The sequence below is a fragment of the Mastomys coucha genome, unplaced genomic scaffold (genome assembly GCF_008632895.1).
Source record: "Mastomys coucha isolate ucsf_1 unplaced genomic scaffold, UCSF_Mcou_1 pScaffold22, whole genome shotgun sequence".
NCBI lineage: Eukaryota > Metazoa > Chordata > Mammalia > Rodentia > Muridae > Mastomys > Mastomys coucha.
This window is the reverse complement of record NW_022196905.1, coordinates 120,004,177-120,076,265: the sequence shown is the minus strand read 5'-3', so window position 1 is coordinate 120,076,265 and position 72,089 is coordinate 120,004,177.

Sequence of the window (72,089 nt, the reverse complement as noted above, 5' to 3'; positions counted from 1 at the left end):
TTGAAGGACAAGGGGTAGAACTCTGTTGAAATACAAGTGCACACCAATTAGATGGAAGAGTTTTAGGGATGACTAGTTTGAGGCATGCTACGGTGGAAAGTTCTATGCTTACATGCATGGGTATGGCACTAATATGTCTCAGTGGGGTGGATAGGTAGATAGATAGATAGATAGATAGATAGATAGATAGATAGATAGATAGATAGATAGAGATGATTTATAGATCAATGGATAGACAGATAGATAGAGAGTAAAAGAGCCTCATGAGGAACTGAAGAGTGAAGGATGAATCTGATCATAATAAAATGCATTCATATATAAATAAACAAAATAAAAATTACTTTAAAACTTAATAAACTTTGGAAACATTATTTTCCTTCAAAGAACTGCATAGCTCATGTGTGAAAAATCTCTTTCTCTATATCCATCTTAGGCCATAGCAGGCAGGGCCTGTTTTCCATTCCTGGGTGAGACTTTCCAGTGCAGTGTCTCCAGGCTCCCGTACACTTCTGTCAGCATCCCGTCATCGATAACCTGTAAGAAAACCCCAACAAAGTCATTGGTTCCCCACAATGACCTTTGGTGGAATTGTACTTTCATTTGTCATGGGACCTGGTGTTTTGTTCTATAAAGAAGCAGAAATCTACATGCAAAATTGGGTGTTGTTAGTTAGAAACACTTGTGGCAGTGGGTCCATACACAGTGGCTTTCTGTTGGGCTAGATGTTATTTCTGCTGGATTCAAGCCCCATTAAGAACCATCCATCATCCAAGCATTATGGTGCTCACCTTTCATCCAGTACTCTGGAAGCAGAGACAGGCAGATCCCTATAAGTTCAGGGCCAGCTTTGTCTATAAAGTGAGTTCCAGATGAGCCAGGATTATATATGTAGGAAGACCCTGCCCTGTCTCAAAAGGAGGGGGGGGAGAAGGAGGAAGAGGAGGAGGAGGAAGAGGAGGAGGAAGAAGAGGAAAAAGAGGAGGAGAAGGAGGGGAGGGAAGGAGGGAGGAAGGAAGAAAGGAAGGGAGGGAGGGAGGGAAAGAAAATAAATGAGAGAGAAAGAAAGGCACCCTATCTTCCACTGACTTGCCAGCTGATCTTCATGTTGCTTCCTGCTTTCTTCTTCACTGACAGAGGCACAGCCACCCTGCAGAAGCACCATGTTTCCCTGTTAGAGTCCCATGTACTGAGCTGGCTCCAGGCACCACACTGTCACAGACGCAAGTGTGCATTGCTCACTTTTCAGATCACAGTCCTCTTACCACTACCTTGTTCTCCAGAAGTTACTCCTCTACAGTCAAGCCTCTAAGCCTCATGCCTAGGAGACAGTGTGCATCTGTGTGTGGCTCCTTTTGGAAGGGGACTGTGGAGGACCCTGATCAGTGCAGAATGAATCCTCTGCTTACATAATGCTAACAGTGAGAATCTCTGCCCTCACCCACTCACCCCAGTGCCAACATCAGAGACACTTCCAGATATTGCCAAGAGTCTCCATCTTCCCCTGGGCTCCTATAACTACTACTTCTATCCTTACTGTCCCTGCAGCTGGAACCCTTCCAGAACCCCTCTAAAATAAATCCATATCACCCATGGTCTGTATCAAGTTCAAAAACATGACCAAGAAGATGTAAGAAGACATGTCTTTGTCTGGCATTATGAATCATATTTTTGTGTATATGTGGGGGTTTGAGACAGGGTTTCTCTGTGTAGCCTTGGCTGTCCTGGAACTCACTCTGTAGACCAGGCTGACCTCAAACTCAGAAATCTGCCTGCCTCTGCCTCCCAAGTGCTGGGATTAAAGGCATGCGCTGCCACCACCACCACCACCGGGAAATATTGGGCTGCCTGAATTTTTTTTTAATATGAATCAGATTTAAACTGCAATCACATTTACCACTGGGCTGTGTCTTCAGACCCCAGAGTCACAATAGTTTCCACTTAACACTCCCTACTTAAACATTTTGCATTGAATTCTGCATACCTTTGGACTCTTGATTTGTCCATTCTTTGTGATTTTCACAACAGCTAAGTCTTGTCCTCTAGCAAAGACATATTTCTCTCTCTCTCCCTCCCTCTCTCTCTCTCTTCTTCCCTCTCTCCCTCCCTCTCTCTCTTTCTTTCTCTCCTCCTCTTTCTCTCTCTCTCTTTCTCTCTCTCTGTGTATGTGTGTGTGTGTGTGTGTGTGTGTGTGTGTGTGTGTGCAGGGATTTTTTAAAACAACTACTGCTTTCGTGCCACAGTACACACCTGATAAAGTTTTGTCTCTCCAGGCATCACAGCTATGACCGTTTGATGGATGGATCCCTGCATGCAGGGAAATGGATTCATTATTCTCTGCTTCTGGGATATTGGCAACATTGATAGAAAGTTATTTCCCAGGCAATTTCTCTTTCATGCACATCAATGGTAATTTCCAGGTTTGCTTTGGATAGTAAGATGTGTTGATTCTGAAGTCCTTGTGTAAATTCAGGCTTCCACTCGGTTGTGTCCATTTTTTTTTTTCCAACTGTCCAAGGAAAAAACAATTAAGCCTTCTGGTGATTCACAGCCATCTTCTGAATCTATGAAACTCCACGCTAAAGAGAATTGCATAAGGCAATCCTAATTAACAATAAATGACCAGATTAATTTGTAGCTTTAAGACTATTCCCCATTGGGATGTAAGAATCAGAGCCCTTAGCAAGCACGCTTCTATTTATATAAACCACTAATATGTATTGCACTGGGAATTCATGCATCTGGTTACCTACTGATTACTCCACATCTGGGATGACATGGGAGCCGCATCAACTCGTCATAGATGTGTAACCCGACAAGCAGTGGGAACTGCAGAGAATCTGCCTGATCCTGAGTTACCTTATCCCATCTACAACATTAATTCTAGAATGTCTATAAGCGGTGGTTAAAACTGTATCTCTACTCCTCTTCCCCTCCTCCTCCTCCTCCTCCTCCTCGTCCTCCTCCTCCTCCTCCTCCTCCTCAGTTCCTCCCCCTTCTCCTCTTCTTCTTCTCATGGATCATTGCATGCAGGGAAATGGATTCATTTATTCTTTGAAATTTTCACACACATGTACAATGTAATTTGGTCATGTTTGCCTCTCTTCCTCCACCTACCCAAAATACACACCACATATGCCTCCCAACTTCATAATTTAATTATGTATAATCCACTCAGTCTATTTAGTGCCGATCATATGTATATGGGCATGGGGTTACCCTCTGACACAGGTCAACCTACCAATGACTATGGCCCACAAGAAGAGCAACTCTCTCCTCATTTTGACAACCATCAATTGATAGTAGCTCCTCATCTCAGGATGCAGCATGAGGAACTCCCTCCCCATCCTAGCTGGAATCTTGAACAATATTGCTCTTGTACAGCTAACTACATCTGCTCTTTCATATAAAGCATGGCCATGCTGTCCAGAGGCCAGCATAGCACAACGTTCCTCCTCACCTTCTGTTCTCTGATTCCCTCCTCCAACCATATCTTCTTGATGCTCCCAGTACTCCCTGGGCCTTATATGCAAGGGATGGGTGTGAGTATTTATAGCTCTCTTGATCTTACAATTGCTTCAAAGAGTTTAAAGAATGGTCTATGCTTCTAAGTTTGACATGGATGGATTGGACATGGCAGAGTCTTATCTTACATTGTATGATCTGTGTATTTAGCTGTAGGCAAACATGTGGTGCTATATGTTCTAAGAATATCAATGCTGCCATAATGTTGTCCTGAGAATAACTAACATTTCTATTTGTTAATAGGCATGCAGTTTTAAAAGTGCCTGATGACACGAGATATTGAAAGAGCAAAGAAGCTAAGACCAATTGAAGTTAAGCTTTTATATACTGCCCCTAGAATCTGAAGTGCAGGAGCTGGAGAGATGGCTTTATGATGAAGATCACTGGCTGCTCTTTCAGAGGACCTGAGTTCAGTTCCCAGCACCCACATGGTGGCAGCTCACAGCCATCTGTAACTACAGTTCCAAGGGATCCAGTGACCTAACCTGGCATCCACAAGGACTAGGCATACACATGGTGCATAGGCATACATGCAGGCAAAACATTCATACCAAAGTACAACAAATACTTTTTTAAAGCAACCAATGTGTAATAATAGTAATGATGATGATGATGATGATGATGATGATGATGATGATGATGATGATGATTGAACACTTTGTGTGCTAGGTTCTCTAGCATAAGCTGCACTTGTAAATCAAGACAGTCTCAAGACCTTACTATCTGTCCCTCCTCTGTATTTAGATAACAGTGCTGGAGGCCAGAAAAAACAGATGTTGGGTCTCATAAAGTAATATTTGTGCCAGCTTGATTTACCTGTTAAGGGTGCCTTCCTTAGAGGACACAGTTCTGCTCAGAGGAAACAGGAATGTTTTAATATGACTTTATGATGTTTTAATAGCTGTGTGCTGGAAGGTTAAAAATGGAGGGAAATTTTTAAGGTTAGTAGTGATTAAAGGGAACATAGAACAATGTGGCATCTACCAGTCAGAGATATTAAGTATGTGAAATTGAGATTCCACGGTATCAAAAGACAGCTGCAGACACAAGCAGCAAAACCTAATCTCTCCACGCTAGTTCTTCCACTGAGTATGATAAACACTTGCCAAAACCAATCTGGGAGGAAAGAGTTCATCTGGATTACATCTCACAGTCCATCACTAAGGGAAGTCAGGGCAGGAACTCAAGGCAGTGTGGCAGTTTGAATGAAAATGGCCCATAGGCTCACAGGGACTGCCACTATAGGGTAGTATGGTGTTGTTGGAGGAAGTGCATCACTGAGTGTGCCCTTTGAGGTCCCCAAAGCTCAAGCCAAGCCTAGGGTGGCACTCTCTTCCTGCTGCCTGCTGATTGATCGGATGTGGAACTCTCAGCTATCTCTCTATTATAACGATAATGGACTAAACCTCTAACCTATAAGCCAACCCCAGTGACAAGCTTTCCTTTACAACAGTTGCTGTGGTCATGGTGTCTATTCACAGCGACAGAAACCACAATTGTGATAGGCAGGAACCTGAAAGCAGGGACTGAGGAAGAGACCATGGAAGAACACTGCTTACTGGCTTGTCCCCCATGACTTGTTCAGACTGCTTTCTTACACACTCCAGGATGTCCTGCCCAGTGTGGCACTGTTCACAGTGAACTGTGTCAACCCTTATCAATCATTAACCAAGAATATGCCCCACAGGCTTCCTATAGGCCAATCTAATGGAGGCATTTAATCAGTTGAGACAAACCTAACTTGTGTCAAGTTGACAAAAATCTAACCAGCACACTCATAATCCTGCAGCTGATTGATGCTAGAACAGGTGATAATGCTGTAAGACAATTAGAGGCAAAGTGTCGGTCACCTTGGAGGAGTGTTCTAGTGTTGTTCCAACTTGACACAAGCTAGAGTAATCAGGGAATGCCTCAATGAGATCCAGCTGTAATTCATTTTCTTTTTTCTTTTCTTTTTCTGTTTCTTTCTTTCTTTCTTTCTTTCTTTTTTTTTTGATTAGTAATCAATGGGGAAGGGACTAGCTCATTGTGGGTGGTACCATCCCTGGGCTGATGGTCCTGGTGAGTACTATAAGAAAGCAGGCTGAGCAAGACATGGGGTGCAAACCAGTCAGCAGCACCCCTCCATGGCTTCTGCATTCATTTCTGCCTCCAGGATTCTCCCCCGCTTGAGTTCCTGTCCTGACTTCCTTCAATGATGAACTGCAATCTTTTAATAAACCCTTTTCTCCCCAACTTGCTTTTTTTTTCATGGTGTTTCATCGCAGCAATTGAAACCCTGACTAAGGCAAGGAGTGTGGAACAAGTCGCCCCTGCACATCTCTCCTAGGCAGGATGGACATGGCCCAGCAAGCAGACATGAATTCCCCCTTTTCCTATCATAACACAAACAACTTCAAAACTGGGAGGTAGGCAGGCAGGCATCATGGCAACTCTATCTTCCCAGATGATGTCCACCATGAGATTAAAAGACATTAATCAACATAAAAGCTTTCCTGGTAAGCTCCCTCTGCAGCTGCACCACGGGAAGACAGTGTTCTGTCCCCATCTTAGCTTTCTGTTTGCCATGAAAATCAAATGTCCCCCCTTAGGCCACTATCCTTCCTCTCATTATGTCCCCATGCTGGGGATTCATTGTTCCAAGTCAGCTGGTTTCCCAAGCAGATGACTATTTTCAGAACTAAAGAGAACGCTTCCATTTGATGGCCTTTGCTGATTCCTTTCTTCCTAATCTGTTTACAGAGCACCTCTCTCGTTTATGGACTTTTTGATACACTGGTGGAAACATTGGCATAAAAATGAATTGTGGCTGTTTTATGGTGAAGTCACACACACACATACACACACTCACACACTCACATACACTCAGACACTCACACCCACACACTCATACACAGACTCACACACACATATACACTCATACACACACATACACACACTCACACCCAGACACTCACACCCACACACTCACATATACACACTCATACACTTACACTCACATACTCACACAGACTCATACACACACTCACATATACTCAGACACTCACACACATACACACACACTCACATATACACACTCATACACTCACACTCACATACTCACTCATACACACACTCACATATACTCACACACTCATACACACAGACTCATACACACACTCACACACACACTCACAAACTCATACATGCTCTCACGCACACACTCACACACACACACACACACACACATTTAAACATGTGTTTTCCGGCTGGGGCATTACTCGTTGCTTTGAGAATCACTTCTGAGTCCAGAGGCAGGGGTGGGACTGAGGGATGGTGGAGGGTGTTAGCAACCTGTACAGCTCTCTTCCTGAAGGGAAACTGTAAACATGCTATCTCTCCTAAAGAGAAAGCCTGGGCTGTTCAACCACCAGGTCTCTCTTCCTGCTGCTTTAAAAGGTGAATTGAGGGAAAACACAGGAAACTGATCACAAGGGTTCTCTAGCATGAAGAGACTGAGGAAGGTAAGGTACTTATGTTGTGAATAAGGCCTACCCTGCCCACTCATCCACCTTCTTTGAGAGAGAGACATTTTTCTCATGGGTATGGTGCTCCACAGCTACTAAACTTGCTAGAAGCTATTTCATCTCAAGACTTTAAGGTCCCATCCCAACCATGAAAGGCAAACTCACCCCTACCCGAAACCCCCACTCACCCGAGGAGCCCCTACAAATGTGGTGTGTAGTACCTGAAGCTCTGTAGAGGAAAACACAGAATCCTGCCTGGTCCTTCTTCCCCAACGCCATCCATGAAGATTCGTGCGTGTGTGTGTGTGTGTGTGTGTGTGTGTGTGTGTGTGGTGCACTCCTGAAGCACTTCCATTGGCAGTGAATGAAAGAATATATGTCCACATGGTTATCTTCTTGGATGCAGCATCCAGCTGTTATTGGATCTGTACACTCCCCTAACTCATGTCCTTCCATCTTGGTAAACCTAATTCCTTTGGACAAACTCTTTGGAGCATGCCTCAAATGTGGGGATAGGCCAAATGCATGGCAAGTTCATTCCCAGAGTTAAAGGTGTACTGTAAAACCATCATCATGACCAGACACTCCCAAAGACATTGTTACTGACGTATTTCTATTATGAGCTACTAAGAAGTGATATCCTTGGGCCTTGAGAAGTCTCCTATGTCAGTTAGCCATTGGCTGGCCTATGCCATTAGGTATGCCACAACGGTTTGCTCTTACAAGAAGTTAAAAGTGTTTATGCTGGAGAGGCCGACATGATGAACACAAGAAACACGAAGAAAACATGAAAGATAAACATGACTAAAGACTGTGACCTGGAGCCATACCGTCCACATAGGAAGGCACCCACAGAGAGAATACACAGTAAGCAAGCAAAAGCAGTTGCCTTTTCCTACCTGTGTGAAAGCATGTGGCAGCCATGGATTCTGGCCTTCATCACGAACCACCCTTGACCTGAGCTAGACGCAGGCCTCCCCGAGACTACCCAATCTCTGGGTCTTGCAAAAGTGAAGTGAATAGTAACTCTTCCTGGCAGACATCCCTCATTCAGTTCAGAGAGCCACCAGTGCGTAAAGTCCTTCTGTGGCCTGCGCAGCACTCCAGGCAACACCCCTGTCGTTGCTGACGCAGGGGAAGAGGTCCTCATTCACACAGGTCCTCTCCCAGGTGTTGTCTACCTAGGGCCATAGGACTGCATCTGTGCTCCAGGGAGGAGAGGATCAGAGAAAGTCAAAAGAGAAAATCCAAAGGGAAGGGCTGACTCTGCTGAGGGAAGGATTTGTTTCATTTGGATACATTTCTGGCTCCCTTAATGCCATGGCTTTGAGAGTCCACATATTCCATTTTATAATCCTGCATCCTCCCTTCTGGCCATTTTCCCCTCAGTCCTCAGGCATCTCTTCAAACATCCAGTCATCTTCTTCACTTCCAGATCACCTTCAGACCACAGCCACCCCCTCAGTCCCCAGTCCTTCCTTCAGTTCCCCAGTCATTCCCTCAGTCCCCAGTCATCCCTTCAGAGCCCAGCCACCCCCTCAGTCCCCAGCCACCCCCTCAGTCCCCAGTCATTCCTTCAGTCCCATCATCCCCTCAGCCCCTAGTCATCCCTTCAGATCCCAGTCATCCCCTCAGTCCCCCAGTCATCCTCTTAGACCCCAGTCATCCCCTCAGACCCCAATCATCCCTCCAGACTCCCGTCATCCCCTCAGTCCTCAGTCATCCCTTCAGACCCCAGCCATCTCCTCAGTCCCCAGTCATTACTTCAGTCCCCAGTCATCCCCTCAGTCCTCAGTCATCCCTTCAGATCCCAGTCATCTCCTCAGTCCTCAGTCATCCCTTCAGATCCCAGTCATCCCCTCAGTCCCCCAGTCATTCTCTCAGACCCCAGTCATCCCCTCAGACCCCAACCATCCCTTCAGACTCCCGTCATCCCCTCAGTCCCCAGCCATTCCTTCAGACTCTAACCACCCTCTTAGTTTCAGCACAAGCTCTGATAAGAGACCCGAGCCCTCCCTCTCAGCTTGTTCCTTTCAAATCCATTACTTTCATTTATTTCCTTGACTTCCAATCAAGGTCTTTTTCACTATTGTCTCCTTCCTGAGTCAAGCTCTCTGTAAATCAAGATGTGACTGGCCAGTGCCCTCTTGTCAGGTAATTTTAGAAGCTCTGGAATAATTAATCATTCCTCAAGGCTGTTTCAGCCTTTGATTCTATTTATTCATGCCTGATTGTTACAGATGCAGCTACAGGCATTACAGTCGTAGAGCCTGGCTCCTCCTGGAAACCACAAAAGTAGCCCCTATGTTAGGATTACACTTTTTCCCTTTTGGGAAATGGACAATGGCCTGACTCAGTGCACTATGAAACTCTGTCCTGCTTGTCTCTTCTATACATGAACTCCACACATCTTCCTTTAAAATCATTGGTCCCACATCCTTTCCTGACCAATCTTAAAATCACAGTGGATACAGATTCAGTCTGAAAACATGGAGGTTAGCGACAGCTCCATGTTGCTACACCCTGCTGGACCCCACTCTTTGATGTGCATCGTAAGGACATGACCTGTGTACCACATGATGGCTGCAAGTGCGTGACTTGTTCAATTTCCACACAAGACTTTACCACCAAGGAATCAGTATTTTACCCTGCCTGTGAAGAAGGGGAACCCAAGGCACAGAGAGGTTGTGTAACTCCTCAAATGCTATCTACAACAATGGGTGTCCAAGCCTTGACAGTCTCTTCCCTTCGTCTATTCTTATTTTGTGACTTGATTGTAATGATTGGTTCAGTATTGCTGATATGAATATTTTCCTATTTACACACAAGAAACTGAGAATCAAATGGAGTTCTAAAAACCATCTTCATATGGATAGCAGTTTGGGGTATAATTCTTTCTCACTTTTTTTTCTCTCCCTCCTCCTCCTCCTCCTCTTCCTCCTCCTCCTCCTCCTCCTCTTCCTCCTCCTCCTCCTCCCCCCCTCTTCCTCCTCCTCTTCCTCCTCCTCCTCTTCCTCCTCCCCTTCCTCCTCTTCCTCCTCGCCCTCTTCTTCTTCCTTCTCCTTCTCCTTCTTCTTTAAATTGACTTTTCTTTGAGATGATCTCTTATTCTATAGTTTAGACTGGTCTAGAATTCACTATGCATCCTGAGGTAACCTTGAACACAGGGAAATTCTCCTGCCTCAGCCTACCAAGTATTAGCATATGAGCCATCATCAACCCAGTGGCTTTAAAACCAAGATTCATCATAGCGCAAAGCTCCGAAAGCCATCAAGGTCTGTACATTCCTCAGGAAGTTTGGCCATGCTTAACAACTGTATCCAGGGTTGCATAGCTAAAGGATAATGGGAGATGGTGCATAGACTCAAGAGTTAAGTAGCTGGACTCTCTGTGTGCTGTTTACCCTCTTCCCGATCCTCCTTCATCACGTGATTCCCATGACCCAATGAAGAGCCTCCAGTGCTGGGATCCACATTTCCTGCCTTACCCTTTCTTAGCTATGATAGAAGCTTGTAACCACAGGGGACCACACCACACAGAAAGCACACAACTGCAGGAGTTAGTCACGTGCTCCGGTTCCTAGCTGAATTCTCGTTTATAGAAAAATCTAACTGGTTATTTATGGTACTGACAGAAAGATTCCTTTAAATAAATTGATTAAAATTAGAAAAGCAGAACATGCTAAATATGTAAAACACAGGTGGTATCAACATATGGCAGTGTAATGAAAGTGATTTCATGGCCACTTTGAAATTATGGTGTTAATTGGTTTAGGGCAGGAAATATATGTTAGGGATTTTTTGGGGTATCTGATACTAATGACTTCATAGAGAACCAAAAAAAAAAAAAAATCCACCTTTTTATTCATGTCCACAGATGCAGGGCAGGCACTGCCTGATCCTAAATGGGCGACTGAAACATGGCGTTCACTCTTTGAGGTAAGTGTCTTGCGTTGCTGTGAGCATGCTTTCGTAGAGGCATTCCTGGAAATCAAATGCTTTCCATTTGCAGTTGCTCTTTTAACTTGTGTTGTAGTCATGCGTGTGCATGCTGCCATTCTCCCGGCCATCATGAGTAGTGAGTGGAATAACGAACATTTTCCTTGGTTGAGGACCTACATGGAGGCATCATTTATAACTCCAGCATAGGGTGGTACCTGTTTTGCAAGTGGTTGGTCTACTGGACTACATAAAAAGACACAGATGTGCAAAACCAAAAGCCAATGTGACACCAACTGAACAGTCATGGACCAGCCCAGCAGTAAACATTTGGTTGTGGTTCTTAGAAATATGTTTTGGGCCAGGAACTGGAACCAGAGGCAAGAGTTCTGCTTCTTTCTAAGGCTAGGACTAACCATGCAGATCTCATGAATTCACTCAATGAACACTTAGATATCTACTGTGCATCAGAATTTGGCTAATTAATATATATGGAATTAAATATGCCAATCCCAGCTCCCGTGAGTCTGCTATACAGTTACATATGTATACTGAAACACGTGAGTACTTGAAATACAATGACCTATGATCATTAACTTCATACTTATGTCTCTTCGTGTAGTGTGCCTTCATATGTACTCTAAAAACATAGGTTACCAAAGACCAAAGCCAAGTCCCTGAGAACTGGTGATGTCAGAGATTTAAAGGTAAGAAGTAAATCGCATCCCAAGAGCTCAGGTAGAGCTGTGAGCCTCCCTCCCCCGCCCAACCCCACAGACACCAGCTCCTGAAATCCTAATGTCCCTGTCCAAAGGATGGCGGGCACTGAATCACTCTGTGAGGACTCCAGTTACCACTGTGAATGTTGATTTGAAGCCTTATCTTTACGACGCTCCTGTAAATTCCCAAGCAAACAGAATAGAAACGTGGTGAGTTACTAAGTATCAGAACACAGTCAGGCTCTCAGCACATAAAGTGTTATAAACTGGGGGGTTATGGTTAAGAGCATTTGGTTCCCAGCACTCATGTGTGGGGGGTTCTAACTCCAGTTCTTGGGGATTTGTGTCCTCTTCTGTCCCCCATGCACATACATGCTCACTCAAACATACACACTCACATAACTCACACACATATACACACTCACACACGCACTTACACACACACTCACACACATACCCATGCACACACACACACACACACACACACACAAATCATAAAAAATAAATGAATAAAAACCTTATGTTCAAATGAAAAGATTGGCAGCTACAGGGTAAAATGAATTTCTTAATATAATGTTTTTCTTTCAAAGGTAGATATTTGAATTAAAGCTTTAAAGAGAAAAATAGCACAAGGACATTTTCCTCCTTCCCTCTCTCAGGCCAAGACCCAGTCCCAACTCTTAAAACACTGCAGTGTCAGGGCACAGAGAGAATTCCCTGTCCCACCCTCGTTAGGAGCAAGCTGAATTAAGGTGACTCTTCGCCACTGCAGATGGATTGTGTTCACCTTAACAACTCCAGCGAGGCTCTATCTTCAAGGTGAAAGTGTCGCCTCAGTTCAAATAACAAACATATTTTCCAAGGCGTGTTGTTAATATATTATACCCGAGGCGACGTCGCTAAATAATTCCTCCTGCTATGGAAACAAATCAGCCTGTAATATATATTTTATCTCATCTTTATTTTATTCCAGGCCCTGAAGATGTTTGCAAGTGAGTCTCATTGACACAGCCCACCACAGTGGAAGAAAACTGTACTCTGTTACAATTGTATAGGTTGGATTTTATTTGGGGTTTTCTTTTTTCTTGCTTAACATTACTTGTAAAAACATATTCTCATGGTCATGGACCACACTGAGGGGCACTGTAACAGATGGCTTGTAGCTGTTCATAGCCCTTGGTGAGTCCTAACCTGTCGACCAAAGGGTTTGGTAGGGACTTTTGGAGGAGGGGCAGTTGACAGAGCTTTGCCCTCAGGAGACAGATCTCATGCAGCCAGCTGCAGAACTCTGCACAACCCTCCTTTATTCAACTCCATTCCCATCTACAGATGGACCTGGTGTCACCAGCTTCTTTGGTACTCGAGGATCTGTGTCAGATCCAGGATTCACCCAAGTGCAGCAAGGTAAGCCAGAAGCCAGTATTTCATTTTCATCTTCTCCTTCAGCCCAATCTAAGTATAGTTCTCTTAAATATACTATTAGTGCCCACTGGGCCTGTCGATCACTTCTTCCGTACACATCCATAGCCTTCTCCTCTCCTGGAAGCCTGGACTCTACAAATTATCCAGGAAAATAATGGAAGAAGTTAATGGGTAGCAGTGCCTAACTCTTCATAAAAATGACATCCAAATCAGCAATGCCCTATATGCATAGACAAACAGAGCAGAAGGGAGGATGGAGAAAGAGGCAGGGACGCACAGGCATATGCCCAAACATACACATACAGAGAAGAGAGACACACAAATAGAGGCAGGCGTACACAAAGACACAGTGATACACAGGCACATACCCAGACATGCACACAGAGACATGCACAGAGAGGAGAGAGATACACCAGCAGAGGCATCCACACACAAAGACACAGGGACACTCAAGCATACACCCAGACATGCACCCAAAGACACACACAAAGAAGAGAGACACACAAATACGGACAGGCACACACAAAGACACACACAAAGAGAAAGACTAGATGTTCACAGGACAGAGAACTAGCTCTGTCACTCTTGTGGAGAAGCCATTTAATCTCCTTGGTGATCAAAGAAGCACACACTAGACTGTTGAGATGTGATTTATCAAGCTGACAGTATGCCTTATTTCATTTTTAACACGGACTTTGGGAAAAGTGAAGAGAAACATACAGACTGGTAAACAAGAATTTCGGAGGAAATTTCAGCAATGCATTTCCAAAGTCTTGATAATGAATTGTCTCCTTCTATCGTAGTTTCACATCTGAACATCAAGCTTAATATTTATTTTGGGAAAGAGGAAAATGCAATTTATCAGGGCCATAAGGCAAACTTTTTGTCCCCACAATGGGCAAAATCTTGACCAGAGGAGGTGTAGGGGGAAGGGTGTTAGACACAGGGATCATTCATTACATCGTGTCCTCAGAGTCTTGAACGCCAAAACACAATACATAAAAAGTTGAGAGACTTTAATACAAACACCCTGAGACCGGAGCCTGAAGAAACAGAAATAAACACGTACAGAATATGGCAACAAAAGTATTAATCATAGCACTGGTTTGGTTTGGAAAAATAAACTATGAGCAACCTAAAGGTATAGCCAGTTGAGAACAAAGGAGACCATTGTTTTCCCCTGTGATGTCACCCTGCTCCAAGGGTGGCAGCCCATGATATCATTCGCGGTCTACCAGATATTTAACTGATCACCCTATCCTGAACACCCGGCCTCTAATGTCTTCCTATCCCAAGTCCCTGGGAGATTTTTGTGGCTGGGAAGAGGGGGGAGGGGAGGCTCAGCAGTTAAGAGCAATTGCTGTGAAAGCAAGAGGATGTGAGTTCAAATCCCCAGCCCCTACATAAAAGCAGAACATGGGGTGGGGTGCAGTGGAGAGAAGCTGCTCCTAGGAGTTTCCTAAACAGCCATGCTGGCTAAGACTGCAAATGGTGATATTCAACGCCGGAGACACTGATACCAGCCCTGCAAGTGGATCTGAAAATGACACTTGAGATGTCTTCTGACTCGTGTACCTCCACAAATACACATACACACGAATATGGATACACACAACAAAGAAAATTAAAATAAAACAGGAAACGGGGTAAAAGGGTGACAAGATGCTGGGGTTAACATGGCAGCATAGACGTATGGGGTATACATATTTTCCTAATCCTATAATGAATTAATGGGCTTCCATAAATGGGCCTACAGGCAAACGCGATCTGATTTGGTCATTTAGACATCAGAAGGCTGTCGGCGAAAACTGAAGATGCCCACGGACCCTTCCTACCCACTAAGACATCTCTCTGACTCCTTGTCCCTCCTTTGACTGCAACTATTTAACAACGGGAAAGACAAATGACCAAGCGTGTAAATCGTGCCTGCTGAGAAGGTCACACCAACAGAGTCAGCAGCTGCCTGCAGGAGCATGGTTGAAGGATTTAAGGCTTCATCACCATGTCCAGGATTGTAAACGAGAAAATGATAGGGGGCAGGGGTGGCAAGAACTGAAAATGGAGTTAGCTGAGCGCTTCTGTGATGCCGCAGGACGGTGCGCACAACGCTCCTGGTCTAGGAAATGCAGAGGGACGTGGAACCCTCTCACCCTACCTCTTCAGGAGTCCCGCACCCAGAGGTGCTGAGTGCTGTGGTGAGTGCTGTGACTCCAACAAAGATGTCCACGGTAGAAATGAGAGAAGCTGGCTGGTGTGGGTGTGGCTGAGCACCATGCACTCTAGGGATGCTACGGAAGCCACTTTCCCTCTGTGTGGGAGCTGAGGGAGTATGAACTGGGGATGCTGCCAGCACTGTTTAAGGTGGGCTGTGAGGCAAGGCAGGTATCCGCTGGGAAGGAGGTGTGCCAGGGAGCTAGGTGCCCTCTCCTTCAGCAGTATCTGTCTCTCTATTGCCCTCTCCTGACAAAGCTTATCATTGGGCCAGATCACACTGAAAAAAATATCCAAAGGGCCCGGATGCATTTTCTCAATGCAGGTGACAAAGGGTGAATTTGGGGATGAGAAGAAATCTACAGATAAGTAGCACATTCTTGAAACCATTCAATGAAAATTCTCTAAAGAGAAATGAGAAAGTTAGATTAGTGAATATTGAGCAAAAAAATTCTAAATATAATATGAAGGGGTGTGTGTGTGTGTGTGTGTGTGTGTGTACTATAAGCCCATTATATACAACATACATACTCATTATGGACACATTTGCATTTTTAATAGAAAACAGAAAATTATTAATTAAGATTAAAGGTGATATGTGGATTTGATAACTATCTTGAATACAGCACAAAAAAGTGTCTAAGGACTGGGAATCTCCAAAGTAATTATACAGGATAAAATGTGATGAGTTGTATCAGGGATTTTCCATTTGTGTTAATTATAATTACGGTTGTGATAAGAGAGCATTCGAATGAAGCAAAGCCACAGGGATTTCAATGCCTGGAAACGATCTGGAGATTGACGCGTGGAGTCAAGACCAGCCTTGAGGAATGGTAGAAGGTTGCGGAGGGTCTTCCTAACCCAGATAAATTTCATCAGGCTCCTACTGCAGCAGTGGGATATGTACCTGCTAGAGAAGCGGGGGGAGGGGCTCTTGGGAACATAGAATCCAAATAAAGGAGTGGATAAGTCAGGGTTCTTCAAAGGAACCAAAAAAAGAAAAAAAGAAAGAAAGAAAGAAATAGAATGTGCGTGCATGCGTGCGTGCACGTGTGTGTGTGTGTGTGTGTGTGTGTGTGTGTGTGTGTGTGTAGGCTGTAGTCCAAGTAGTCCAATAATAAGTATCTTCCAACATAAAGGCCAAGGTTTTGTTAGTTGTTCTCACACCTGAGACTGAGTGTGCCAATGGTCCCAATCTAAGGCTAGAGTCCCCAGAGAATTGGATATGTGCTGGTCTTCAGTCCCTGAAGAGTGATCCTGAAGGAGCAGGTTCCAACACCGGAGGAGTACCTGTGCAGCAGGTTAGATGAACTTGCCAGCAAGGGTGAGGGCAAGCAGGCAAAAAAAATCAAATGTCCTTCCATGTCCTTTCATGTGAGCCGCTACCAGAAGGTGAAGCCTAGACTTGGGGCGGGTCTCTGACCTCGAATAACCCAGATTTAAGGTGAGTCTGCCTTCCCGCTTCACACGATCCAATCAAAAACATTCTTCACCGGCATGCCCGGCTCTTGGGTTTTAGTTGATTCCAGGTGTAGTTGGCCTGACAACCAAGATTAGCCATCAATAGTAGAATCAGCCATGTTTGATCCCATCCTGTGTGCTTCCTAGGCTGTTCTGGACTCATTGCCACCCTAGGCATTAACTGGAAAAAAAATAGAGCCCTTTGCATGGCAGTGGCCACTTGGCATAGATGTCCATATAGTATTAAAATTCACTCCTACTGCTCTCTGGGAAAAAAAAAAAAACGGAGAATCACCATCAATTCATTCTAAGTGGGAGACTTGTGTAGGCCATGAGCATTGTACAATGAACCTGCCACGGCAAGAGGCGTCTGGCACTTTGGACTTCCAGACTGTGGGCCACACCATCTGTTTGAAGCCCTCCAGGATGCTTACTAAGAGGAAATCTGTGTTCCTGAGGCTTCCGTTTAATCATACATCAACCAGGAATCCTCAACTCAATGGCAGCTTCAGAGTGATGGATGGATCACCCAGGGTTGTGTCAGAGGCTCTGCAAAGGAACACACCACGTAACTTCCAGAAACAAATCACTGGAATGATGGTGTCCCCAGGCATGGTGCATCTGTGGAAGTTTATGGCTTTCTGCAAGGATAAGAACAATTATCTTTTCCTATTATGGAAACACATATTTATTCGAACACTGTTCCAGTTTGCTTTCTGTTGCTGTGATTAAAAAAATAAATAAAAAGTAAAAATAAAAAAATAAAAAACCACTCTGACCAAAGGTAACTTGGGAGGTAAGGGAATATCTGGCTTACATTTTCAGACCACTTTGAGGGAAATCAAGACGGGAACTGAATGAAGCAGGAGGAGACGAGACTATAATGTCACACTAGTGTGCAATGAAAGCCGTTACTTACGATGTTAATAAACTGTAGGAAATGGATCAGTCTCTATCTTCAGATATGCTTGATTGGCATACGCTCGAGCAAGATCCAAGCTATCTTTCCCAGGGGTACAGAGTTCCCTGCAAACTTCTTATCAAGGAACCATATGTAACGAATAACCGTATATAACAAATATCCAACAAGGTGAACTCAAGAGGCAACCATCCTAGCAAATTTGCAGCCATAAGCATCTGCAACCAGAGTCCTGTCACAAACACTGAACCTCAAGTGACTTATTTCTTCTTGCATATTTATTTATTTACTTAGAGAGTGTATGTGTGTCCATATGCATGCATGCAGGCATGTACACCTAGGTGCAGCGTGGAACATGTTGAATGTTGAAGAAGAGGACATTCAGGATTCAGTTCTCTCTTTCTATCACAAGACTCCCAGGGATCAGACTTAGAGCTTCAGGCTCAGCAGAGAACTTGCCTTTACCACCTGGAGCCATGACAGCAGCCCCTAGTTGTTCTGCACATGTGTGCTACTGATTTTGTGTGTAGTTTTTTAATCCAAGGAAATTGTATATCCCTGATTCAAATGCTTTCCCACACTCCAATCAGAAAGTCCTGCTTGGTCCACTGGTAACATGTCAGAGTTTAGCTCAAAGAAAAGCTGAGGTGAGTGATGGAATGACTCTAGTTGTCTTCTGGAATCTAAGCATTCATTTGTGCTCACGTGCATACACACGCGCACACACACACGCACATGCACACGCACGCATGCACGCACGCACACGCACGCACGCACGCATGCACGCACGCGTGCATGCACACACACACACACTCTTTCCTAATTCCAGGCACTGAAAACAAATTTCCTTAATTTCTTTTCCTGACATTAGCTGTACTTTGTACAACAAAGCAATCAAGCTTCCTTTCCTTTGAGACTGGATATTAATTATTTCGGATGCTTTGTGATCTGATTAACAGGTCCCACTGGAGTTAGCTCAGGCTTGCCATACCCCTTGTTCTGGAGAGACAAGATGATGACTGTCGGCTGCTGGATCTGTCCTACGTCATCCTGTGACAGTCAAGACTAAACCTTTAAAGAATGTTCAGATAGCTTGAAATCCTGTCAGTCTGTCCAGGTTTCCCAGGTTCAGGGTTAATGTTGGAAAGAGGATAAAACGTTCTATTGTTTTTTGTTTTTGTTTTTGTTTTTGTTTTTTTAATAATACTTTTACAGGAGGAGTCTCATTGCTTGTCTGTTTTTAGGATGTTACAGATAGTTGTGACCCTCCATGTAGGTGCTGAGAACTGAATCTCAGTCCTCTGCAAGAGCAACAAGTGCTCTTAATGGCTGAGCCATCTCTACAGGCCTGAACAATAGTTTTGCAGAGAAGGCTGATAGATTGGTACATGTGGACCATAGTCAATGAAAACTCAATCTTGAGAATTTAGTTCCCTAGAAAAGGGTCAGAGCAGCAAACACCTGTGCTGGAGCATGCTCAGACTTATGTGAAAGCCTGTTTTCTTCTATGTGTGGATCATTTGTACTTCAAGAAGAATCCCTCACCCCTCAGTGTTCCTTTCTGCCCCATCCACCCAGCCATTAGTGCATGGGCTGGGCAGGAAACTGGAGCTAAGCCAATGATCCTTCTGTAAGGATCTCCAAACTGAAGGTAATGAAAGCCATATTCTCTCCTCTTATTCCAAAGATATATAGATATAGATGTCACGTGGAGATAGATAATACACAGATAGGTAGGTAGATAGATAGATAGATAGATAGATAGATAGATAGATAGATAGATAGATAGAGGTAGAGAGATAGAGATACATACATACATACATACATACATACATACATACATACATACATACATGGATGTATATCCTCCTGTCCTCATGTGTTAGAAAGAGGTTTAGAATGATCTTACCGTTTCTTATCAGAAAGATGTATCAATTCACTTTACTTCCAGGTCACACTCTGAGACTGCACACTGAAGCTAAATGTTCAGCTATCCCCAGTGAGAGGAACAAATATTGAAAATAATTAAGAAAGGTTGATGCCACACATCTATACTTCCCAGGCAGGAGAGATGTGCTCAAGGAAATTGATTTTCATTTGCACATCCCCACACTGGAGCAGATGTCAAATGCATTCCCTCCGCCCTTCTAGCCCATTCCTGTCCACATACTCATTGTGTTCCAATCTTCACAGTTAAATCTTAAAACTATGGGCCCATTAGACCTGACTGTCCTCTATAACTCTATTAGGGATTCATGTTTTATTCAGCCTAGAAATGTGGCCATATTGATTTAACTTTAAGCAGTGCATTATTTGATTAGACAAGATGTTTACTTTTTCTTTAATTTGTGGGCTCGGCAGATCCAACAGACATTGGCCATGGAAGTCCTACAGATTACTTCAAATCTCTGATTTTTTTTTTTCAGTGAACTTGTGAATGAAGCAGATCAAGGCTAAACTCTCACTGATTGAACTTTCTTGATTCTTGTTCAGCTGGGGAAGGACTTCAAAGCAAAACGGTCAAAAAGCAACTGTTCTAGGAAGGGATAAGACTGAGCATGCTCCAGCATTACTCCTATGAGCCTTTTCTAGGAAACCAAATTATCACGATTGAGCTTTCAGTGGCTATAGCACGCATGTACCACAGTCTGTCAGCCTTCTCTGTAAAGTTATTGTTTAAGGATAGAGAGATGGCTCAGCAGTTAAGAGCACTTGTTGCTCTTGCAGAAGACTGAGATTCGGTTAGCACCCACATGGAGGCTCACAAAAATCTGTAACTCCAGTTCCCAGGGATCCAACACCCTCCTCTAGCCTCCTCATGCATCAGTACACACATGGTACACAGGCATACATGCATGCAAGACACCCAGGCATAAAATTTCAAAGATAGTTAAGTATAGTTTTTCCAAATCACCAAGTCATCCCATCAACTACAGAGTGGAGGGAGCCACGCCTCATCTCCAGCTTAATTGAAAAGAGAGGAGTGGTGTGGTGAGTAATACAAGAGTAAGGGTCTGAGTTCAAATTCATGGAACTTACACAGAAAAAAGACCCAGTAACATACATCTGTAAACTCAGTGTCCTCACACCAGGTAGAAGATAGAGACAGGAGAATCCTTGAAGGTGTGTTGGGCAAATGACCTACTGTATGCAACTGTGCGAAACAGACCCTCACTCAAACAAGGTGAAGTCTGACAGCTGAGGTACCTCTGACTTCCAGAGGGACATTGTGGCAAGTACAAGCTCAGCTGAGGGCTGAAGTCATAGCACAGTTAGTAGAATGCTTGTCTAGCTTTCACATTCACAAAGCCCTACACCCCATCCTCTCAGCACTGCATAAACCAGGTGAGGGATACCCACCTCTAATGCCAGGCCCAGAAAAACATGGAGGCAGGAAACATAGGGTTCATGGGGTACATAGGAAGTTTGAGGTCCGGCTAGGATTATATGAGACCCTCTCTTAAAAGTAAACAAATTAAGAAACTAAGGATTCACTGTCTTTTATCAGTTTTGTTGGATATAGGTGACTTGAAGTGCAAACTCAGCAAAACACACATCCTGGCCTAAGGATCAACCCAAGCTTAAGACCCATTTCCACGGGGCACTAAAATCTCCCAGAGCCTTTACCTCATTCTCCATAAACTTGAGATGATGTCACTTGTCATAAAGACTTGGTGTGACCTCGAGAGACGGTAATCAATCTGTAAGATGTCCTAGGCTACTGGCGAGCCCTGGATGATATATCCAACACACTTGCGTTTCCGGTCTCCTTACCTGTTTTGAAAGGGATGAGGAAGGGAAATCTGAAGAGAAGAGGGGAGAAAGGGAAACTTCAAAAGGACACTCCTACTAGGGCAATGAGATAGGTCTTCTGGATAGATATGTGGCCTTTGGACTTTGCCTCGGAGACAGAAGACGACTCAGGGATGACCTGGTTCTCTTCTGAGAACGTTCACACGATGACAGGCTGTTGCGATGGTCTCTGTATACAGCCATGGTGTTCCATGTAGATGCGAGACGCATCCTCCTCAGCATTCTAAATGTGACCCAAAGTCACAGGAAGCTTGTGAGGGAAGTAATTGGGCCCCAAACCGCCATAGCTAGTAACAGCTAACTGAAGCTGGAGAGAGCACATGCCAGACAGGAGCACTCTGGAGATTCCCCCTATGCCCCACCTCCCATCTCACCTTAGAAGCACTGGGAGTGCCGATGTGTGTTATCACATTTGGTTATAATATGGGCTCTGGGGAACCCATTTCATATCCTCCACATTTGCACAGCAAATGGTTTTAGCTGTTGAACCCCTCACTTTGCCTGGCCCTCTACTGTTGACATGTCAAAGCTTCTGAAAAAAATAAATGGTTCTTGTTTTATTCCATAATGACTCCGAAGTGCAAGTATAGTGAAACCGCCTAGTTAGATATTCTGAAGAGGAACAGGGAAGTATATCCTTCACATTTTTTAAAAAAAAAAAAAAGGAAATTTATTATAGACATGTCTGAGTAGGAACAAGTACAGTGTGTGCTGAGTTCTATTCGGTTTCAAACACCTACCAATGGCCGTGGGACCCAACCCCATGGATAAAGGGATAACATTGCATTTCTCATTTGGGGCCTGGGAGCATCTTTGCTTAGAAACGACAATGTTGAAGATCCTGGTTAACAAAAACAGCTGCTCTCAAACTGAAGACTAACGCTCCTAGTCAGACACTGGGGAATCAACGGTTTAATTTGAAAAATAAAATCACTCAGAGCTCAGAAACGTGTGGCCCAAGAAGCAGTTGATAGCAAAAGACACATCGGTTGGCTTGTTTACTCGGGCGTGGCGGTCTTTAGGAAAGGTGAACACGACACTTGAGGGAGGCAGAGAAATTAAAATAAAGGAGCTCTGTGCAGTGTGCGTCTTTTTTCTTATCATGATGGCTCAGTCCATAAGTGGCGGTGCAATTTCAATGGCAAATTAAATCCAAACAGCAATTTAGGCGGTGGAGATAGAAAAGAGGGAAGAGGGGATGAGCGCAGAATAAAGCTGATCATTTTCTGCTGGCTGGCTGTGCACTTGACAATCGGAACAGGAGACTCCCCCTGTTTAGTAAGCAGCCAGCCTGGGCTCTGAGTAGCCCCTTGTTTTGTAGTCCTCCCTCTGTTCTCAGGACTGATGTGATTTATTTATTTTTTTCAGCTACTAATGCTAGGAATAACTTCTTAGCTGTGTAAGTGATAGCTATCAATTTTTTTTAAGGCTTGAAATAACTTGAATTCTCTGTGTTTATTCTTTGAATAGCATAACTTAATCAGGAGATGTTTTTTTCTCTCTCTCATTTCTGTCTCTATTGATGCAAATATCCTGGGCTGAAAGAAAGGGATTTCGGAGTCCTCTTTACAATGTTCTTTGTGTACCCCTTAATTCTCATAAAGAGATTCATATTCAGTCATTTGCACTGCATTGGAGGGGGGGGGAATGAGGACGTGTTTTAATCTCGGAAAGGCAATAACTTCAAACGCCTCAGATCTTCCTTAAAACAAGTCACTCTGTAGACAATTCAAAAGCAGGAGAAAACATCAAAAAAAAAAACAAAAAAAAAATGAAAGCGTCTCTGAAACAAGCAGCTTGGATGTGTTCAGTGGGAAACGAGAGCATCTATTATCAGGAAGGAAGAAGGCACATGCTCAGGGCTTTCAACTTCTGCTGTGCCCAGGGCACCTGGGACACAGCACTGCTCTCTGCATCCCTGTCCCGATCTGGATGACAGAATCCTCAGAGTAGTGCCCCCCACGGTATAGTTAGGATTTCCCAAGTCCAGGATATCAGACCCTCTGAGGTCCCAGCCTGGCCATCAGCACATCAGTCCATAGCACCATGGCAAGCTAGCCAGCATGGCAGCAGTTCTGTAAAGGGCCACGTCGGAAGCTCCATACACCAAGCACATTATTTAAGGTGCCTGAAACAGAGCTATACCTCAAACTAACCCCCCTCAGGGCCATTATTTCCTGGGATGAATGTATTTCCCTAATGGACAGCACTAAACTGTTTGGGTTCAAGACATGAGCTACAACCTGAGCTGCACTTCTATGCCCATATCCTGGATGGGGGAGCTACACTATAAAAGCCTGAGGCATCCAGGTCCACTAGGGAGAAATGGCCCGGTGAGGTGGAGAAGGGCCTCAATAATTAGCTGTGTCGGAAGTTATAGTCCTCCTCAGTTTAGGACAAGAAGGCTGCCGTGACTCACTCTTTCATCTTCTCGGTACCTCCTTCTCCTTCTGTCGTTCTCATTGAAGAAAGCTAGCTGCTATGTCATGGTGCCATAAACCCCAAACTTGAGTTGGGTTTTCCACCTCTCTGAAAGACCACCATGATCAAAAGCAACTTGGGGAGGAAAGGATTCCTGTCACTTGCATCTCTCCATCACAGTCCATCATCGAGGAAAGTCAGGACAGGAACCTGGAGGCAGGCACTGAAGCAGAGACCATGCAGGAGCACTGCTTACCGGATTGCTACTCATGGTTTGCTCAGGTCTGACACTCTAAGACCACCTGCCCAGAGATGGGACCACCCACATCTCCAAACAACAGTCATCAATCAAAAAAATAAAATAAAATAAAATAAAATCCACAGACCTATCCATAGGTCAGTCTGAGAGAATGTACTTCCCAGCTGAGATTCTTTCTTCCCAGATATGTCAAGTTGATCACTGACACTTACTACGACAAGGGGAAATTGTCATTTTGCCCTCATTTGTGGTTCTTTTTTAAATTATGTGTATGTATGTATACATGTGTGTATGTATGTATATGTATCTATACATGTATGTGTACATATGTGTATATACACATGTATACATGTGTATATTTGTGTGTGTGTGCATCTGCCATAGCACATCTGTGAAGGCCAGAGAGTAACATTTTTTTAAAGATTTATTTATGTATGTATGTATGAACAGCTGCAGGCCAGAAGAGGGCATCAGAACACGTAACAGATGATTGTGAGCCACTATGTGGTTGCTGGGAATTGAACTCAGAACCTCTGAAAGAGCAGCCAGTGCTTCTTAACCACTCTCCACCGCTGCCCCCATTTTTTTTTGAGATTTTATTTTTATGTGAATGTTTGTTTGACAGTACATACAAATGAGTGCCTTGTGTGCAGTTCCCACAGGCCATAGGAGGAGGGCATTGGGTCTTCTGACACTGGAGTTACAGAGAGTTGTGAGGCACCATGTGGGTCCTGGGAATTGAATCCAGGTCCTCTGGAAAAGCAGCCAGTTCTCTTAACCATTGAGCAACCTGGGCAGCCTGTCCCCAGAGACTATCTTATGGCGTCTCTTCTCATCAGTAGTCATCAGGCTTGTGCAGCAAGCTTATCCATCTCACCAGCCCTAGCTGTAGTTCCTTTATGTCTCTGGTACTCAGACAGAACCCTCATCTAGTTTCATATATGGAAATATCTCACTTGCCTGGCTAATTGGTATATTTCATTTGATGTCTATAGTGGGACCTGCATAGAAATGGCTCACATACTCAAGTCTGCTCCATATGTCTATTCTTGGTGAAACGGCTGGGAAGAGACCTTGTCCCCACTGGCTGTGAGACTAGAGTGATAATAACTCCTACCCCTGTCAAGGTCACTGCACAAAAGAGGCTGCCGAGGACACAGTGGACGGGGTAGAAGCAGCATTGTACAAAACGGGACGGTCTTCGTCTTGACTCACTTTGCAAGACTGTCTCCCAGACACGTTCCAACCAATCCCTGGTTGACTCATGAAGGGTTTGAGGGCATTTATTATGCATGACTCTTGGAGCCTAATTATCGTGGAGATGCTGAACAGGACAGATCTGGCAGAGGCCACTCCTTGTTGCATCTTCTCTTCCAGCGTCTTCGGTGATGCTTTGGCACATTCACATAACTCAAAGCATCCTCTCCAGGGACACCTTTCAGAAATCATGCCACCCACCACCCTCGCCATCTCTGCAACGCAACCCCTTCAGGATACCTTGGTCACTGAACTCTTCCCAGCTGTTCCACCAGGAAGCTGTTTCAAAGCCAATGCTTTAGAGCAAACAGTGGGATGACTTTAAATCTCCATATGACAACTCAGCCATGGAGAGGCACGTGGCCCTTAAGCACTCATAAGCCAGACTCAGAAACAATGTGCTTCCCCAGGGCAGGAAAGACTTGGACACACTAACGTATTTTCATTAGGCTTTTAGCATCTCATTACTTCCTTGTCTAGCTGAAGTCAGAAGCCCAGACATTTAATTATTTCAGAGAGGAGTTTCAGGGCTCCTTCTTGGTGCCAGCCTCATCTTACTCACGTTTCCTTTTTTTGAGAAGGAAAACAGTTAAATACCATCTCATATCATGTAGCAGGCTTCTGAGGTCTAGGAAGCCATAATTTATGGGCAAACAATATAATTACTAAGCCATGAAAGCCTACATATAAACCGGGTCATCAGAGAGGCATAGGAAGATTAACAGTCCAGAAACCTATTGTTTCTCATATCCCCTATAAGGACTTTTGAAGGCTCTTGGCAAAGAGAAGAAAATGTGACTTTTGGTTGATGTGGCTGAAAACAGTAGTTACATATGTCGGAAAAGCTGGGCTGGATGATGGCTTGGCAGGTAGGGCATTTCTTCTACACATATGAAGACAGGAGCTCAGGTTGCTGGCACCCATGTAAATATCAGGTGAACATTTACATAGTGAGCACTTCCCAGATGAATACCTGAATTTCAGGTATTCAGGAGGCAGACATAGAGGATCCTTAGGTCAAGATGATGAACCAAAGTGGCTTGATCCACTATGGGATCCTCTTTCTTATGGCTTCCAAACAAAGAGGTCAGCTGGCAAATGATGCGCCTCCCTCCCTCCCTCCCTCCATCCCTCCTTCCCTTTCTTCCTCCTGCATGTATATTTACACACGTAATGTGTGTTTGTGAGTGTTTGTGTGGGCGTGTACTGCATATGTGCATGCCTGCCAAGACCCAATATGAACATGGAGAATTATTCTGGATTGCTCTACAGCTCAGGTATGGTGTCAGGGTCGCACAGTTGAACCCACAGCTCAACCATCAGGCTCCTCTGGCTCTTCCACTTCTCCTGGGAAGCATCTCTGCTTCCTGAGAACTTGAACTGCAGGTGACTTCCAGGTCTACTTCATTTAATCGAAACTTTCCCCCAACAATATATGGATTAGAAGTAGGTTTAGAGGACCAACATGAAAATGACAGTTAAGTTTGACTTTGGATTAAACAGAAAATGGATCTTAATATGTATCTTGCAAGATTTGTAACTGAAAAGTATGTTTTCTGAAATTTGAGCTTAGCTGGGCACTGGGAATCTCATGTTTTATCTGGAAAATGTAAATTCTAGATGCCACGTGTGGCTCATATACTATTTTTTCTTCTTCTTTCCTTTCTTTCTTATTTTTAAGGAAAATTTAATTTTCTGAAAATAGGTCAAACCAAATTGCAGGTTCTCTAAGGATTTTTTTTTTTTTTTTTTATGAAATTAGGCTTCACAAAATTTATCAAAACTGTCTCTGGCTTAAAGTACCTCCATCTTCAGAACTCTCCACGTTGGATAGTAGGCTAAAAATAGAGATAAATGATTCCAGTCAGAAGCTGTCTGCCATCAGAAATCACCTGAACTTTGATTTCTATCTTAAAGATCCTGTGATTGGCTGGATGTTGCGTGTAGCCTTCATGTGGAGTAGGCAAAAATTCGCTCTCGTTGCTGTTATTTTCATAAATTAGTTAACAATTCAGAGATTTATCTTAGCATCTGCAGGGGGACAGATGGTGCTGAGATTTCCATGTGGTCATAAGGACCCTTTATGACTCAGCTGCCTAAGAGTGACTTCAGGCCGTGTGTCAAGGGCTTGCAGGATTGTTAATACACATTGATTTGTTAAAGTTTTTTTCTCATGTGTTTGAAAGTGTGGCATGCACATGAGTGCACATGGTTGTGCACATGTAAGCATGAATGTGGAGGTCTGGAGTTAACTGCAGGGATCTTCTTGCATCTCTTCCCACTTTATTCACTGAAGGAGGGTATCTCCATTGACAATGCAGCTATTCTAGCTAGCCATGTGGCTCTGAGAATCTGCTGTTTCCATGCTCCATACATGTGTGTTCAAGCATGTACATGGGCCCACAAATGTACATATACACATACACACATACATGTGTGTTCAGGCATGAACATGGGCCCACAAATACACACATACACATATCCAGGACTATCCCAAGCAAACAGAAGACCAATTACATTTAAATATGTAATTCACCTATTTAGACAGGAATTAAGACTATCAGACTATCGGGATTAGAGAAATAACTCAGTAAAGTTCTTGTCTTTCAAGTGTGAGGACTTGAGTTCAGAATCCAATAACCCACATGAAAATTCAAACATGGGGCTGGAGAGATGGCCCAATGGTTAAAAGAACTGGCTGCTCTTCCAGAGGACCAATTTAAATTCCTAGTATCCACAAGTTGGTTCACAAGTATTGGTAACTCCAGTTCCAAGGGATCCAATACCCTCTTCTGTCCTCTGAGGGTATCAGGCTCACACATGCAGAACATACATACATGCAAGCAAAAACATTCATGCACATAAAATAAAATTTTAAAAAGCTAAGCACAAGGATGAGTGCCTATAATCCCAGTGCTGTGAGATAGGAGACAGAGACAGGAGAAGTCCTGGACTAAGTGGTCTACTTAATGTAGTTTGTCAAATGAAAGGTTGAAGGCACCTGAGGACTAGCACATGAGATCATCCTCTGACCTCTATACCATGTGAGCACATGTTCCTCTATACATGAATGCAAGTGAGCATGGGCACACATGCACACACACACGCACACACACACACACACACACACACACACACACACAGAGAGAGAGAGAGAGAAAGAGAGAGAGAGAGAGAGAGAGAATATCAACATTTACAATGTTGATATCAATGGTATCTTGATGTATACCATTTTCAGTCATCCTCCCCTTCTGAATAAGTAAATAGTCAATTATTGCAATGTCTATCCAATCAGATGCTTTGCTTGTGTTATGAGAGCCTCCCAGAATGTGAGATCTTGAAGCATCCTTTCCAACTACCCTCATATATCTCCATCTTCAAAAGGAGTCATTATCTTAGAAAGGGTTTTTTTTATGACAAAGAGTAAGATGTCTCTTTTTCTCTTTCTTCATAAGAACTTCATACACATATATGCATATAAAATTGATCATATCCACCCTCAAGTTCCCTCTCCAAGACTCCTCTAGTCTTTCCCAACATGTCCCCCTCCCAACTTCATTCCTTTGTTTTCTAAACTACTAAATCTATTTTGTGCTGCCCATATATACTATATATACTCTGATATGGAGCCATCCACTAGAGCATGAGAATCCTACAAGTGACCACACCCTCAAAGATGAATGATTCTCCCTCCTCCCATGGCCACCAACTACCAATAGCTCCTCAACAAGGGGTGGGAGTTGGGGTGGAGCTAGAGGGAGTGCGTGGAGCTAGAAGGCTCCTTCACCTTTTTGGCTGACGTTTTGGCTGGTGATCCTGTGCAGGCCTTATGTGGGTAATCATGGTTGTTGTGAGTTCATGAATGCAGTGACCCCCCATCCTATTCAGAAGACAGTGTTGGACAGCAACCACATAGAAGTGTTACTTTTATTGAAAGTATTAATAAGAGTAACAATTTTAATATCTTGATTTCCAGTTAAATACCTCTGTTTCTCCAATACAAATATACTTCAAATATGTCTATTTTATGTTGGGTTTTTGTTTGTTTGTTGAGACAAAAATCTCACCATGTTGCCTAGGCTAACAAATCTAGTGCCTCTCCTGAATCCTGGTATTACAGGAAAATTCACCATTGGACCAGGCTTTTCCTTGGTTTTATTCAATTCTAGGTATTTTTTTGTTCTTGTTGAAATTATTTCTAAATTATTCCAAGCTGGTAGGGGAAAAAATGTCAAAATTTTGAATCAACTCACAGAAACATTTTAGATTCACCAGCTTTTAGTAATAGGGTTATAACATCAGTAATATATCTTACCACTGTCACAGCTGGTTTAATTAGTATTTTGGGGGAGGGGGAGAACTATGTTTGAGCATCATTAATCAAATAAAAGTTCAACAGGAAGCTTAAAATATGACTCAGAGGTTAAGAGCACTTACTACTCCTGCAGAGGTCTTGTGTTCTGCTTCTGACACTCACATCACCAAGGGATCCAACAGTCTCACCTGGACTTCATATGTACATGCACATGCACACTTAAAAAAAATAAACCCTAAAAATGCAACAATGCAACCATTTCAATACAGTAAACCCAAATTAATACCAGCCAGTTTCACAAAACTTAATGAACTCCTAGTCATTAGAGGGAGGTGGAGACCCTGAGGGATAAAGGAAGTGTGATTAACAGGCCTAATAGCTGGAGATATCAGGAAAAGTCCTCACACACTTCAAGCAGTCTTTGTTCACAGACATACACTCCGTGGACCCCCTGCACCAACCACAGAGCGCCTTTGAGGACTGCCACAGGAAGAGCCCGCACTGATTACCCCAGATGGGAATCTCAGAAGACAGTGCCTGCATTTGCAAAGGCAGTTATTGAAACCTGGCCAAACATATGATGTTCTGATTAATTTTGTTCCCAACAAAGAGTGTCTTCTACAGCCTGCTTTCTGTATTTCCATTGTCTTAGAGCCTGCACCAGCAACCGCCTTGAGATCCCAAGTCCCACTTCTACCCACCTTCAGCAGGTTCCATTTAAATCAAATTTTGGCACAGAGGTTTCCAAAGTCTTGCCCAGGTCAGAAGCAGGGTCTCTTCTTCAGTTCTTCTTTTTTTTTTTTTTTTATCAATCTGAGCTGATGTCTTAGGAGCAGATTTATGTTCATTTATAGTTACCAATTACCATCCCTGCTTTGTGTTTGTCAAAGGACCATATTGTCTTTGATGCTCCAAGCACATGGCGCTCAGATGCAGACCACAGCACTTAAGCTTCCTCCTGGCTTACTGTTGGCAGTGAACTTAGCTTTTAAGTTCTGGATGGCAAGCAAACCACACGAGGATTGGAATAAAATCAAAGGAAATTTCTCGAATTTCAGTATGTCTACAGAACCATCCAGCAAGATGATTTGGGCGACATCTATTAGCATCTAAAATCTGAACAATTGTAGAAGCTATGTTCACAAGAGAAATCTCCAGATTCACCTTCCAGCATGCCTAAGATGGTAGAAAAGAATTTAGTTTTGCCCAAAGAGACATCTGGCAGGCTCAGATTCCTGGGAGCATCTTTTGGGGAAACATCTACACATTGCCTGGCAGCCATCATGCACCTAACTCCTGGCCTACACTGATTGGTTCATACTTAAGGGCCTGACAGAGGCCAGGAAACCATTACCTTGTGAAATCTAGAATGGTCGAAGGATTCAGGTTTGGCCTGTTTGTCTCATTGTTAAGAAGAGATGTCCACTCAGGCAGAGCTGGTAAACATTTCTCCCACAAGAACAGGTGAACGGAAGAGCTAGGGATACACAATCACATCAAAGATGATTGACAGAGAAAACTTCCCATGGATCCTTAGTGTCCACTCCAGCTAAGTAGGATCTGCTTCCCCGAGCTTAATTCCAAGAGATCGTTTTTATTGGAACAAATACCCTCTGTGGCCCAGCTATCTTCAATCTATTGCCCACATTCAAAATCAGAAAGTATCAACCAAAGGCTGAAACGCGAAATAAGTCAACGACTATTGCATTCTGAGCTCATTGGGAGGGCTGCAGAGTAGAAGGTACCATGTGCTTCCCAACAGCCAAGCTCCAACTAATGGCCTCCCCACCTGCATGCATGCTTCCCTTTATCAGCTACAGGGGTTTGTGGATCCCATCACCTCCAGGATACAAGGTGGAACCACTTCAGGAAGAGTCAAAGGAGACAGCTCAAATTTGTTCTCTTCCCACCACCACCCAGAACAACTGGGCAGCTGCCTAACCACTGATGTCTGTTTCTCCTCTACGATGTTCAAGATACTAATGCGCGCCTACTGGCCTGCTCCAGTTCCACACAAATAATTAGGGATGGAGAAGCAGAAGATCATTGAGTAAGGAGAAATGATGGTTTGGGAAGATCAAAGGGAAAGAGATTCAGTAATATAATGTACACATGAGCCAGGAGGGTAGAAGATAATAAGAGGGGACTGGTCCAAGAGGGCCCTGGGGCCAAAGCAGAGGCTTTAAGAAAGAACAATTATGACGTGCCGTTTTCAAAGGACACCAAGTCAGAAAGAACTCAAGGCCAGACCCAAAAGTCTTTTTTAAGCACACACACACACACACACACACACACACACACACACACACACACAGGTAAGGTACCTGTGGAGGCAAGAAGAACGCATTATATCCCCTGAAGCTAGAGTTACAAGTGGTTGTGAGAGCCCAACATAAGTGCTAGGAACCAAAGTTGGGTCTTCCGGAGGAGCAGCAAACACTCTTAACTATAAGCATCTTTCAGTCCCTTAAATACCCAGTTTCAAAGTATATACTCTGCTCATGCCTCAAACCACTGAACAGGAACTTTTGAGACAACAAATAAAAACAAAACCAAAACAACAACAAAAATATCATAAACAAAGAAAGAACAACCTGATTTGTAAAGTCATCCACATTGGATATAAGGGATGGTTAGTGTCTGAGCAGAATCGGCTTGCCTTAGTGAAGGGATGGGATGAAGGCAAGCTCCGACAAACCACATATCCAGCCTCTGAATTCGGTCAAGTAATGATGACGGGGAAGGTGATGCTCTCAGACACTGGTCTCCAGCTTGTGAGGCAGTGGAGGATGCTGACTGACTGAGGCAGTGGAGGATGTTGACTGATGGAGTGAGGCAGTAGAGGATGCTGGCTGACAGAAAGCATGGTATCAGGTTGCTAGAGGCAGAAGGGAGAGCTTGATCTGGGCCAGAGGGATAAATGAGGATCCCACTTCCAGATGTGAGGATGAGAAAGTGAGAGCTATAAAGATGTTGAGACAGATGTTGGAGAGACAGAGAGACTGAAAGACTGAAGGACCAGATCACACAGAGGAGGGAGGAGTTCAGGACAAGGGCAAAATACATGCTAATTTGATAGGCATAATCCTGAGGTTTATAACATAAGCTAAGACACAGCTGTCCCCTCCCCAAACCAAACCAAACAATGCATCAAACAGCAGGCTTGAACTTCAGCCTGGGGTCTTCCCAAAGGCTGCTCTATACTGCCTTGGAGACACGGATTAATCCTGCAGATGCTAAAACCCCCTGCTTTGCAACAAAGCTGGCAAAGTCCTGCTGCTCAAAGAGCAAAAAAGCAAAGCTTCATGCCTCCTGCAATCAAAACATTATAAAGAATAAAATAAATGAAGATGTCAACACTACCTTAAGCAGCTGGTTTCTTTCCATGTAGCCTCTATGGGAATATTGGGACTGCTTGGCCTAACCCAGGACACATGTATGTTGGCTTGAGAATAGGCTTACACAGTAAATAGAAGATACTTTAAATGAAGTTAAACAAGAGCATAAACGAAGAGATAATAGCTCTAAGCTGAGCAGAGGAAGCAATCAGCAGCTAGAAAAAAGAAGTAAAGATGATTAGAAATGAAGAGCAGGAAACTCACGGACAGACAGGCAGAAAGAGATGGAGAGCACAGCATTAATCAGAAACATATCTACAGACAAACAAGTTAGCCAATGGGCCCCTTGAACAGCAGCAAGCAGTGGTGACAGATTAACAAGAAGAAAGCCAGGTCCAGTGGTACAGACCTGTAACTCCAGCAATTTAGGAAGCTGAGGCAGGGAGATCACCAGTTCAAGGTCACCCTGGGCAACACACTAAGTACAAGATGAGCACTGGCCACTTAGTTAAGACTCTGTCTCAAAGAAGTGAAAAGGGTGCTATATGGGAGGAGAAACTGGAGAGGTGGTTCCGTGGTTAAGAGCACTGGCTGCTTCTGAAGAGGACCTCTGTCCAGTTCCCAGCAGCCACATGATGGTGCCCAACCATCTGTAACTCTGAACCAGGGGCATCTGATGCCCTCTTCTGGCCTCTGTGGGTAATGCATGCACATGGTATACAGACATGCATGCAGGCAAAGCAACCGTATACATAAAATACATTTTTAAAAGATCTTTTTCTCTTAAAGTAAAAAGACGCAGCAGAGGCTGCAATTTAGTGGTAGAGAGTTGGTCTAGCATGTCTATATTCTGCCCCCAGCAAGAGGGAGGGAGGGAGGGAAGGACAGATGGACAGATGCACAGACAGAAGGAGGGAGGGGAGAAGATGAAGAGGAGAAAGGGGAGGAGGATGTAGAAAGGGAGAGGAGGATAGAGAAAGGGGAGAGGAGAGGAGGGGAGGGAAGGGGGAAAGAGAACATCAAACTCAGTGGAAGAAACCAAAGCAGAATGCAGGAGCTGAGACAGGAACCCTGCTTGCATTTCTCCTTTGTGTCCCTGCCCGAATCTTCACCCACCCCAGTTCCACAGCTCGAGAATGGCTGCTGGAGTGTGCAATTAAATTGAGTGCGGGTTTCCAGTTCCCTTTCTGTGCCTGAATCTCAGTACTGTAGCGACTTGCGCTATCCTGTTTGTGCCTCGTTAACAACATTGCTTTGTTGTGCACAAAAAAAAAAAAAAAAAAAAAATCTTACTTCGCTTGGGCTAAATTAAAATTTAACAAAGTATCAGGTTGCCACAGGACTAACAAACCACTAGCAGCTGTTTAATTAAAACAAACTTGAAGAGTAAGCACTAGACAGAGGAGTTTCAGAGGAAGACATGAAGCTGCTAGCAGCCGACCATGAAATAAAGGCTTTATTGGAAAGGAATGAGCCCTCCTACAGAAGAAATGAAACCACCAGGTGCCTTGCAGTTTCCAAAGGCTGGAGTCCTGAGCCAGAGTCTCCACCCCTCATCCCGATCTGCCTGTCAGCCTCCTGGTGTCCTGGGATCTCCTTCAGGAAACAGAGGTGGTGTCAAATAGTTTTGTGTGTTCAAACAATGTTATTCAAGTCACAAAGCCAAGGCGATATGTCTAAACAAAATGAAACAGCACACGGTGAACTCCTATTGTGCAGAGTGAGCTGCCTGGAAAGGTATTAAGCAAAGGATGGTTTGAAGAAAGACAGGGTCTGGGTCATAAAACTGACTCCGCCTCCCCCTAGCAGCTATCAACCTCCAGTAACATCTCAGCTATGGGTGGGGCCTCCGGAGCCCCCTCCTTCTCGATGTTGGAGTGGTGCCTGGCTAGATCTTGTACTGATCTTATGCCAGCAGCCACAACCACTGAAGGTTCGTAAGCTCAGCAGCCCTGTGATGTCCAGGAAACATTATTCTCAATACTCATGCCCCCTCTTCCAGAATGTTCATGAAAGTCATTTACTCAGTTTTATAGGATTGGGTTCACACCTCAAGACTCCATGAAGCAGCATTGGGAATAAAGAGTACCTGGCATTGACCTCTTCAGAAAAGCTCATAAAAACCGCTATATGCTATTATTGAAAGAAATTCTCCTCTTCTTCATCTTTAATACATCCCTCTCTAGTAGGAGTTAAAGGTTTGTATTTGCTTTAGCTTGCTTTGTTTATCTAGTACCCTTAAAATACAAATTGATTGATTTTTCCAACTGTGCTGTTTAATTGCTTTAGCATACATGTATGAGGGATATGTATGTGATGTATATGTATACAAGTGTATAACTGTATGCACTGGTACATAGGTGTAGACACTCAGAATTATGTTCTTTCCTATCACTCTATGCTTGATAAAGGGTTTCTTGCTAAACCTTGAACTGGCAGTAGCCATCCTCAGTCACCCTCCTATCTCTACCACCCCCTGGACACACAGGCACACAGACACACAGACACACAGACACACACACACACACACACACACACACACACACACACACAGACACACATGGCACTGGTATAACAAGCATACAGACCCACACCTGGCTTTTTGCATAGATGCTGACAACTAACTCCAGTCCTCATGCCTGCCCAGTAAGTACCCTTACCTTAAGAGCCATCATGACAGTTCTTGATGGTCACCAAGGAGACACAGCACAGAGCGTATCTATGAAGATCTTTTCAGAGAGGTTTAAATGAAGAGGGAATACCTGTTCTGAATGTCAACTGGCATCCTCAGCTATACAGAGATGAGGAGGCCGGGCCAACAACAGCATTCTTTTCCCTCTCTGTGCTTGACTAAAGGCACAATGTAGCCATCCTCTCTGAAGATACAATGTGACCAACTGTCACACTTCTGCCACCATGCCTTCCACACCATGACCCACTGTACCCTCTACCTGTGAGCCATCATAACCCTTTTCTTCCTCCATTAAGTTCCGTTTATCAAGTATGAGAAAGGCACGTAATAGACTGACAAAGGTGACTCTTTTGTTTTGCACATGGTGTCAGTATTTAGCAACCTAAAAACTCTTACAAATTCTCAAGGTTTTATTGGTGCTTCCAAAGAATTGATTCTGAAATAGGATGCCTGTCTGTTTTCAGAAGAGAAATGGGCCATTAATTTCACAGTTTCTAAGAAATCATTCTTTCCTCTTGGATGCTGCCAATTATTTGTTCTTTCAGGAAGGCGCCAACAGCTGGGTTGCAGGAGTTCGTGATGTGTTTCATAATGACCTCATTGCTTGGCTCAAGTGGTCCTTTCTTAAAGGTTTACGTTGTCAGGTGGGCAGCAGGCTGTGCTGGCCTCATCTGTAGAAGGAAATTAGAAGAATTATAGTTAAGAATGCCAAGAGCATTTCAGGGATTTCTGTCAAGTGTGCTGCTCACAGACATGAATTCTTATAAATTAAATTTTGAAGGAGGATTTCAGGAAAGCAATTTCAATTATTTTTTTTTAATGATCCTATCGAAAGATGAGGTAAACTATCTGTAACCCTGCCTTAGTCTTTATGCAAGCACTTGTGCACCCCACTGGGAGGTGCACTGGGAGGTGACAGAAGGACAGAGATGGGGGTAGTGCTTCCAAACTGAGGTATTTCCATTGGTATAAAGATTAGAAGTCACTGATACTCAGGATTAAACTACTAAATCCATCTGCACACCTGGCTGGTTGGTTTTTTGTCAACTTGACACAAGCTAGAGTCATCTGGGAAGAAGGAACCTCGATTGAGGAACTATCTCCAGAGACAAATCTGTGGGACATTTTCTTGATTAGTGATTAATGTGGGAGGAGTCAGACAACGTTGAGCAGTGCCACCTTTAGGTAAATAGTCCTGAGTTGTATAAGAATGCAGGCTGAGCAAACCATGAGGAGCAAGACATTAAACAGCACCCCTCCGTGGGCTCTGCTTCAGTTCCTGCCTCTAGGTTCCTACCTTGAATTCCTGCCTTGACTTCCCTCCCTGATTATAAGCCATAAGACAAAATAAACTCTTTTTGTCCCCATATTGGCTTTGGTTGGTGTTTATCACAATGGCAGAGAAACCTGACTAGGATACACAGCATGACAGAATTTGGAAAAGATTTTTAATATTAACATTACTAATACTGAAACGTAAGCAGACAATTCAAGCCATGTTTTGTGGCTTGAAAGGATCATGATAGCATTTGTATAGAGATTGGACCAATGGGGAGCTGGAAAAAGTGTTGATGATCCAGGGTAGGTGGCAGTGGCTTGGGCTGGGATGACAGCAGTGATGAAGGAGAACGAAAGAAGACTCTACCTGTGTTGTGTAGGTCAGACCCACCAGGACACCCTAAGCTAGATTCAGTGGCGAGGAAAAGACAAGCCTCAGAGACCCCACACGGCACAATTTCCTTGGAGCTAAAATATTTCATCTCTGGGGAAAACTCTCTAAGACTCAGAAAGAAATAACTCAAAAGTTTCAGGAAGTCCCTAACACTGACCAGGTGCACAGGGCTCCTCCTTCCACTCCTTTATATAAGTAGTGAGGACTACAAAGATGGAGGAGACTCTCCAACCCATTGATCAGCCTACAAGTTGTACAGAGAGCTACAATGTTACAACTTTCACAAATCAGCACCCAAGCTGGGGTGGGTTTTGATGAAGCTGCCTTTGAATCATCTATGCTCTTATGAGTAACCTCTCACCTATATTCTTGTAACTAAGCCCAGCTAACTCACTGGTTCACCAGCTTGCATTGTTGGTGTTATGCTCTACTGTCAGTCCTCTATCTTAGGTGACTACAGGTTTATTCCTATCTCTCCAGGAACAGTGTCTCACAGCAGAGTCCAGAGTCTTCAGTCAAAATGATTGGATAGATGCTGATGCCATTTGCCAAGATATACAAAGGCAGGGACAAATGAAGGAGGATGACTGTCCACACAGAGAGAGGGCACACCTCCTGGAATGTTCCAGAAGGCTAGAATTATACTTTATGACTAAGTCATTTTTTAAGGGATGCATCACAGTCCAAAACAAATTCTGCTGCACAGTTCATCAGAGTTAATTGGCTGGAATTTCACTGTAACAGAGGCTTGTCCTCGCAGTCACAAATGATGCCATTTGAACTAACACTCATGCCGGAATGACTGTGTCATCAGCCATGGATTGGGAACAGAAGGCTGAATCAATTGGCAGTAAAATGTGAATGAGCCCCTGGTGAAAACGGGATGCTTCCTGCAAGGGACTCTCTAATTGTTAATCAATTGCAATAAACCTTCTGGTCAACCTCCAAGGATGAGCTGTGTGTCCCGCTTGAGACTGAGCTGACTGCTGGCCATTTCATGAATGCTGTTGAGGCTTCTGAATAAAGGTCACATTCCCCAACCCTTCAAAGAGCTGGCCTGTTGCAAGAAAAAAGGGCAAACAAAGGAGGGAACTCTCAGATTGAGTCAACCACCACCTCAACAGAGATTACAAATTTCTTCCCTGAACTAGGCTGAAAGCCAGCAAGCTAAATGATCAAATGAACATGATGGCCACAAACCAAGCATCCTTAGAAGACTGACCTTGACTAGCTAGTGTTCAAGGTCACTACTTGTCTAAGTTGATTTTCTCACTGCTGTGATAAAATGCCTGACAAAGGCAACTTAAGGAAGGGTTTGTTTAGCCTCATAATCTGAGAGTTCAGTGCATCATGGTAAAGATGTCTGGGAAGCAGGAGTGTGAGGAGACTGGTCACATTACATCTGCAATCAGGCAGTAGAAAGAGATGAATTCCAGTGCTCAGCTTGCTTCCCTTTGTTCTCATTTTATTCAGTCTGGGACTTTGTCCCATAGAATAGCACTGCACATATTCAAATTGTGTCTTCCCTCTAGTTAAGCCTCTCTGGAAATGTTCTCACAGGTGTGTCCTAAAGAGTATTCTAGGTATTTCTAAATCTAGTCAAGTTGCCCATGGGAATGAGCCACTACATAACCCAAACCAAACAGGATCTGTGAGACTGCAGGAAACAAACAACTATGAGAGAAGGAGACATTAATGGCTGACAGAAGCCTGTCTGGTTGTGATACAGAGAAAGCATCCACACAGGAGATGTGAGAAAGCACACCAGCTCCTTCATGATTCCTACAATCAGGTCACTTAACCTCTCTATAACTAAATGTCCTTATCTATGAAATAATTGTTTTGGTTCCTACCCCATGAATTGGTGTTGTGTATTCTAAATGTTCAATTGTCATTATTGGTATCTCTGTCCATATAGCCAGAGAGCACACATCTCATCTAAGTTGAAGCTGTCATCTGAACTCTGATTCCAGCAGGGTTACACAATGCTAGGTTTTCACAGGTTCAAGTATTTCCAGGTCAGAAATCTTAATATCAAGCGAAAGTCCTTGACATTAAAATAAATAAAATGACTAATATACAAATATGCAGGGTGGATCAAATAAAACACAGGTACAGACCAGACCAGGGCTGAGATTCCACATGCCATTTGAGTGAGGCAAACATGTAATCTGTGTGCAAAGCTGGAGGATCATCAGAGGTCTTCCATTTTCATTACACATGAAGCTCACTGACTTCTCCTCAGGGACAGACAGCCATGCCAAATCACAAATGGGAAAGTCAGGCTCAGAGATGCACACAGACTTGCTCAGGTACCTATACATGGCAAAACAGGGATTTAAAAAGGAGGGATCTCTAAATCCAGATGTAATTTTTCTAGTTTTGTGTATATTAGTTGCTTTTCTGTTGCTGTGAGAAAACACTACGACCAGAAACAACCAAGGGGAGAAAAGTTTATTTGGACTTACAGTTCCGTTGGTGGGGGGAGAAGCATGGCAGTGGGTAGGAGGAGAAAGATGCTGAAAGATCTCATCTTCAATCAGATGCAGAAAGCAGAGAGAGCAAACTGGAAGTAGGGCCAGAGTAGAAAATCTGAAAGTCCACATTCACCCTCTATCTAGAGCACCTTGTACTTGCACCATTAAGCCCTCACCCCCTAAAAGTACCCATAACCTCCCCAACAGCGCTACCTACTGGGGAACAAAGTATTTAAATAGGTGGGCCTATGGGGGATATTACCCATCTAAATCACCACTCTGTGTTACATTCCACCTTCTACGTCTCCAGGAAAATTACTGCTTCACCCCCACCACAGTCAGAAGGTGGTATCAGCCACTGGACAACTGGACATGCTGCCTCGATCCAATTCTTCAGTCTAACCATCTTGCCCCTGCTTCTAGCACAAGTAAACAGGCCATTTATGGAATGCTATAGCTTGCTGTAGCTCATGCTGGCCACACACCTGCTAAATATTGAGCAGAAGCTACAGTGCACCTCTGGACATTTCTGTTTTCATTTGTATACATCAAAGTGCTGAATACAGAAATCAAATTTAATTAAACACAGTAAGCTGTCTAGAAGTATCCAAGCAGCTATGATGTCATTTCCTCCTCTTTTCCAGCCTCCTGTTAGAGCTTTGCAGGAGGGTACTACTCAAGCAGATTTTCCTTCCCCGGTCTCATGATGCTATTAACTTCTGATGATGCATGCTCTATTCATTAATTGCCCTCCTCCTTAATTGAGTTCAAAGCAATAACTACAAAAAGAGTTTCTAACTATTGGCTTTAACCATAAACTTCTTAAGACTCATGACCATGTACTGGCCCAGCCAAGTATCATTGAAAGATGGCTTTCAGTGGCAAGGGCTGTGTCTTATTTGAGTCCTATTTCTGTAATAAACACCATCACCAGAAGCAATTTGGAGAGGAAATGGTTTGTTTCAGTTTACAGCTTATAGCCTATCACTAAGAGAAGTCAGGGAAGGAACTCAAGGCAGGAACCTGGAGGCAGGGACTAAAGCAGAAGCCATGGAGGAATGCTGCTTACTGGATTGCTCCCCATGACTTGCTCAGCCTGCTTTCTTATACTCCCCAGGACCAGCAGCCTAGGGATGGCACCAGCCATAGTAGATTGATCCCTCCCACATTAATCATCAATCATGAATATTCACCACAGGTTTGTCCACCAACCATCTGGTAGAGGCACTTCGGCAGAGGCATTTTCACAAATGCAATTCCCTCTTCCCAGATGACCCAGGCTTGACTCAAGATGACAAAAGTCCAACCAGCATAGGCACATGGGTCACCAAGAGGTGAAAAGAACTGTAGAGATGGAATCAAGGCTGACCTAGAGACACAGGTTCAATGTATTTCTCTGCCATGGTATTATTGTCTTGGGAAAATTGTGTGAATTCATAATTCTGTTTTGTTTCCCTTTTAAGGGTTTTTTTTTCCTATCAGAATGTCAATGACAGAGTTTCTTCATATCCAGACATGATAAATAAATTCAAAGAGTAGTTAAATGTCCCCAGCATAAGCTGTGCTCACATAGGCTGGAAGGAATAATAACAAAGAAAATACTTGTTCTTGTTCACCATAGAGTAAGGAGGGTGGACATAACCAAGTGTTCATCTTGCTACATTTGCAATTACTTCTCGGATTTCTCTCCCTCTCTCCTTCTCTCCCTCTCTCTCCTTCTTCCCCTTCCCTGATTTTTTCTTTATCTTTTTAGAGATAAATAAATTCATGCCAGAAAAAAACATACTTTCATAATGAAATACAGGGTCTTGCTATGTAGCCTAGGCTGGTTTCAAACTCTTAGAAATCCTCCTGCCTTAGGTTCCTAATATTCTGGTAGTATAGGCATGAGACACAATGTGATGCCTGACTTGAAAATAAAAAAGAAAAAGAAAAAGAAAACAAGAAGGAGATAGCAGCACAAGTGTTGGGCTGGTGAGGGCTCACATGTGGCTCAGCTGGTGAGGGTGCCTGACAACCTTAGCGGATCCCCAGAACTCGTGTAGTGGGAGAGAACTGTCTCCTACAAGTCTTCCTCTGACCTCCAATCTCACTTTGGGATTCCCAACCACATGTTGGAGTATACACACACGCAATAAAATAGCTAAAATATTTTTAAACACATCTATGTGTTGCTTTATGATACATTATATGTTAAGTAAGTGCTCTTTACCACAGTTATTGCTCATTGCTCTCAAATCAATGTGGGTCCACTCAGGTACCCTGTTTCAATGTCTCAGCAATGATAGGGCTCAGGTCCCACCTCTGTGGAATTCAAAGTAATCATGTGACTCATCTATTAATACTGGAGAAGCTCCGCAAACCACCCACTAGGGACCCCTAAACACTTACTGCTCCCTCAAACAGAGTATCACCACAGTTGTCTTGGAGTATGCCGAAATGGAGAAAAACACAGGTCGATCTTTCCAAGAAGGTCATTGTTACCTAACAGCCACCTACAAATGTTGCAGATACATTCTTCTGTCTTTTGAATTACTTCTCTTTGTTAATGAATTCGTTTCATTTAATTAACTCAACTAATGAATTTATTAATGTATATTGTAGGATGCTGTTCTCAGAGCATGACACTTCTATCTAAAAGCCAAGCCAGTTGTCATTGCCCACAGGAGGTCCTCAGGAGATTGGGCCCACTAACATTCTGTGGTTGAGAAAACAGAAGGGACCATGAATACTAGACACTTAGACTCTGCCTCTACATGGGGATATATAAAATTTTTATTGTTGGGGGTTGAAGGGTATGGCTGGAACAATAGACATTTTCTTCAATAGTGTAGCTGCCCATAAGTTACCTATGTTCCTGTAAGCCTCGTCCATACTCTTGTAAGTAAGTCTTCAACTAGGTTTTGTTTATTTTTAGGATTCATTATTTATCTTTTAGATTTTTATCTATATGTGTGTTTTATCTGCACGTGTGCGTGTTCCTGCAGAAGTCAGAAGAGATTGGCAGATGCCCTGAAAGTGAAGTTACAACCAGTTGTGAGCTACCTCAAAGGTGCTGGGGACAGAACCTGGGTCCTTTGCAAGAACAGCCAGTGTTCTTAACTGGTGGGTCATCTCTCCACGTCAAAGATTGTATTTATTTATGTGTATATGTATGTGTATGTGTGTGTGTCTGTATGTGGACATATGCATGTGAGTGAAGATGCCTATGGAGGTCAGAAGAGAGCGCTATATCCTTGGGAACTGGAGTTACAGATGTCTGTAACATTGTGATGAGAACCAAACCTGGGTCCTCAGTAAGAGCAGCAAGCACTTTTAACCACTGAGCCATCCCTCCAGCCCCATAAATAAGCTTTTAAAATTCAGAAATAGTTCAGTAAATGACCCATATCTGAAAGAGCCGAGTCAGAGTACCAATCCCACACAGGAACCTTGTGGAAGCAGTTCCCACACGGCGTTCACACAGGACAGGTCTCTGGAGCTGACTGACCTCTCTTAACCCCGACTTCCCTCCCACCTGCCCCCTTCCATTCATCTGTGTTACATGCCTGCTCTCTGACCAAATTTTAACTCATTCTTTGGACTTTTGTGAGCCCCTCAAGAATTTCATAGGCACTTGAACACAGACACGCCCTTAAGAAATAATAATCCAAGACTAAACCAAGGCCAGAACACCAGGAGTAAACACAGCATGAAAGCCTCTTAGAAGAATGGCCTTGCCCTTTGTAGTTTGGAAATGAAGAACCAGGAGTCCTCTTTGGGAAAAATATCTTATAAATTAATATAGCTTCATTCGCAAAAGACATGGCACTAGTGTGTGTAGTAATTTATCAGTACCTAGTTATAAAGTAAAAGTCTATCCATGTGGGTAGTGAGATGTCTGACCACCTGAATTGGGTCTTTAGAACCCATATAAAGTTGGGAGAGAAATTACTCTACAAAGTTGTTCTCTGACCACCACATGTACACTGAGGGGTTCACACCAATTTTTTTACATTTAACACATGCATCTGTGCACACACACACATACACACAAATAATAATAATAATAATAATAATAATAATAATAATAATAACCACCATGATTTATACAATCATCACGGAGGCTCATGCAACCAGACCCTATTTCTCAGGGTCTGACCTGCAAAAAAAATAGAAAGATCAAATCCAGACCTAGGTATAAATCAAACTGTGGAGACAACCTACCCAGACCCACGCTCCAAATACATCACAGTGGTCTTGCATGACTGCATCTGAAATGTAACTATTAGAGAGAAAGTCTAATGCAGACATAAAATCACAGTGAAAAGGCAGTATACTTCTAGGATGTCCAACCATGTCATGTCCCATTAGGCTCCCATACTCTTGAAGCTGGTGGCACTAATTTACTGCTTCCATCATAAAGTTCTCCTCCTGGGAGGAAGAATAGGGATTCGTAATCATTGCTTGTGAGTGCTTTACTTCATTCACCAAAGGTAGAAGAGTCTGTAGTCAAAGGTGGTTCTGGGGAAATTGGAAGGGTTGACAACTCTGTCTGGAACTCCACAGATTTCTCAGCCGAAAATCCTTAGAAATGCTGTTGGTGCCATTCATTGTGGAAGTTTTCAACACACAGGGTTGATATAAGGTCCAGAGAAGAAGGCAGAGCTGCTGATAAGAATGTCGATGTACCTCACACTGAACGATGAAGAGTGTCTGTGTATTGGAATTGTGGCTCAGTTGTCAATGTGCTCACCAAGCATGTACCATGTCCTTTTTTTTTTTTAAGATTTATTTATTTATTATATGTAAGTACACTGTAGCTGTCTTCAGATACACCAGGAGAGGGCGTCAGATCTCATTATGGGTGGTTGTGAGCCACCATGTGGTTGCTGGGATTTGAACCCATGACCTTCCGAAGAGCAGTCAGTGCTCTTCCCCGCTGAGCCATCTCACCAGCCCCATGTACCATGTCCTAAGTGCAATTCCCAGTGACACATAAAGCAGGCATGCTGGTGCACACCAGCAGTCCCAGCCCTTAGGAGGAAGAGGTAGGTGGGTCAGAGACTCAAGGTGAGCCTGCCACACATACACACTATATATAAAATGATGAGGCCGTCCAAGAGCACAGGAGACCATGACCCAATAGATAAACAGGCAGATGGAAAGATAGATGGATGGATGGACAGACGGATGGGCAGATGGATGGATGAGTGGATGGATGAATGGATGAATGGACAGATAGACAAACAGGTGGAGAGACACAGACAGTCAGACAGTCAAATCCCTCAAAAGTAGGGTACACAGAAACAGGTACAACTGACTAGAGTCTACAGAAAGATTTCTCAATTTTTAAAGTATTTTTAGTTTATTCTTTGACAAGTTTGTAATTTATACAATGTACTTTGATCCTCTTAATTCATAAATATCTCCCTTCAAATTCCCATAGTGCCTCCACCTCATCTCCCTCCCAACTTCACGTCCTTTCGTACTGTTATTTTAAAAACTCCAAAGTCCAATTAGTCTTTTTTTTTCCATAGGTACATGGGTATGAGGCCATTGACTGAGACATAGGCAACCAATCAATGATCATATCTCTCACAGAAAGTGGCTCTTCCTCCCTCTGCAGCCATCAAACCACCAGTAGTGCCACAGCTAGGGATGGCACCTCAGGAGCACCTCCTCCAGCCACACTGACATTGTGGCTGACTTGGTCTTGTACAGGTAGCCACAGCTGTTGTGAGGTGATGTGCCACATCATGTCCAGAGGAGACAGCATTTGACAGCTCTCCCTCACATCTGCTGGCTCCTACATTCTTTATGCATCCCCCTTCCCTACAGAAAGACATCTTCAAGCCCAGGGAGTATGTGAGCTGGCTCAGGAAGAATTTTCAATCTTCATTTGGCTAAATCCTAGTTGGGTTTGAGCATTCTCTTTAGTGATGAGAGGAGGGAGAGCCAAGCAGTAGTAGGAAAGGTAACATATGACCTACGTCTTCATTAACTTCCCTGTTACACTCATAAAATGCTGATCCAAAACAACTTAAGAGGAAAAAGGTTTCATTTGGCTCACACTTCCATGTCACAATCCATCAACAAGAAATGTCAGGACAGGGACTCAAGGCAAGAACCTGGAGGCAGGAACTGAAGTAGAAACCATACTTACTACCTTGCTTCCAATGACTTGCTCAGCCTGCTTTCTTATAGCGCCCAGAACCACTGGCCCAGGGGTGATACCACCCACAATAGGCTTGACCCTCCTGCACCCATCATCAATCAAGAAATGCCCCCACAGGCATACCTACAAGCCATTCTAATGGGGATGAGTCCTCATTTAAGGTTCCCTTTTCCAGGATAACTCTCATTTGTGTCACTCTGCCCATATATATTAGTTCTTTTTCTCCTTTCTATGATAAAGAGCAACTTAAGAAAAAGATCTTTTTTATTTTAGTTTTGATATTGTTATTGTTATTATTGGCTCACAGTTCAAAAGTATAGTCCATTATTGTGGGGAAGGCAGGGCAGCAGGAACAAGAGGCAGCTGGTCACAACCATCTGTAGTCAGAAAAGAGAGAAATGAATGCTACTGCTTAGCTTAATTTCTCACTTTTATTTAGCCCAGAACCCACCCCATGGGATACTGCTGCCTACCTCAGGTAACCCAATCTAGAAAGTCCCTCACTGATACACACACATGTCTCTCTCCTGGGTAACTTCTAGATCCTGTCAAGTTGAGAGTCAGCAATGGCTACCTGAAGCCTGCAGTCTCTCTACTCTGAGGATGCTGTCAGGGCTGTACCCAAAGATAACTGCTGTTTCACACCGGTTATCTCCTCCTTGCTCAACAAAATCCCCTGTTCTGCAGCCTCTCAGGAACAAGGCATCTGGTAAAAAGAGGCTGCAGGAGAGTGTGAGCATTTGACCCACAGCTGCCAAGAAGACGCCAGAGGACATCCATAAGAGTCCCCAGGAGTGCCTCTGCTATATGAAAGCAACATCTGCAGGCATCACTGCTCCAGGTCTCCCTCCTTCCTACTCCAACCACTGCATGTGAGGACCTGCACTCAGATCACCATCTTGCAGCATGAAGCAGTAGTCCTGATGATAAATAGTAGTCCTGAGCATGTGGGAGGAAGGAGAAACAGGTATGCCCTCCCTTTCTCCTTTTCCCACAGTGAGAGAATCAGCTAAACCTGAGGAACTCTCAGTGTTAGGTCCCAAGGAGCCCATTCACCAACAGGCTCACTTTTAACTACAGAAAAGATCCAAGTGAGTCTTTGACTAATGTGTCAACAAGCCAGTGTTCCCCTTGCTGTGTTTTTAGTTGTGTGGGTGTGTAATCAGAGAGTATTTTTTTTTCCAGATAATTCAAAGGGTGCTGCTAGTGGGCTGGCTGGGAACAGTATTTCTATGGCTGCCCTGTTCTGAATAAAGTGATTGTGTGAAGGCTAAGGAAGTCACTTAACACCTAGACTTTCCAGGTCTTCATTCTCAAGAAATGGCTACATAAGAAATACTTGGAGCTGAGTTTCAGAGCAGGACATTTTTCCTCTGAGGACGGATGGCTTTTAGAAATAAAGGGGATGACTTAAGGGCTTTGAGGACTGCTAAGACAGCTAACAAGAATATAACACACATCAGCAAAACCTCACCAGCCCCGTCAACCTTCCCCACACAAGAAACATTCGCTTAAAGTAATCTCAGAGCCAATTTTCCCGGTAAACTGAGAAGAACATCAGAACAAATGTGTGTCCTTCCCAGCTTCCTTTTTAAAATGATAACTAAGGTCACCAATTTTTCTAGATCCTTTTCTCGTTCTCGGGTTGGGTAAGAGATGTTCTACCAGCCAGAGGTATTGGACAGGTGAATCCTGTGGTATATGACTTCTATCTCTATAAGTCCAATATTATGAAGAGTCTGGAACTTTTCTACATGTCTATGTCTACTTAATCAATCACTGTATTGGTCTCCCGGATTAGCATTATCTTATAGAACAATCCCCGTGCTTCTACCTTTGCCCAGTCTCATCATTACCTCTTGATGCAGATATTGATGACCTTATTAAAACCTGTTCTGTGGATGGGTCTACAAAGATAACCTGGGTTAAGTGTTTGCTGTGCTAAAATGAGGAGCCAAGTCCAGATCCCCAGCACCCATGTGTAAAGGCAGAGGCAAGATGTACCTATAATTTTATCAGTGGGGAAAGGGAGACAGGATGCCTGGAGCAAACTGGCCAACTTCATCACTAAGCTACAGATTCAGTGAGAAACCCTGTCGCAAAAAATAAGGTGATAGTAGATAAGGAAGACACCTGTTGTCAACTTCTGCCTACTCTGGTCCAAATATTCTAGCTTTCCTAATTTTTTTTTTAACTTTTATTGCATTATGATGAGAAAAGTTACATGATTTCAATTTATCTGAATTTGTTAACATTTGAAAACATATTTTTAGTAAATAGAATTAAATCACATTCTTGTTTCCCTTTTGTACCCCAACTCCTCCCAGAGACCCCCCTTCAATACCTACAATATCTTTTTTGTCATATTCCTTAAAATTTATAAAATATTATAGCAATAAAAAACAATAAAAGTGAGTATTATAAAAGTTGTTTGATATAAAACAACAATCAATTTAACGGTCTTATATAGATGCTCATCTGCAACAGTACTGAAAATACATTTTTCTCAATATGAATTTTAAATAACTCCAAACATATTAACTGTATATTTCAAAATAATACATCACTACTAGTATTTTATTAAATGAACATAAATATATAAAGTCTTTTTGTTTGTTTGTTTTGTATATAGTAGAGCTTAAAATCTTGGCTCTTACTGTGGTACAAGCCCAAACTAAGAACAATTTTTAAACATTGGATTTCATTGTAATAAGGCTGCACTTCAATGACCCTCACATCACCAAAGGATTTTACCTCTATCATAGCTAAGCTGAGAGTTGACAGTACTGCTGCTCCAAGGAATGAATTGTAGGCACGATGTTTGGATACAGACTTCTTGCTATGGTCAAAGCTATTTGACTTGAGTGAGCGACTTTATTCTCAGCCCACAGAGAACAGGTTACATTCGTTTAAGAAATGGTGTGTGTATTAAGATGGTCTACCCATAAAGTCATTCACCAACTGTTTCAGTGAACAATGATTCTGCTTGGAGGGTGGCACAGACATTAGGTGAGGGTAAGAATTTGGTTCATTGGCTGTGATAATTTGGAAAAGCATTCATCTCAGAGAAAGAGTAACTTATAAAGTCCTCTTCTTCAAACTTGATATAAAAGTTACAAATGTCAAGCAAAGCATTCAGTCTCACTTTGTTGTTCTCTTACAAGCCACCCCCCCAAGTTAATTGTCTGTTTCTTTTGAGTATATAAATACTTTTGAAATATATAAGCTGTTCTGAAAACCATAGTATAGTGTAAAAACTTGAAATAAACAATACTACTAATAGAGAGGCTGAAATAGGAGAAGCAAGATTTCAAGACCCTTGTGTTGTACACAGCAAGACACTGTCACGAACAAACAAGCTGAAAGTGTATATGGATTGTACAATATTGGACCCATTTCTCCAATTACCAAATTAGAGAGACCATTGGATGACAATCAACAAATTTCCAATTCCTCATATTTTTGGATTTCAATCGATTAGGATATGTTGGTAATATTAATTTTCATATTAAGATATTAAGAAAAAAGTAATTGTCACTTCCTGTTGTTTTTGTTGTAAGAGGTGGAATTAGGTTTGTGTGGATTTGTTGAAAGATTACTTTCTTGCTTCTTCTAGGGTGTAGTTTTGCTCCTTATGTTGATGTTTTCCATCTATTATCCTTTGTAGGGCTGGATTTGTGGAAAGATAAATTGTGTAAATTTTGCTTTGTCATGGAATATCTTGTTTTCTCCATCTTTGGTAATTGAGAGTTTTGCTGGGTATAGTAGCCTGGGCTGGCATTTGTGTTTTTGTAGGGTGTGTATGACATCTGCCCAGGATCTTCTAGCTTTCATAGTCTCTGGTGAGAAGTCTGGAATAATTCTGATAGGCCTGCCTTTATATGTTACTTGCCTTTTTTCCCTTACTGCTTTTAAAATTCTTTCTTTGTTTAGTGCATTTGGTGTTTTGATTATTATGTGACAGGAGAAATTTCTTTTCTGGTCAAATCTATTTGGAGTTCTGTAGGCTTCTTGTATGTTCAAGGGCATCTCTTTCTTTAGGTTAAGGAAGTTTTCTTCTATAATTTTGTTGAAGATATTTACTGGCCCATTACCTTGGGAGTCTTCACTCTCTTCTATACCTGTTATCCTTAGATTTGGTCTTCTCGTTGAGTCCTGGATTTCCTAGATGTTTTGGATTAGGAGCTTTTTGCTTTTTGCATTTTCTTTGACTGTTGTGTCAGTGTTTTCTATGGTGTCTTCTGCCCCTGAGATTCTCTCTTTTAGCTCTTGTATTCTGTTGGTGATGCTTGCATCTATGACTCCTGATTTCTTTTCTAGGTTTTCTATCTGCAGAGTTGTCTCTCTTTCTGATTTCTTTATTGTTTCTATTTCCATTTTTAGATTCTGGATGGTTTTGCTCATTTCCTTCACCTGTTTGATTGTGTTTTCCTATAGTTCTTTAAGGGATTTTTGTGTTTCCTCTTGAAGAGCTTCTAGCTCTTTACCTGTGTTCTCCTGTATTTCTTTGGGCATGCTATTTGTGTCTTTCTTAAAGTCCTGTATCATCATCATAAGAAGTGATTTTAGATCTGAATCTTGCTTTTCCGGTATGATGGTGTGTCTAGGACTTGCTATGGTGGGAGAATTGGGTTCAGATAATGCCAAGTAACCTTGGTTTGCGTTATTTATTTTCTTACACTTGCCCCTGCCATCTGGTTATCTCTAGTGCTAAATCTGCTCTTGCTAAATCTAACTGGAGCTTGTCCTTCCTGTGATCCTGATTGTGTCAGAACTCTTCAGAGTCAAGCTGTCTCTGTGATCCTCTGATTCTGGGATTCTGTGATCCTAGGCTTGTTAGAGCACCTGGGAGTGGAGCTTCCTCTGGGTGTTGTGGGACTGGCTGCAGAGCTTGCACCCAAGGTCTGCTCAGGACACCAGCCCAGAGAGACCAGAAGGAACCCTAGCCACTGGGCTGGCAGAGTTTCTGTGTTCCTAGTCCCGCTGGTCCCAGTTACTCCCGGTGTTGGGACAGATGTTGTGTCCTCCTCACCTCTGATCCTGGGCACATCCTAGCTTTCCTATTCTTGTGACACCAGGCTGGTTTGGCCATAAGCACTGGAACTACTTAGCCCCAGGGTAGAGCACCTTCCTATATACATTCCCCAGTGAAACATTCACTCTTATGCTTGATACTCTGATACCTTCCTCTATGGGCCATATCCTATATGATACTATGATACGCTCTTCCATAAACCACTGTCCTCTAAGGTTCCTTCCCCCCATGGACCATGTTCTCTATAATACTCTGATGCCTTCCAGTATAGGTCATCCTCCTCCATGATACTATCTACCATGGGCCACTCTTCTCTAAGACACTAATTCCTCCCCTACCATTAGCACTCTTTCTTACTGTATAATACCTTCTCCCAAAGACAAAGCCTTACTGGGGTACTTTCCTTTATGGACCACTGTTGCCGGTGATGCTTCCCCCACTGTTGACTACCTTTTCAGTGATACTGCAATGCCTCAATTCAGCCACCGTTTTTTACTCTGATAAATTTCCTCTTTTTTTCCCTCTCTTCCTTCAATCTCTATGCATACCATCTTGCTAAGTGAATCTTGCTTAATGTCTTCCCTAAAGGTTCCTTGCCTGGGACAGTTCCCTGTGCTCTCCATAAAACTTGATATCTAACACACTATATACCTTACTTATCTGCCTCCTAAGGAGATAGTTTCCTGAGGATGAGTAATTCATCTATGTTTGCTACTGTTTCTCCAGTAGTCATTGGTGTGAAGTCAGCATATATAGAAATATGCCATTGATTGATAGATGCAGGTATGCAGAGAGTGAGGTATAGATTCATGGATGGAGAGGTAGATAGATAGATAGATAGATAGATAGATAGATAGATAGATAGATGCATTGTGATGGATGGATGAACAGATATGTGGATGAATGTGTGAATAGATAGATGCATGAATGGATATATGCATGGATGAATGAATGGATGGATGCATGGATGCCTGGATACATGGACAGATCAACACACAGATGCATAGATAGATACATGGATAGATATATGAATGGATATATGCATGCATGCACACATGCTTGCATGGATGCATGGATGGATGCATGGATAGACAGATGGATGAATGGGCAGATGCATGCATGGATGCATGGATACAAGATGGATGCATAGATAGATGTGTGGATGAATGAAAGCATAGGTGTGTGGGTGGGTTGATGGCTGGATGTCTAGATAAATGCATGCATAGATGGACCAGTGGACCAATGGGTAGATGGATGGATTGATAGATGAATGGATGTACAGGTGGATCAAAGCATGAATGGATATCATACTTGTGGGCAACAGTTACCTCTATATGTGGCACTCTTATCATCACAATGAACTGTTTTCTAGTCTTTGACCCATCAGCATGGATCTTGGTTTCCAGTCCTTCTGCATGCTTCCTCATTCTCATCTTCCTCTCCTTGCACCCAGTCACCTTTCCACATTTCTCTGAATTTTCAGAACTTGGCAGTCAGTTTCATCCCTGCTGAGTTCCACATTCTTCTTAAAAGGGGCAAAGATTTCCTTTTCCCAGGAGAAATGTTAAATGGCAGAGTCAGGTTACACTGGAATCTCAAACAGTCAAATATAGGTCTCTGCTGCTGCATTTAATTCATCTCCATGTGTCTAACTCAATGGTCTTCTCTGGAGGCATTTAATAAGCACCTGCAGAGTGTCTAGTCTTCATTTTTGTTCTTGAATCAACTTGCTTTAGCATGTAAGGTTTGGAATACCATTAGACCCAAGTTGACTGAAATTATATGTCCAACTTAGAAGCCAAGACTACATTTAGTTTAATCACTGAATTCCTACAAGTTTTTCGATGGAATTGTGCTTATTAAATTACGGTTAAGTTCAAAATCAGATTACTCCATTAATATAACCATACTGGAAGAATTCTCATGAACAAAATAGCTTAGAATCAGTGCCAATCAGCAAGGGTAGGCTGAGAAGTGGTGTTTTCAAAGTACTTCATGACTAAATACTAAGAAGCAAATGACAGTGACCTGGGCATCAAAAAATAACAGGGGCTACTAGCTTTCCCAGGAAATGAGAACTCATAGCAGCTTACAAGCACTCACAATGGGCTGGGAAGATGGCTCATCTGGCAAAGTATATGTGTGAAAGTGTGGGGCATGAGTTCAATCCCCAGAACCCACATTTTAGAAAGCTGGTGGAATGTGCTTGTCATCTGAACACTGATGAGGTGGAGACATGGGGGTTACCTGGGGATAACCGGTCAGCTAGCCTAGCCTAATTCAGTGAATTAGACACCCACACATGCCAACACAGCTACACACACAAAATAATGGGAACACTAGTAATCATCAGGTATTAAATCCCAATAAAGCGAAGAAATGAAATGTTAGTCCGAGAGGAAAATGTACATGAGTATGCACACATACACACATGCACTCTTTTTTTTCTTTTCTCTTCTTTTTTCTTTTTTTTTTTTTTAGATTTACTTGTATGTATGAGTATTGTGCCTGGGTGTATATCTGTGTATCACACTCATGCAGTGACCACAGAGGCCAGAAGAGTGCATGAGGGGCTTCCCTAAAACTAAAGTTAAAGAGAGTTGTGAGACTCCGTGTGGTATTAGGAACTGAACCTGGGTCCTCTGCAAGAGTATCACATATTCTTAACAACGGAACTGTCTCTCCCGCATGTACTCTTGCAAACATATACATTTGTTCAGAAGAGAGAACACAGGTGAACTATTCAAAAGACTGTAGTTCAAAGCATCTTTTTAAAAAAGATTTATTTGTTATTATAGATAAATACACTGTAGCTGTCTTCAGACACACCAGAAGAGGGCACCAGATCTCATTATGGGTGCTTGTGAGTCACCATGTGGTTGCTGGGATTTGAACTCAGGACCTTCAGAAGAGTAGTCAGTGCTCTTACCTGCTGAGCCATCTCGCCAGCCAAAGCATCTCTTTTGACCATCCTCCAGGTCCATGGCTGCACTGTGGTGTTGCATCAATATGCATAGAGATTGACTGCAGCCCCCCGAAGCTGGAGAATTTAGTGAAGAAGATGCAGTCAGGTCAAAGTGAGACAGCACACTGAGTGCCATTTGAGTCAAAAAACCAAATCAGAATTCTTATAATGTTCAATTAACCCAAGGTCTCTCCAACACTTCTCATCTGGGCAGAAATTCAATGAAGGGATTTGCCGGCTCTTATAATCTTAGAGTGTGTAAATATCCCTAAGAGAGGAACTCTTCTTGGAGAGAAATGAGACGTTGAGATGCTCAAGCTCCCATTAATGGGAATCCAATAATTCAGCCATTGTTCCTACTCAACTCACTGTGATAATTACCAAAGACTCAAATTTTTTTCCTTGCAGGACAAAGAGTTTTTAGTCTGGGCTCTGACATTTTAGGTCAGATGCCTCTGTCTCTGTCTTTCTCTCTATATCTCTGTGCATACATGTGTGCATGTATAAAACAAAATAAACTCAGCAGGTTGTATTTATGTTTTTATGGACACCCATAAAAATATGCATGCCTAGGTATGTAATAATAATCAAAGAAAAACAAGCTATCAACTTAAGAGTGGGGGTGGCATGGGAAGATAGGGAAGAGGGAAAGAAATATTTTCAAAGCAATTAAAAACGTATTTTTAAAAATAGCCCATGTTGGGGAATGGACTTCACTTTTCTTATCTGAGCGCTTACCTCTCTGACCAGGACAGTGTAAAGAATACAGACCATAGTTGGAGTTATTTGTGAAGTACAAAGCCAAAGAGTTTCGAAGTCATGTCCCTCCCATCCCAAACTCTTACAGCTGTTGTTGGTCTTTTTGTTGGGTGAGGAAAAAATAAAAAGCCAATGAATGACTTGATTCATCCCAAATACATTTATTTGCCCTTGCTTGTGCAAACGGGAGAGGATGCAAACCAGCCGAGGATCTCAAACCCAAAAAGCCAGGCGATAAAGCAGCAGGAGTTTGTATCTCTCAAAGTTCACAATGTATCTTCTCGGCCCAAAGCCAAAGATGATGTTCACCTTCCCATGACCTTGGCAAAGGAGGTAGTCTTTTGTCCCAGCAAGAATAGGGACTCAGAGCACTGGGACAGGACATCAAAGTCAAGGAGCACCTGCCAGCTTTAGATTCATCAGACTTGAACAATTGCCTAGGGCTTATTTCTCTCTACTCAGGAAATCACATCTTAGTGACTGGCGTCCTTCTGAATCCTGGGTGGTACCCTCAGGGCTCCCCAATCCTAGGATCAGCCAGACTGATTTTTAAATCACAGGATAAAAAGACGTTGCAAGCAGATGGCTTGATCTCATGCATTCCTCTGCTGGAAAGCCAAGCCACTTATCTCTAATACATGCTGGGAATCACATTCAAAATGTGATTAAACGCCACCAGCCAAGAATGGCTATTATGTTTAACAGACTGATTAGCAAGGGGGGAGCCGCAAACTGCAGTTGGGGTAAATGGAATGTTTTAAATGACGCTAGCTAGTCTGTCTCCACTTCATTTTTAGGGCAATGGTTTGTTACACGTATAACTAATAATGCCAAATAATAGAACGAGGAGCTTCAAGTCTTAATGGACTCATTTAAATTAAATTTGTATTTACTGTCATTCTAATTATTTTTCCAGCCTAGCAAGACCCTTAGATATGCCATGGTGAATGGCCATCTCCCTAATACAGGGCTGATTATAACATACCAGTTCTTGAGACATTGAAAAGGAAAACGGCAGCTGTAGGAAACTTGGCAAGACACTTTCAGTTAAAACATTTTTTCCCTAAGACCACATTCTGCAAATAGCCTTTCAAACTATTCTAGGATATATTGTATTTACTTGTTTATTTGCTACAGTGTTACATAAAGCTACTTTCTTGCAAATATATATTGTTTTTAGCATGCACACCCACACCTTCTTGTTGTTGTTTAGTCCCCATTGATCCCTTCCATGGTCTTATTTCTACTTTGTCTCATAAATGCTATATATATTTATGTATCTATGTATTATGTATTTATGTATCTATGAAGTCTGGGTTCTATAAATGAGAGAAAATGGTGTTATGTGTCTTTCTGCGACAATTTGCTTAATATTGTAACCTCCAATTTTATCTTTCCCTGTGAGCAGCATGACCTCACACTTTTCAGTTGCTAAAAATCTCTATTATGAACATGAACCACCTTTTCATAATCATCTCTTCTGCCATGCTTCCCAGATAGATGTAGAATAATATATTTTTACTTATGAGCACAATAACCTCACTGATGGATCCTCCTTCCAGGGACCTGTCCAAATTCACTTAAGTGCTCCCCTGTGGTCTTGAGGTGAGGTACCATAAATAATCTGCTTTATACTGCAAGTTTAGTTGCTACAGGTTACTTCTGGGTGTACAGGCTGCTTTCTGGCTACTTCTAAACACAAACCTGCCCTCAGCCTACTTGGCATAGACGTAGTTGTCTATAATCCCTAGGACAAGAGGAAACAACACCTTGTTCAATCAGAACATTCCAACCAGGACAGAGATGTGCCTGCGATTGAGTGGGAACACAACTGATCAAAAGCACCCCAGTCTTCATGAGTTCGGAGCTACATGGACATGGGCTGAGAAGTGTCAGGGGTTGGGTACATACAGACACTATTGGAAAATGAATCCAGAGCAGAGGGAATTGGGCCAGAGGCAGGTAGCAGTGGACAGTTGGGACCTGTTTGTGACTCTGGAATTAGCTAATGTTCATTTTTGTTTGCTTGTTTAATATCACCTCTGTTTCCTAGAGTAGTTTTAAGATCATAGAAACAAAACAATGGGAGGGGCAGAGTTCCCCCACATGCTTACACACTCAACACCTACTCTCCAGGAAGGTCAGAGCCAGTGGTATGCCTGTTACAGTTTGTGAACCCATGCTAACACATCAGTATCACACAATGCACAGTCTCCACAGGGACCTCTCTTGATGATGTAAGTCATGGGCTTTGCCAGATGTGTAATGGCTGTGATATCACACCAATAACTATTAGTGTAGAAGACTTCTCTTGCTATTCATTTTCTCTCCTTCCAACTGTTCCCTAGAAACCATGGATTTCATTGCTTCTACAGCTTTGCCTTCTCCAAAATTGTATATAATTAGGGACATAGTATGCCATTTTATTTTATGTATGAGTGTTTTTGCTTGCATGGATAGAGGTGCACTTGTGTGTAGTACCCATGGAGGCTAGAAGAGAGTATGACCATGAAGCCGAAGTTACAGGTGGTTGTGAGCTGCCACCTGAGAATTAAACCCAAGTCCTCTACAAAAGTATCCAGTAAGTACTATTCACAGATAAGCCATCTCTCTAGACTCATTTAACATTATTTTTAAGATGTGGTCTCTCTAGGTTTCTGAAGCTGAGTTATAACTTACTATGTAGTCTATCTCGTTTTACATTCATGGTCTTCCTGTTTAAGCCTCCTGAGCTGAAATTACAGATGTGCACTGCCACACCCAGACCTCTTAAAATGCTTTTGTCAACCTTAAAACCCTCTGTATTCTGTTGAATGGGTTACATTCCTTTAGATTTTACTTACCTATTGATAAAATTGTTACTTAAGTTTACTGTTTAATTACTTGCTTTGTTGCCCTCAGTTTGCTTTTGTGTGTATTGTTGTGTGGTGGTGGTTGTTTGTTTGTTTGTGTTTGCTTCATAATTAGGATACTTAAGAGGCTGGAGAGATGGCTCAGTGGTTCAGAGCATGGGCTGCTCATGCAGGGAACCTAGATTAGATTCCCAGCCCCAGCATGGTGGATTGCAAACATCTATAACCCCAGTTCCAGGGGATCTGATTCCCATATGATGCACACACATATATGTAGGCAAAGCACACACATAAAAATGAATTGAAAAAATTTAATGAAATAAAGATTATTTAAGAAAAACAATATATGCATATATATTGCAACTCAACTCAATGGACAGAAAAGGAGATACTGTTGATCCACTGTGCTCCACACATCTCTGAAGGTCCTCTATCACTCCATTTCTCCTTGCACCTCTCAAAGAGTAGACCAAAGGTCAAGGAAGGAAGTAAAAGCACACAGTGCTTCTTAAAGCACTGACTTTGCAGGCATAAAGTTGGCATTTGCTTCACTCTCCTAGACAAAGCACGAGGCAGGGCTGGACCTAAAGTCAGAGGTCTTTGCTGTGATTCTCACTATCAGCTAGGAGAACTGAGAAGGCAAGTGACAACACTCAGAGAACTTGTCACTCACAGTTTTTTAACCAAATAATCACATAGACTTGACACAGAGTTGATATCCAATAACCATGAAGGACAAAGGGAACCTCAATTGTTAACGTCAAGCCGTACTGAGCGCACAGCTCCAAGTCTGATCCACAAAGAAAAACAAACAACAACTAAAAACAGTTAATACGTGGTGTCATCATTCAGGCCGAAGTAGCATCCATCCAATCAATCAATAGAGAACTTCTTCAGGAGAAATAAATAATGTCCACTAAGAATTATGGAGAGCTTTTCTTACATGAAGCCCAAGCATAGATATAAATGTCTCCTAGGGTGTGCTAAGCAATGTAGCAGTCATAAATCCTCTGTAGATATTTAAATGTAAAATAATTAAACAAAATGAAGTAAAAACTAAGCTCTAGGTCTGACCAGCCACATTCAGTCGTGTGTGTATCAGTCACAGACGGCTCTTGGCTACTATGCTCAATAGCACCGACATTGAATGTTCACATCACGGTACAAAGTGATCTGCCCAGAGCATCAGGGTTTCACTGTTGATGGTGATTGACTTCTCTCCCATTATCTTCACGCACCTGCAAGGATAAAGGTCATCATAAAACTCGGTGCTGCCTAGTAGGCTAGCAGGCTGGCTTTAGTTGTTGAGACATTGTAATCTATTCCACATCTTAGAGTGTGTTTTAGTTAATATTTAGGGGTGCTGGGGAGATAACTCAGTGGTAAGGCTCTTGCTGAGTGAGTATCAGGCCTAAATTCAGATTCCCCATAATCCACATAAAAGCAAAGCACAGTATCATACCTCTCTCATCCCGGTACTCCTATGATAAGACTTTAGAAGATAGAGACAGGAAAATCCCAGCATCTCTCAACCCCCCAGCCTGGTGTATGCACTAGTAACCAACAAGAGACCTGTCTTAAACAAGATGGAAGATGAGGACCAACAGCTAATGCTGTCTTCTGACCTCCATGTGTACATGGAGAGGGAGAGGGAGGGGAAGAGAAGCTGGAAAGATGGCTCCGTGGTCAAGAATAACTTGCTGCTCTTACAGAGGATCCAAGTTCAATTCCCAGCACCCACATCAGATGCCTCACAACTAACTGCCTATCACTTTAGCTCCAAGTGATACAATGCCCACTTTTGGCATAAACAGAGAGAGGAGAGAGAGAGACAGAGAGAGAGAGAGAGGGAGAGAGAGAGAGAGAGAGAGAAGAGAGTTCCTCCCAGGGCTTGCTGTTGTCTAAAGCTTGACTTCCTCGTACCTGGAATTCTGTGGGAAATAAGCTGGCAATCTTCCATAATGCCATATTTCTATAGCATGTAAGGATTTGGTCAAAATGGTAAGGCCTAATTTGTGTGGAGCATCATAAAACCAATCTTTCTCATCACACACATATTCATTTGTGGGTAGATGGGACCTTGTGATGCAGAGAGGATGAAGTGTGTCTGAGAGAAACCCGAACACTTAAAATCAGACCCTGGGAACACGGCTCTAATTCTGATTTAATGCCAGCTCCATCAGAGCCAAGCCTGCATCTACACGGCACAAATGATAATGTATGTCTTAATGGCCTGAGCATTTTACCTCCCCGTGTTTTTTAAATCAAATTCAGCTCCATGCCTTGCTTCCTTAGAATACTATATATTTTAGTTCCACTTACAGGCGGCTGCATGAATTAGAAAACGCCTCAAACTCAAAAGCAATCGTATCTTAATTTTTAAATTTTATTAGGGAAAAAATGAGCTGTCCAGCTGCAAAGTGGTGCCGTTATTCTGATGCGAGGCATGGGTTCTGTCTCATTTAGCCCACCCTCCTGCCTTGCAAGGAAGAGAGAAGTCAGCTGAATTCCCCAAGGGCAACCATTTTTCCATACCTTTCTCTTTCTCTGAGAAGCATTTAATTTGGGGGTGTTAATTATACTTCTCATTGAAATTAATTTTTATTTTACTTAAGTTCTCTTGGTTCCTGTTAATATTAATCAGCTGCTGGGGCATTTGGTAAAATTAACTATTGTTTAGGGCTTTAATTTGCTTCTCTTTGATGTGGGCACAGTAGGTTTGCTTTTGTATGGTACATGGTTCATACATAGGTCAGAACACCTGAACTATTATCATGACTAGTATGAGGAAATCAGAGAATGTACTTGAAACATTTCAAATTCAGTTATAAAATCCACAGTGTTCCCCACAATGACTGTGATAGTTGATATTAGTGGTCAGCTTGACAGGTTCTATATCACGTAGGAGACAAGCCTCCAGGCATATCTGTGAGGAAGTAGCCTAATTCACTTAATTGAGTTGGGAACGCTCGCCTTAACAGTGGGTTACACCATTCACTGTACTTGGTCCTAGGCCGCATAAGGGTCTCTAAAGCTTCAAGGCTGGAGAAAGGACTCAGTGGTCAAAAAGCACTCAGTGTTCTTGCAGAAGACTGGAGTGTGCTTCTCAGCACCAACATTGGTGGCTCGCCAGTGTCTCTAACTGAAGCGCTAGGAGATCTGGTCTCCCCCTGCTGGTCTCCAGGAGTACTACACACACCTGCCTACATGCACACATAGACATTTAAATGAAAATAAAACAAATATATTTTTTGTAAAGAGAAAAAGGTAACTGAGAGCAAGGATTCACTCTTTTCTTTCTCCTAACTACAAATGCCATGTGATCAAGTACCTCATTTTCCCCGGCACCTTGACTTCTTCACCATGATGGGCTGAACCCAGGTACTTTGAACCAAAATGAACCCTTCCTTGCTGAAGCTCCTTTTAGTCGTGACATTTTATAACAATGACAGACTGGAAAAGTAAGAAAGATGAAGTGCATAGTAAGCCTGGCTTCTGGAGGCCTGAGAGGCAGGAATTCCTCAAGATCATACCAACAAAAGCCCCGAAATAGAACATCTAGAGATCTCTCCTCCTGATGACATTTTGGGAAAAATAAATACACCTTAAAAAAAAAAAAAAAACACCACCGGGTTGTGTGGCGCACGCCTTTAGTCCCAGGACTTGGGAGGTAGAGACAGGTAGATTTCTGAGTTCGAGGCCAGCCTGGTCTACAGAGTGGGTTCCAGAACATCCAGGGCTACACAGAGAAACTCTGTCTCGAAAAACAAAAACAAAAAAACAAACAAACAAAAAACCTAAACAAGATATATTTTAATCTCCTAATATGGAAACTCAAATCTTGCTATGGTGAGAGTGATGAAGCCACATCATATGGGAAACTTACAAGCAGTTGAAAATTATCCAAGGAAGTGCAGCCATTTTTTAAACAAAAGCATCCACGTGGTTCCTTGGTTTGGGCTCCTGCTATGTCCCTTCCCTCCATGTCTCCCCATACCTCACACCACAGAACTGCAGGGCGACTCTCTCTGACACATCTGCTGTACAGTGCTAATTTGGGCCAATAAGACGCTGTGATGAGAACAAGGTCCCACAGTAGCTGCTCTGTAAGCTACTTGTATTGTCCTTCACAGGTCAACTCATAGTGCTGCCTTCTGGATCCAACATGGCCACCACACTCACAAACTCACAGCCGACGAAGTTGCCATCACAAGACTTGCATGAGTTCAAGTTCAGCCAAGATTCCAGCATGGATTGAGAAAGAGACCCAACTGTGACTTAGGAGCTATTGGCAGTTGATGGCCTCTGAGGAGGGAAGGAAGACCATTTTTCTCTAGGACTTTAAACACTGGAAGGTTCCCTGTGCTCCTGAAGAAGGACCCATCCGTGGGCGACATTACATGGACGTAGTGGACTTTTGAACAAGAACAGCAGCAGCAGCAAGAAGGGACGATGACAAAGCTGGGAGACGGACATGGGGGACAGGTGGGGAAATCAGAAGTGGGCGTGAGAAGTGCGTAGTGTCATATTCCGTTGTCTCTATGCATGAAATTCTCGATTCATTTTTTTTTTTTAAGCACCTGTTGCTTTTAGAGCTGGAACTAAGCTCGTCTCCTCTCTGGCAACAGGTATCCAGCTGTAGCCTCTCAGCCTGGACTCACGCCTCTGGGTGGAAGCCTGGAGTTTGGGGGATGCCGGAGAAATGAGGTGGGAGTGGCCTATTTTGGACTCTAGTGTTGTCCCTCAGTTGCCATAGAACAAGGTGCTGACTGTCTGGAAGGTTTTATAATATTGGTGCACACTCACGGAGCCTCGGCTGTTCTAATACAGAGGTGGGACCAACAGGCCAGAAAGCATCCGTAGAGGCGGGACTAAGCAACAGGTCATCTATTCTGAGATGATAGAAGACAATTGACCGCAGCTGGGTGGGAACAAATATCTGAAGAGAGCATGAATGTCCTTTTTTTTTTAGACTTTGGTGTTATTTACAGTAATATGCCACATATCAAAATTAATTGAGCTGAACCCCAAATGTGAGTGGATTTTTTCTATATGTAATTTTGTGTTTGATTTGCACTGTTTTATTTTTATTTATTTATTTATTTTTTTTTTTTGCCCTTTGTTTCTTGTTCACTGGAGCCGGAGTCTCATATATCCTTGCCTGGCCTGGAACCCCCTATGTAGACCAGGCTAGCCCGGAACTCACAGAGATCTGCTTGCCTTTGCCTTCTGAATGCTCAGATTAAAAGCATGTACCACTATGCCTAACCCCTATAAATAATTTGCAACTGAACAAACCTTATATATCAAAAAAAATTCTTTTTTTTTGGTTTTTCAAGACAGGGTTTCTCTGTATAGTCCTGGCTGTACAGGACTCACTCTGTAGACCAGGCTGGCCTCGAATTCAGAAATCCACCTGCCTCTGCCTCCCAAGTGCTGGGATTAAAGGCGTGCACCACCACCACCCGCTCAAAAATTTTTTAAAACTATACAATCAACCCCATGACTCTAAGACATTTAGTGAGAGTAAAAAGGTGTTGAATAATACTGTTTCAAAGGAAAAAATGAGCTCAGGTTAGACTGAGCTCTGGTTCCTATTCACGCAGGCTGAGAACCTCCCAGCTCTGCAGCAACAGGGCACCAATCAGCTGCATGTTGATGGACTTGTGCCTTCTATGGATGTGTAGGATGCAGCCAGCACAGCTGTAGTTTGTGGCCCTGTTCAGAGTCCTTTACAGGGAGGAAAAGGAAGAGAGACCATTATCCTGAAGCCATCCTGCTGGGTTGGAGACACAGCTTAACTTTGCCTGACAGGAAGTGTTTATCTAAGTTCTACCCAAAAGAAGGCCTGAAGGCTCACAGAGTTACGTTGAAGCTTAAGGTCTCTCCTCCAAGCAGGACCCCAGCATCAGTGTAAAATAGAATACGAAACAAATGAGATCCACTTGAAATGGTATCTCTGTGTGGAAACAGTACTACCCTGAGAATGTCTTCTCTTGTTCCTTTTCCCTTTCTGGCATGGTACTGGGAAGATTCAGAGACCCACTTCTGTATTTTGGACCTCAATTGTACCATCAATAAAGATGAAAGGGCAGAATAAATAGACTCTGTGGTTTCTGGGATCCCAACTTGTCCTTGGAGGAAGAAAACTGAAGACTCTGCAGTGAGACTTAGGGACCACATGCCAGTATCCCAGCATCCCAGCATCCCAGCATCCCAACATCTCAGCATCTCAGCATCCCCGTATACCATTATTATTCTCCCCAAGTTATCTGTGTACCAGACACTAATGGCTGCTCATAGCCAGTCAGGGAAAGAGAGAGAGAAGAAGCAACATGGGCCACTGTACACAGTAGGCATGGAGTGTTTTAAGGGGAGAGTCATCATCTCTAGAGTCCCCCAAAGCTCATTACCCATATACCTGCTAAGGCCACCAAGCATAGCTGCTTCTAGTGACATCTGAGAGATGACCAGGCCACCAGGTTAATGTGTGACTCTGCCTACACGTTACTCCTGACAGCAAGTATTTAATGTGTTAATAGAAGATGTGGAGGCTCATAAGATTACCCTTCGGTTCAGGTACATTTTCTAGGTAGGATCCAAGATCAAATATATAACGAAATATAAAACTAAGAGCAAGCATTTGCTCATTTGATGACAGCCGCTTGAAGATCTACCCTTCCAATGGTCAGAGGAAGTAGAAAAATCTCAGGGATGGTGTGTTCAGTAGCAGAAAAAAACAGAGATAAGAGTACCTCTGATATTGTCTTCACACCTTCCATTAAGACAGGCCATATACTCTCGAAATATCCCCTGGGGCTGTGGTTTCCAGACTGGTTAATGCTTAGATAACATCTTATCATCTGCCTATTGGAAAGATTTCCCAGCAATTTACACATGTACACACACACTCAGGTGCACACATTCTGGGTCCATTTAATGTTTCTCTGTGTGTGTGTGTGTGTGTGTGTGTGTGTGTGTGTGTGTATACAGGCACATATACCCTACTAAATCCATTTAATGTTGCTCATATGTACATGTTATAGTGTAAGGCTGACCACTTGCGATTGGATAACCTATAAAAGAGCAAACTAGAGAAAACGGATTCTTCTCTCAGCAGCGATTGATAGCCTATCTAAAAAACAAACAGTCAATGTGGAGAAGAAGCAAGTGTGAATCCATTAGGAGACCCACTGCCTTCCTAGTGATTGACAGGTCAATGACTAGCATCCATTGTTTACAACTCTTCTCTGCTAACTGTTGCTCCCAAGTTTTCACTAAGACCCAAAGATGCTATGCATGGAGGACTCTGGCACAGTAGCTCTCATCCAGAGGCTAGAAGAGAAACAAAGATATGTATTTGTATTTCAGATCAGTTTACACAGCACATTCCACTGGAGTCCAATTCCACCATTGGGGCTTGCTCAATTCTCACCAACAGATCAGGCCATTTAATGTAGGCATACCTTCCAGAAACAGTGGTTGAGAGAAAAATAAGAGGAAATTTTAGTGCTTGGGACTTACAAAATCATTCCTGTTTGGGTTACTTAACACCGCTGGAAAGCGCTTCCCAGAATAATTTGGTTTCATCAACTGCATGAAGATCTTAAGGGACCTATAGATGAAAGCTCACAGATGTACCTGGTGAACGAGCACACGATACTCAAGGTAGCACAGGAGTCCACAGTTCCCAGACAGAATTAAAAGAAAAGATAATGTGCCTTTTACATCTTCACAAACTCCCCAAATCCTAGACATCTGCTTTATTAATCAGGAATGGTTAAAGAGATGCTATGGAAAAAAATGGATTAAATTAAAACCAAAAAATAATTGTGATTTAGAAGCACAAGTGTAATGAGGAGAAACCAAGAACCTGCAGGACTGGTATAATTCTGTCTCTAATTTTTGTGACCTTGTACAAGCTGTTAGCTTCCTCCCCTGGCTTCATATGTAAAGAGCTTGTGATCCTGGCAAGTGGGATCAAGGGTCTGAAAGAAGCCCAATGGAGGACAGCATAGCCCAAGGTTGTGTTACAGGAAGAAGAATGTAGTTAAAAGATTAATAGCCCTCCTTCTCAACTTCAAATCCAAGTAAATCCAACTGTAAATCCAAGTGTGTCACGAGCTGCAAGGACACTAAGAAAAGTAGATCCCAACAGACATGACTGTGACCATATTGCTATTCAATGTTTAATGTATCTGCCATTTTGCAGAAGCCTCTTCCTTAGCAGGGCAGTGGGCAGTATGGCTTAGCATGGAAAAGGCTAGAATGCAGGACTTTGCAGCCCTTGCCCAAAACACAGCAAATAGCACAGAAGAAGCCAGGAATCAGGGCTCCAAACAGGCATAACTGCACTTCTACTTGAAGCTATTCAACCACATAATTCTTAAACCAAAAATCTTATTTGGAATTAATTATTTTGAAGGCTAGGTCCGCTGTGGATTAGTTATTCTGTGATTCAGGGATGGGAGAAAAAGTTAATAGCTTTCTAATTATATCAATTTTCCATTTTAAAAATCTGGTTCTCATTTACGAGTCTGTCAGGGGATTATCAAGCTACTTGGTCTTTGCTCTTAATTCAGAGAGCAGGAATAAATTAGTGCAGAGAATAAGGTCTTACTCCCTTAAATTACTACCTTGTAAGATGGAGCAATTAAACTCATTTACTTTTATTGAAGTTGTTAATAGACCCATTTATCAGAAATCTGACTATCTATGAAGGATTCAGGAGTTTTCAGGAAATAACCCAAAGAAAACCAGGCACCTGACTAATGTTACCAGTTACACATGAGATTAAAAACTAAAATGAATGCATTGTTCTCAAACATTCCAAATTTAAATTCCTGGCCAGTTAAAATTGTAAATCTACATTTTTAAAGATTTATTTTATGTGTAGAAATGTTTTGTCTGCACATGTGTGCATCATGCATGTGCAGTGCCCACAGAAACCAGGAGAGGGCATCAGTTCCTCTAAAGGAGGAGTCACAGAAGGTTGTGAGCCACCATATGGATGCTGGGAACTGAACCCAGGTCCTCTAAAAGAACAACCAATGCCACGAACCACCAAACGGTCTCTCAGGCTCCAAATCTTTATTTTTAACATATTTAAAATGTTGACTAATCACCACTATGTGGACAAATGCCATAGTGCTTCCTGTAGCTGCTGATGGGCTCTTTTTTTTCTCTGCAGTCCCCAATTATCATCACTTATATATCCGATGTAGAGCAGGACATGCTATGCTGGAGGGACATGACATGAGAGAGGCGAGTGATGATCCCTCCAACCCCAGCTCACCTGTACCTGGAGCTCTTAGTTGGAGGTTAAAGTCAGCCTCATCTGGAATGGGCAAAGGGGTTATATACCTGTCGGCATGAGTGTAAAGGATTTGATATTCTCCTCGTTGCTATAACAAAATGCCAGACAGAAGTAGCTTTAAAAAGCCAGAGGCAGGAATTTTTGGCTTATGATTTCCTTGAAGAAGTGATAGTGATGAACCCAGAAAACAGTACATCACATTGCACCCACAACCAGAAAGCAGAGAGATTGCCACTAGCAATTTTCTGGTCTTTTCTCCTTTTCTTCTTTCTTGTTTTTTTTTTCTTCCTTTTTATTCAGTCCAGGACCCTAGACCATGAAACAGTGCTACCAATTTCAAATTGAATCTTCACTTCTGAGTTAATCTTCTCTGGGGAAACCCTCATAGATATGGGACTCCTAAATGATTCTAATCCACTCGAGTTGACTGTGACGTTTAACATTCATAGCATGCATGATTGTATCGTATGTACCTTCGTGCATGTGCAAGTAGGCAGACAGATTATACAGATCGAAAAAGGGAGAACAAACTTGATATTGTTCTAGTTTCTGCCTCAATGATAAAATACTCTGAAAAAAAGAGCAGTTTAGGGGAGAAACGTGTCTATTTTAGCTTACAATTCCAGGTTACAGCACACTAATGGTGGGGAAGACAAGATAGAAATATCTAACAGCTACTCACACCACAACCACCATCAAGAGCAAAGAGAAATAAATTCAAGAATGTTCATTTGCTTGCTGGTGCTCACCCTAGTTTTTCTACTCATCCCCAGTTCAGGATTCTCTGCCTAAGGAATGGTGCTGCCCACAATGGGCTGGATCTTCCCACACCAAGTAACTTAATTACAACAGTACCCCATAGACATGCCCACAGACCAATTCAGTGTAGCTAACCCATATTGACACTCTTCCCAATGATTCTAGGTTAAGAAATGTCAGCAATTAAAGCTAACAAGTACAGGTGAATATCAGAAGAATCCTGGGATGGAGGTTTTTTTTTTTCATTATTTTATTTCAAGCTGAATATAAGTCTTAGCTGAGAAGTATCACTCTCAAATTTTGCTCTAAATTATTTTCTCCCTCTCTGGCTCTTGCACATAGTTACCTCAGCACTGACACAATGAAACATGACAGGACACAGTGACATGTCTCACACATTCAACAAATATTTATTGAGACCTGGCTCTGCCCAAGTACTGCTCGAGATTTGGGAGGCACAATCAATCAAACCTCTCAGTTGTCATGTCATGGGCAGTGCTTCATCACGAAGTTAGCTGCAGCCTGCACAATAAACAGATGAGTGTGTGTCAGGCCTGAAAGTGGTACATGCTATAAAGGATTGTAGAATTAGTAGCTGAGAGTCTTTACAAAGAGAAGCTAGTATTGGTCCAGGTTCTGTAAGGAACAAAAACAATAGGATGAGCATATATTGTAAGAGGGGTTTTAAGACTGGCTTACACTGTCGGGGCTGAGTATACCAACAGTGGCTTTCTGCATAAAAGAAACTAAGAACCCAGTCATTGCTCAATCTGTAGGCTGGATGTCTCAGCTATCCCTATGTGGTACTGAAGGCTTGGAGGTTTCCTAGAGAGCTGCTGGTCTTCAGAAACAACAGGCATTCACCAACAGGATGCAGAGGCAAGCAAGCATCACAGAGATGTCAAGAGACATGAGTCTTAGATGACTCTAGACAAACACACATACATATAGAGAGGTGGGGTCAGGTAGAGATGTTAGATAGAGATACAGAGATAGTGATATAGATAGAAATACATACATACATACATACATACATACATAATACATAGTATACACACATAATATACATACATACATATCTTTGGGTATCTATATGAATGTGGGTTTTCAACTCTTTTGCCTTACATATCAAAAGACCCAACTGCTGGGATATATAGCGAATCTATACTTAGTTTTGTGAGAAATCACTAAACTCCTTCACATAGTGTCTGGATCACTTTTTCATTTCCTTCCTCAACAAATGAGAATTATTGCTTCCCTACATCCTCATCAGCATTTGACAAAAACCATAACATTGCTGGGCAGTGGTGGCACACGCCTTTAATCCCAACACTTGGGAGGCAGAGGCAGGCAGATTTCTGAGTTCGAGGCCAGCCTGGTCTACAGAGTGAGTTCCAGGAAAGCCAAGACTACATAGAGAAGCCCTGTCTCGAAAAAACAAAAATAAAATAAAATATAAAAATAAAAAACATAGCATTTTAAAATACCATAAATGCATTTATTATCTGATACATCTCTCAGTACATTTGTTTCTCTCTTTGGTCTTTGTCCTTCGCCTGAATACTCTGACTTTTTTTACTTTCACAACAAAACAAATTTATAATACAATTTCCTATGCAAAAAGAAAACAAGTCAATTTGGCTTACTGTACTGTGACTGGTGGAAATATGAGGATGCTTGTGTTTGCTTTTGGCACTGTTTTTAATCTACACAGGATCTGTCTCCAAAACCCATTATTTGAACTATCATACAAATTCTAGGATTATTGTCAAATCAAGGCAAAGCACTCTCAAGTCAATTCAAGTTTGTCCAATAGATTTTGAAAATGAAGAAGAATTTTTGTACACATGCTGCTAGCTGCATTCATCGCCAGTCTTGTGGACTCTTCTTAACTAGCTTATGGCAGAAGCAGGGTTGAGGGAATTAAGGCTGAGATGCATCTAGGAAGGCAGACCATCTTAACTCAGAGCAAGGAAATAAAGCCCTGTGAACACTGAACATTATGCCTTTACTGGCTTTAGAAGAAATAAATTTTGCTGGCACATTAAGAGACCAATGAGCTATGCTATTACCTCTGTCTGGAGTGTCCCTCTTTCCAAAATCTCTAAAGCTGGCTCCTTATTATTAACATTTCTGCCCATATCTGGAGCAAGAGTTCTTACCATCTTCTTTACAATAACCACTCCCAATTTAATTAACTCTTAATTAAATTACATGATTTTATTAGCCTGGTAAAAATGTAACTAGCCTGAGATGTTCCTAGTGTACAAGCTTCTTTTCTATCTTTAATTTTTTTCTTGTAACCACAACATGTGTGCTTTCATGTATGTGTGTGTATGTGTGTGTGTGTGTATATATATATATATATATACATATATATATATGCACAATCATTTATGCACTTTCCTCAATGAGCAAATGCCCTGTGTGATAGAACAGAGGGTAGGAATACAATGAGCTTGTCCTGGTCTCATAATTAACTATCCCAGAGCCACTACACAAAAATACAACATTTGATCCTTCCTGTATTGGGCTCATGGAATTTTGGTGTTTAAAACATTAACTTGGGGGATCTTATTGTTTGATAATAACTGAAATGTGGCTCATTCCTCCCAAGGAAAAAGTTAACATTGAGAATTTTCTGAAGCTCGAATGTTTTTCCTCCACAGGAGGAATAGGAGCTCTCGTCTCCCACAAATGACATGAGCAATTTAGAAAATGATTTAAAAGAAAGGGGGCATCTTACAATATTGCCAATAACAGTTAGCAAATCTCATTAATGAGATACACTGATGGGGAAATCACTACAATTCTACTTTGCAGCAAAATACTGTAATTAAGCCATTGTGTGTCTGTGTTATTTAGCAAATGAATAATTGTACCGTGCCCTTGAGACTTACTGCTACTTTGGAGCATCAGGCTAATATCCTTGCTGTCTTGTCTGGAGCTCACTTAATGAGCAATAGATTCTGAGCCTTGTCCAAAGCAATTGACTACTTTATACATGCAAATATCCCAGCAACAGAAAAGACCCAGTGTGCTGAAAGCTATAACACACTGATACAGATTTAAATTATATTTAACTCTTAAAGGGGGGGGGATTGCTAATTTGGAAAGGATCACTGGACATCTTGTTTCTGCCAGGCTTTATGCTGAGTGCTAAGGAGCTAAGAATACCACAGTTCTGAGGTTAGGAAAGTATTTACAAAGAAATCATAAGGTCAGCCCGGAAGAATAGCAGTGTTACTATATGACAATGTCTGGCCTTGATGCATAACTTCTGCTCTTTCTCCACTCCCAAACGACTCTATCAGGGAGTCACCTGACATGCTTCGCTGGGGACAAAAAGAAGCAAGAAATATCTAGTACTTATAAGACGTGTGCTCTGTGACTCAGACCCCACCTCTATAGTGAGTTTGGGGGTGTTGGGAGCAGAAAGAGAGTGAGATCTAGAGTACTGGCTTGAGGGTAGCTTCTGACTAGTTTTTACTGGCTCATGTTGGCAGAGCTTTGGTGCACAGAGCTCTGGGTCACATGAGACCATCCATAGGCTTGATGCAGAGGCCTTGCCCCCCCACAAAATAAAGAAATCCAGGGAGACTCCTGGAAGAGATGAGGTCTACCAGTCCAGGTGACACGTCCCTGTAGCAACAAGGAGACTCTCTCTTCAGAGAATTTCAACATGCTGTGCTAAGGCCTCTGGGTGTTTTTATGGCTAGAGTTAGTCTTACACATGGCAAGCAGATACTGAGCTTAGTTGTAAAATGTGTGCAAAGCAGGAGACTTTACTACATGAGAATCTGTTCATTTCAGTTTGCATTCGAAAGGAAAGAACCTTGAGTTAGGCACCAGTAACCTTTTCCCTCAGTTGAGATCAGTCTACTGTGAAATGATCAAGAGAGAGTTAATAGACAGAGACTCTCTTGTGTAGGTATCTCTACAACAGTTCCTGTTAATTGTCAACTTGACACAATCTAGAATCTCCTTGAAAAGACTCTCGTTAAGGGGTTGCCTAGATTAGGTTGGCCTGTAGGTTATTTTGAGTTCATTGAGGTTGCAAGACTTGCCCACTGTGGGCAGCACCAATCCCTGGTACACAAAGCAAGCTGAACACTGTCGTGCATGCATTAATTTATCCCTCTTTCATCTTGACTGTGAGTATCATGTGACCAGTTCTCTCAAGCCACTGTTGCTATGATTCCCCTGCTATGGTGAAATAGAACCTGGAATTGTGAGCTGCAAAAGGGGTTTCCCTTTTTACTTAAGTTGCTTTGGTCAAGGTATTTGATCTTGGCACCAGTAAA